Source organism: Monomorium pharaonis, chromosome 1 (assembly GCF_013373865.1).
Source record: "Monomorium pharaonis isolate MP-MQ-018 chromosome 1, ASM1337386v2, whole genome shotgun sequence".
Lineage (NCBI taxonomy): Eukaryota > Metazoa > Arthropoda > Insecta > Hymenoptera > Formicidae > Monomorium > Monomorium pharaonis.
The window spans coordinates 11,472,524-11,543,695 of NC_050467.1; the positions used below are offsets into that span (position 1 = coordinate 11,472,524).

Sequence of the window (71,172 nt, forward strand, 5' to 3'; positions counted from 1 at the left end):
GTTCTTGCAATTGCTAACTTCGTTACTATTATCATTACTGCCCACATAGAAATTGGCATCCAGTGGATGTCCAATGGACGTCCATTAAACCTCCATAGATCCATGGGACGTCTATGTCCATGGTGGAAGTCAGATGGACGTCCATTAGAGGTCTAGTAAACTTCTTTAGCTCCATTGGAGGTTTACCTCCATGGCGGAAGTTAGCTAGACGTCCATTAGGGATCCAGTAAACTTCCATGGCTCCATTGAAGATTTACCTCCATGGCGGAAGTTATATAGACATCCATTAAGGATCCATTAAACATCCATAGCTCCATTGGATGTTTTCTTCCATAGTGGAAGTTAGATGGACGTCTATTAGGGATCCACTAAACTTCCATAGCTCTATGGAACATTACTTTTATGATGGAAGTTAGATAGACATCCATTAGGGATCCATTAAACATCCATAGCTCCATTGGATGTTTTCTTCCATAGTGGAAGTTAGATGGACGTCTATTAAGGATCCACTAAATTTCCATAGCTCTATGGAACATTATTTCCATGATGGAAGTTAGACAGACGTCCATTAAGGATCCATTAAACTTCCATAGCTCTATGGAACATTTACTTCCATGATGGAAGTTAGATAGACGTCTATTAGGTATCCATTATTCCGTAGCTGTATGGAACATTTATTTTTATGGTAGAAGTTAACCCAGACAACACGCTTGTTAGAATGAAAACTTTAAGAGAACTTTTTAAAGAAAACATTTAGATATCTTGGAAATGATGTCCAAATGGTAACATTTATCAGAGACGTCTGCTAAGAGAAGTCTTTGAGATATCTCATAGAAGAATTTCATTTAAGTTTCTTGAAAATGTTATCCTTATGATATCAGCTTAATATCTCATAAAAGATATCACAATGCTGTCCGATTTTTTAGCCGTCCATGCGCGTCGTAGTTGACTCAGAAATCAGACAACACTATAACATCCTGAATGAGAGATCCATTTGATATTAAAAAAAAATTATTATAAAGATAATGTTTTCAAAAATAACGGTTTGTCTACAATTACTGCACACAAAAAAATGCACAAAATCTAAATTTATCATGTACTGAATACAAAAACAGAATAATAAGTGTACTATTCAATTTTTCTTAGAATATATGATCTATATAGTTAAAATTATCTAATTAACCATTTGAACGCTTCAAAGTATTAATGCTAAATAGATCGCAATTTCCATCAAATTATTAAGGTTATGGAAAAAGAAATTTAACAATGAAATTAATAAGTAAATAAATTAATGCTATTTATTTTTAATGTTTTGCAAAATTTAATTGCTTTTATAAAAAATAATATAATTGCGTCAGTTTATAACATATATGTATATGTAGACAATAACAAGTACCCATATCGATAAGTCAAATTGGCATAGCGGATAGAGTACAAGGTTTGTAATCCTAAGGTTCCGGGTTCAAAACCAGAGGCAAGTAAGAATAAAATAAAATAATATAATTTAAATTTATATTTAATTAATAAAAATTTGTCTTAAATTTAGTATGTACTGTTGATAAAAATAATTTAAAAGAAATAAAATTTTTATTTTAAATTTTTATTTTGTCAATCATCTATCGAGGCTCCATGAAGCTTCTACTAATGATCCACGAAACGTCCGTCAGTCATCCATCGAGGCTCCGTGGAGCCTCTATTAATGATCCACACAACGTCTAATAGACCTCTTTGACGACCTCTAATGAAGGTCTAATGGACGTCCACAATGCGGAACTGTGGATTTCTAATGGCTCTATATTGAATGTCTAATGGACGTCCACTGGAAGTTTATACTTCCATGGCAGACGTCCATTAGACATCTACTGGAGGTTTTGTTTCTATGTGGGTGCTGTTCAATTATTATCTTATTATTATTATAGATTTACAATTTTTTCATTATAAATACTAACTTGCGGTTACCATTATTATTATTATATTATCAAACAGTTATCTTATTGACATTATTATCGCTAGTTCTGTTGCAAGTATTATCATTACCATTTAATTGCAATATTATTATTATTATTGATTTACATTATTATTATTGAGTTATTATTATTGAAGTTACCAATTTTCAGTTATTATTATTATCATTGCTATTTGATTATTATCTTATTACTATTGTTGATTTATAATCTTTATTACTATAGTTGTCGACTTTTAGTTACAACCATTATTGTTCGACTACCAACCAGCTATTTTACTGCCACTATTATTTATGATTTTATGGAACTCTTGTGGTCGCTAATTTTGTCGCGATCATCATTATTATTTAATTATCATCTTATTATTACCATTGATTTACTATCCATATTATTTAAGTTATCAACTTTCAACTATTATTATGATTATTATTCAACTATCAACTAATTATTCAATTGTCATTATTATGTGTGCAATTTTACTAAACTCTTGTAACTGATAATTTCGTTGCGACTATCTTTATTATTATCCAACCACCAATCAATTTATCTCGTCGTCATTACTAGTTACAATTTTATTGAGCTCTCGTCATTGCCAACTTCGCCTATTTTATTATTATTATTATTATCGTTATTCAACTGTTATCTTATTACTATTATTGCCTTATAACCCATACCGTTGGAGTTGCCAATTTTCAATTATCATTATTATTATTCAACTATTAAACAGTTATCCTATTGATATTATCATTTATAATTTCACTAAGACCTTGTAATTGCTAAATTATTATTATTATTATTATTATTATTATTATTATTATTATTATTATTATTATTATTATTACTCAATCATCAGTTTATTGTCATGACTATTTTATAATCTTTATTAAAAGGTTATCATGTTGTTGCCAGAATTATCCATAGTTGCTACTACCTTACTACTATTCTGATTTTATCGCCCTTATTACCACTCTTGTTACTCGTAAGTCATTGTCACTCTTGCTACTATAGAGTAAGCTTACTCAAGACCTTTCAATAAGAACTCCGCATAGAGGAGTAAACCCAGTTATTTTGTCCAAATGTCTTACAACAGTTAATAATTGAATCAACCCTAGCTCTCATATCCCAGGGTATTGCCGGCCCAGCAGGTAGCCCAAAAAGAGAGAGAGCGCCCCTTTATCTACTGCCGAGGTAAGTGGAATAAAGGAAGGTCCGTCGTCCAGGACGTTACAAGGTCTTTAAATCAGAGCTTTGCCGTATCAACGCATTCTAATGCGGCAAAGCTCTGATTGGCTGCTTCTATGACGCACGTTCTATTCCGCAGCTCTATTCCGCATCATGTGATTTCGGCCTAATGGAGAGAGGATAATGCTGAAACTCCTGGGGCTCTATTCTTGAATTCATTCGCAAGAGAAACGTATTCGCAAATTCTGATCTTACAGAAAAGTTGGAAATTTATTGGCTATTGTATGGCTATTAACCAATAAACTTACAACTTTCTGTTAGAGCGAGTACTTGCGTATACGTTTCTCTTGCGAATGACTTCAAGAATCGAGCCCCTGGGGCTCGATTCTTGAATTCATTCGTAAGAGAAATGTATTCGCAAATTCTGTTCTTACAGAAAAGTTAGAAATTTATTGGCTATCGTATGGCTATTAACCAATAAACTTACAACTTTCTGTTAGAGCGAGTATTTGCGTATACGTTTCTCTTGCGAATAAATTCAAGAATCGAGCCCCTGGTTTGTTCGCGTCGCCATGCTCCGACATGCTCCTATTCACTCCAACGCATTCTAATAGGTTGGCGTCATCGGAATCAACGTATTGGAGTGCGTTGGGGTGAATAGGAGCATGTTGGAGCATGTGACGCGAACAGACCCTCCATGTCTGCGGTGAGCTCCGGCAAACGCATACGGTGACCAATCAGCAACCAGGCGCAGGTCGGGTTTCGGCAAGTCACAGCAAGCGTTTGAATTCTGATTGGTCACCGCATGCGTTTGCCGGAGCTCACCGTATACATGGAATTTTAGCATTACCCTGATGGAAATATATTACTGAAAATTTTATTGAAAATCTCTCTCAATTGACCCCTTTTCACTAAGATTTAATAAGATTCGTTACATTTAATTGAAATTAATTAAAATTTATTAAGGTTTCTTTAAGATTTAATAAAATTTATATAATTTATTTTTTTGTTAAATAACAATAAAATAAATTTAATGAATTAAAAAATTTTAATAAATTAATTGAGTTTTAATAAATTTTAATAAATTTTATAAAAGAGTTTTAATGAATTTTAATGAATTTAATGAATTTTAATGAATTTTATAAAATTTTAATGAATTAAATCAGTTTTAATAAATTTTAATAAATTTTAATGAATTTTATGAATTTCAATGAAATGGGTCAAAGAGATTTTCAATAAAATATTTCCATTAGGGTAGCCAATCAGAATCAGCTTATTGTTTTGAGTTTTTGATGGTCTCGTTCCCCATGGAGTATGTTTTACAGAATTCGGAAGAGTATTCTAACCTCAAAATTGTTTTTAATTAAAAAAAATTTTATTATTATTATACACTACTAAAAAAAATAGGGAACACTTTTTGTATACTAAAAATTTGGGCTATTATCAAACTGCTGCAACTCAGCGAAAAATTATCGTAGAAACAAAATCCAAAAAGCGTTTTAAAGCTTGAAACTTCTTCTTTCAAATGCTTTTTAGCAATTTTAGTTATCTTTTTTTTACCAAAGTGGCACAATGATGAAGCTTGACAAGTTAAAATGAAAATTTTTTATGAAAATTTACTGCGCTGCATCTTGCGTGAAAAAATCATAGAGTATTTTTGTTAATTGCATCTTAAAGCGGAAACTTTTCCCTTTAATTTGAGTGGTTGTTCATTGCTGTACGACTTTTTTTGACCGAGTTATTAAGATTTTAATAAAAAATGGTCATTTTGACTTTCATCGCTTGTTACTCGTGAACAAATCAACGTACAGCGCTCAGTAAAAAAGTGTTGAAAAGCTGAAAGTTTGCACTTTTGAATGCTGTTATCAATTTGTTCACAGATTTACTTTTTCTAACAACGAATCGCGTTCAAAGATTACGTAAAAAATTGCATATTTTACGGTTTTCATTTAGTTCAAGGTACTGTTGTGAAAAAAGATCCAATCACATCGCTAAAGCAATCCAGTGAACACATTTTATAGCGGCAATATAACATGGAAGTTACATGTAATTTAACATTGTTATTCTTGTGATATGTACGTGCTATATGACATGGAAATAACCTGTTACGTAATATTTGTTATAGGCAAGTGATATAGCTGTTATACATCGTTTTGGCGTTACAGTTATTCAACAAAAATGGTATAATCGTAACATAACACGTTCGTATCAATGTTATTACGGAACGATGCGTCGTAGTTGACTCAGAAATCAGACAACACTACAACATCCTGAATGATAGATCTATTTGATAATAAAAAAAATTATTATAAAGATAATGTTTTCAAAAATAACGGTTTGTCTAGAATTACTGCGCACAAAAAATGCACAAAATCGAAATTCATCATGTGCTGAACAAAAACAGAATAATAAATGTATACCATTCAATTTTTCTTAGAATTACGATCTATATAGTTAACCATCTAATTAATCATTTGAACGCTTCAAAGATTAGTGCTAAATAAATCGCAATTTCCATCAAATTATTAAGGTTATGGAAAAAGATAAATTTAACAATGAAATTAATAAGGAAATAAATTAATGCTATTTATTTTTAATATGTTTTGCAAAATTTAATTGCTTTTATAAAAAATAATATAGTTGCGTCAGTTTATAACATATAAGTATATGTAGACAATAACAAGTACCCATATCGATGAGTCAAATTGGCGTAGCAGGTAGAGTACAAGGTTCGTCATCCTAAGGTCCCGGGTTCAAACCTAGCAGCGACAAGTAAGAATAAAATAAAAAATTACATAAATTAAATTTAATTAATTAATAAAAATTTATTCTAAATGTAGTATGAGTTGTGACGTGACAGCCGCAGGCTGCTGTCCGTCACAAGGCCCTGAGGGCCCTTACGCAATAATATCCCGCGGGCCCTGCGTCCTCCCGCTCGGGAGCGGACGCAAAAGCGTATTCTCTTGTACTTTGTGTGTGTGACGTTCCACGTGCTGTCCATCTAATTACTTGTTAAGATTTTTGCGAGCGTTATACCGCGGGTGCGGCGGAGATCGGTGGCTATGAAGATCTCGTTGTGGTTGTCGGACGTCTCGTCTCAACGGAAAATCTTCCCGGAGATTGCAGAGGAACGGGCAACGAGGGAGTCAAAGAAGACCCTTTTAACCCATTACTTCCCAAGCGGACATTTTATAGTCGATTGGTTTTCGGCTCAGAAAAGTGATGAGATCACATGAAAACTTAAAACAAAATATGCTCTTCTACGTAAAAAGAGTTGCTCTTTCAGATTTCGGGGTCAAAATTTTAAAAATTTTTATTGGAAATTAAATATGGCGGCTCAAAGTTGATATAAATTTTTTCATCGACTATTGACTTTTTATAGTAGAAAACTTTGAAAAATTTTGTCCATGACTGTTGTAAACAATTAAAGTGACGACGTTTGCCTCTTTAAAGTATAAACTATGATTATTAATTGATTTTTTTAAGTAGTTCAAGTAGTTCAAGATGGTGGATGCAGTATAGCGTCCAAATACATGGAAATCATATTTTATTACGATATATGTGTGTGAATAGCCATTTCTCACATTTTCGAGGTCGCTGAGTACGAATCTTTAGTCAATTACTCATTTTTCAAAATGGCAGATACAATATGTCATAAAAATTATACTTTATTAAAAACTATGCCTCCGAGTACTTATTTTATGTATTTGTGAGATTGCTGAGAACAAATTTTGGGTCTGTTTTTTATTTTCCAAAATAGCGGATATAATATGGCGTCAGAATACACAAAAATCATGTTTTACTGTGAACTATGTGCGTGGGTACTAATTGTATATGTTTTTGAGGTCGCTGAATACGAATCTTGAGTTTGATTTATATCTTTCGAAAGGCGGATGTAATATGATACACACAGTTCGCAACAAAATCTAATTTTCGTATATTCTGACGCCATATTGTATCCGCCATTTTAAAAAATGACTAATTGACCAAAGATTCGTACTCAGCGACCTCGAAAATGTGAGAAATGACTATTCACACACATATATCGCAATAAAATATGATTTCCATGTATTTGGACGCCATACTGCATCCACCATCTTGAACTACTTGAACTACTTAAAAAAATCAATTAATAATCATAGTTTATATTTTAAAGAGGCAAACTCCGTCACTTCAATCGTTTACAACAGTCATGGACAAAATTTTTCGAAGTTTTCTACTATAAAAAGTCAATAGTCGATGAAAAAATTTATATCAACTTTGAGCCGCCATATTTAATTTCCAATAGAAAATTTTGAAATTTTGACCCCGGAATATGAAAAAGCAACTCTTTTTACGTAGAAGAGCATATTTTGTTTTAAGTTTTCATGTGATCTTATCACTTTTCTGAGCCGAAAACCAATCGACTATAAAATGTCCGCTTGGGAAGTAATGGATTAAGCGGGGGTCCGCAGGTAATGCCGCCCTTATCTTGCCTACTGTTTGTGCCATGTAAGAATTCCGATACTGCCGCTGAATCACGCTTTCAGGACCCAGCGACGGCGCGCGATGCCGACATCCCGACGGGGCGATTGCAGACCCGATACCGCGGGAAGTCCGGCGGAAGGATCACGACAACTTAAGATGCGCCGACGCCCCGTCGAGGAGGAAATGACGCCCCGATGGCGGAGGATACGCCGGGCGAGGAGAAAAGAGTCGGACGCGCGAGAAAGCGCCAGGATTCCTGTGCCCGGGGCCCATAATCATCGACCGCCGTGCGTGGATCGATCAGCCGGCGACAGCGTGGGCACCGCGCTCTGCGCGAAAATCGATTTTCGCGAAATCAACCAATAAGGGCCAGGAACGCCGGAGGCAAGGTGGGGCGCGCCGCCGAGCGGCCCCCGCGAGATCCAGGATCCCGCACTCGTGCTGCGGACGTAGAGATAAAAACTGTGTGTGTGTCCCGAGTTCCCGAGCCGAGTTGTAAGGAAGGACGTAGGGACGAGAGTCATCCCGACCCGGAGGAGGCCAGCAGAGGAGAGGCGAAGTGGTGAGACGAGCGTCACACATACTGTAAAGCCACCGATTTCGCGGGTTGGGCGAGCCGCGAGGAAATCGCGTACTTATCGCAAAATCTTTCGGCGTGTTTATGAGAATCCCGAGCTCGCGGATTCAACGGGGCCTCGTCGTCTCGCCCGATCGCGCCCGTCCGCGTGATTTCGCTACGTGCTGTGTATTTCGTGATAGTTTCGCGTTGCGTGTGCGTTCCGATCCGCAGCCGAGTCAATTGTCGTTCGTCCGGTCGTCGTGTCGCGGGTTATTCCCGCGCTGTATCTTGTCGCGTCGTGGAAAAATTTAGTTGTTACTTTTGTATAATTTGGTCGATCGCACCGTTATTGCGAGCCCCTTCGGGGAGTGTACTCTGATAGTTATCGACGCAATCGTCGTATACCGTCGGACTGTCGAATAACTCATAATTATTGCGCTTATCTTTCGCGAGAATCGTTAGAGCACGGGAGAACACGAGTCCGTCGCGTGCCGCGCGGGCTCGGAGTTGCGATCCGTCCCGTTCGCCCTTGGCGAGGTCATCCTGGCGGGAGTCGGCGTCCTCCAACGACGCCGGGTTAATCGTAAGACAAGTCGGAGAGTTCCCGCGTACGCATCATAACCCGCTCGCTCAATATACCGTTCTCGCACCATTTGATACCCAGCGGATGCCAGCTGGTAACGCGCGCGAGCCACCACCGCTCCGCAGAGTCGTCATCTACTGTAATTCTTACGGTCAAATACAACTGTTACTTTTTCTGTTACATTTGTGTCGTGTACGTAATTCTCTCGCCTTCCCGATTCCATCCGCCCGCACCGAACCTCCCCCACTGCCATTTGAGGGCTGAGCAGCTGGATCTCGGAGCCGCTAACGCCCCGGTCGCCTAGCGTGCGCCCGTCTTTCCCGAGATTCAAGTATGGTAACATTTGTTTGCGAGTTGGTTCACACAGAGTGGTACGCTTAACGTACCTGGCGCCCAACTTAGTGTGACGTCGGGAAACCTCGCGAAGGTAGTCGCTCCGACACCCGGGCGGCTCAGGGCCGCGACCAGGGACGGAGGCGAAGTTGGCCGTCGCTCGCGAGCGGCGGTTACAGTGCTGTTGATAAAAATAATGTTTAAAAAATGAAATTTTTATTTTATTTTATTTTTCTTTTTAACTGTTGTGTAACGGTTAGATAACATGTTATATTGCTGAGTCGGAAATTGTAACTTACATGTAAGTTACGTGTAATTTCAGAGTAACGTAACCTGTTATATTTGGTTACATTGCTGTTACACTGCCCCCCCCCCCCAGTAATAAACACTAACGTTCATGAAATAAAACATTTGTTTTTCACGTGTGTATCATTCTTGAAATTGCTAAAATTGCTTAAAACATATTTTCAATAATTTTTCTACACCCTTTTGACCAAGTTACAAACTCAACTTTACATTTCTTTTTAAATGACGCTTACCGCCGGCATTAGCGTTATCCAATGTGCACCACGTGGAAGATGCCGGTCGGATTATGCACATCGCACGCGCGCGTGTGTGCGTGTGTGTGTATGTGTTTCACAGCAAAGGTAAAGACTTATAATCAAAAATTCGCCAATGGCAAACACAATTTTGATTGGTCACTTGACGTCACATCATGGATTATCCGCCATTGCGTACCCGCGCTGGGCGAGGAAGAGGGGAGAGTGCTCTGTGTTGAGCAGTATAGGTTAAAGGAATATGTGTCATAAGGTAATTCAATCTCTGCACTCTCGAGGGTCACTATATTTTGACGATACACTCAGGAAGAACAAGAAAAATTAAATTTGCATCTGTTATATGGCTGCGTACAACTTGGAGCAGACTCGCATTGTTTACTATCTCTACTACTCCAGACCCCAGCCCCAGACCCCAGCCCCCGGCCCCAGCCCCCATCCAGTCACCGTATAGGTACAAGATGGTGGATAGCAGTCATGGTGGGGCGGTGGGGGGCCATTGGCGCATCTTCGATTATAGGTCTTTAAGCAAAGGTAAGAACCTCGCGGTTCGTCACGCGCGCGCTTGCAGCTGTTCCTTGCGACTTCTTAAATATCGTTTTATGTTGTTTCAAATGCGTTCAAATGTCTACACGCGGCATTTTGAAAATTTCGCATACAAGCTCATTAATACTCCACGGGAATCGACTGTGTGTTTGTTAAAACATTTGTTTTAAAGCTTTTATACATAAACATTACATGTAAACATTACGAGTACGCACTTACATACATACCGTAATGTTTACAAGTAATGTTTATGTACAAAAAGACTGAAATAAATGTTACACAGACGACTCTCGATTTCTCTTATACAATTACGAATCGTTTATTTAGATACGTTATGTAAATGAAATTCATTATTAAAATTTCAATAATCCAGATAGCAAGGTGACGTTAATACAACATCAATAATTTGTCATTTAAGGTCGCAGACGTCATGTTACCAAATTAAGACGTAATAGTAACGTCATTTTTTGACCTATTAATTACGTCAGTCATTTATCCATCCTACAACGTATTTCCGACGTCAAATTCTTAACTACCCAGGTAGCAAGCCCACGTCATTTTGACGTCCCAAAATGGTCATATCTGGTCATATGTCGTCAAAATGACCATTTTTTAACATGACCTAAAATTGACGTCATGATGACGTCATTTTGAAGTCATATTTCAGTCATAATCTGACGATTATTTTCCCAGACAGTACACATCCAAAATTGGGACATAAAGACGTCATTAAGACGTATTTTAGACACGGTCTAAAGCGGTGTCCATACAATGAGATTTAAGGCGTAAGGCATAAGCATATTATATAAGCATATTATATTCAATTTTAAGAGAACTTTTTTAAGAACACATTTAGATATCTTAAAAATAATTTCAAAATGGTCAAATTAACTATTTGAACGCTTTAAAGCTTAGTGCTAAATAGATCGCAATTTCCATCAAATTATAAAGGTTATGGAAAAAGTTAAATTTAACAATGAAATTAATAAGTATGTTGCGCCTTGCGGTTCAACAAAATATTTTTGCCGTACCTTGCGGTGCGACAAAAGATTTTTTGGGATTTCGTTGCTGCCCAAGGAGTTAGAACTCGCGGAAAGAGGCGGTTTTGTAGGCAGGGTCCTTAAATCACTCACTCACTGATTTTAATTTAAACTGATATAGATTTATTTCTGTTGTTGTACACTGGTTGCGGTCGGCGAAGGTGCCGCGTCGTGTTACAATAGATTAGATACGACGCGCGACTCGGAGTTAACGCGTCGTCTCGTTGCTCGCTTGAGGCTTGCTAGCGGCTAAGTCCCGAACTCTTAATACACTTGTACGGGCCGTACGTATCGGCTTGATTTCCAATTACTGATCCCGCTGGCCGCTGTTCGGCAGCGGCTTAAATCATGTCGCGGGTTTAATTGTTAGTGGGGGCATCGGGCCCTCCGCATGACCATATATGGTCATTCCCGCGCGCATCCGGCGCGCGGGAAATATTTGCGAGTTTAGCAACAATTGCCAAAATGCAGGTATGCATTTCCGGTGGCATGATTGTTGCTAAGCTGGCTTCGCTACTTCTTTAAGGTGGCTGGTGCGTTGCCCAGTGCGATGACCGGCCGGCAGCGCACGAGGCATGTGTCACCTGACACCTTGTGATAGCGAGCCTTCCTCGGCGAGCTATCTTATAATTTTAATATTTTATTTCCTTTATTCTATAATATAAATTTATTGGTTGTGAGTGTTTCGCTCACAACAAGTAAATAAGTTAATGCTATTTATTTTTAATATGTTTTGCAAAATTTAATTGCTTTTATAAAAAATTATATAATTGCGACAGTTTATAACATATAGGTATATGTAGACAATAACAAGTACCCATATCGATGATTCAAACTGGCGTAGCAGATAGAGTACAAGGTTTGTAATCTTAAGGTCCCGGGTTCAAAACTTACCAGCGGCAAGTAAGAGTAAAATAAAATAATATAATTTAAATTTAAATAATTAATAAAAATTTGTCCCAAATTTAGTATGTACTGTTGATAAGAATAATTAAAAAAAAGAAATTTTTATTTTATTTTTTTATCTCTAGTTGCAGTTTAAAGATATCCGATTTAAGAAATCTTTTAGATGTTAGTTTTATGATATCTTTCTGTTCTCAAAAAACGACGCATTGGTTAACATTCTGACATTATATGTTATCTTTTAGAAGTTTTTTTATGTTATCATTTTCAGAAACAGCATATCTTTTAGAGATCTTTTTGACAACATATTGTTCACGTCATTCTATGACGTCAAAATACGGTACATTTCATGACGTCAGGAATTTGTGACATTCGACCGTCATTTTAATGTCATAAGGGCGTCATTTCGTGACGTCAAGAATAGTCAGTAAATGACCATTTTGGGACGTCAAAATAACGTGAGCTTGCTACTTGGGATGTACTATATATGCAGTACTTGCATTATGAAAATATCGAAATAACATAATTATAATGTAAAAAAAAAATCGTTGTTTCTCAACAAGCATCACGACCCACTACACCATAGTCACATTTGGAATTGCCTAACTTCCGCGGTCATCTATCCAACTCTGAACCGCCGTCGACGTTGCTTGACTTCGAAGATCGTACGCTACCTAGCCCTTTGTGATGATCCATGAACACTTGATGATCATGAATACATATTTGTTATAGATCAGTTCAATAGATGCGAGAAACATGAAACTTGTAGTTAACTAATATTTTTATAAATAAATATAAATTTACAGTTTTTTTTCCTGATTTTTACATATCCCAGGAAGCAAGCCCACGTCATTTTGACGTCCCAAAATGGTCATATCTGGTCATATGTCGTCAAAATGACCATTTTTTTATATGACCTAAAATATATGTCATGATGACGTCATTTCGAAGTCATATTTCAGGCATGATCTGACGATTATTTTCAGACAGCACACATCCAAAATCGGGACATAAAGACGTCATTAAGACGTATTTTGGACACGGTCTAAAGCGGTGTCTATACAATGAGATTTAAGGCGTAAGGCATAAGCATTTTATATAAGCATATTATATTCAACTTTAAGAGAACTTTTTTAAGAAAACATTTATATCTTGGAAATAATTTCAAAATGGTCAAATTAACCATTTGAACGCTTCAAAGTCTTAGTGCTAAATAGATCGCAATTTCCATCAAATTATAAAAGTTATGGAAAAAGTTAAATTTAACAATGAAATTAATAAGTAAATAAGTTAATGCTATTTATTTTTAATATGTTTTGCAAAATTTAATTGCTTTTATAAAAAATAATATAATTGCGACAGTTTATAACATAAAGGTATATGTAGACAATAACAAGTACCCATATCGATGATTCAAACTGGCGTAGCAGATTGAGTACAAGGTTTGTAATCCTAAGGTCCCGGATTCAAAACCTACCAGCGGCAAGTAAGAGTAAAATAAAATAATATAATTTAAGTTTAATTAATTAATAAAAATTTGTCCCAAATTTAGTATGTACTGTTGATAAGAATAATTAAAAAAAAATAAAATTTTTATTTTATTTTTTTATTTTTAGTTGCAGTTTAAAGATATCCGATTTAAGAAATCTTTTAGATATTAGTTTCATGATATCTTTCTGTTCTCAAAAAACGACGCATTGGTTAACATTCTGACGTTATATGTTATCTTTTAGAAGTCTCTTTATGTTATCATTTTCAGAAGCAGGATATCTTTTAGAGATCTTTTTGACAACATATTGTTCACGTCATTCTATGACGTCAAAATACGGTACATTTCATGACGTCAGGAATTTGTGACATTCGACCGTCATTTTAACGTCATAAGGGCGTTATTTCGTGACGTCAAGAATAGTCAGTAAATGACCATTTTGGGACGTCAAAATGACGTGAGTTTGTTACCTGGGATGCAAACTCACACAGCACATGATATCATTCGTATATACTGAATTGACACTGAATATACTGTAGATATCCAAGATATACTAATAATAACCATATAATATATCTTGTAGTATATTATTTTTTTAATATTCTCAGAATATAAGACATTTATCAATAATATTGAGTCTATTTAGCGGATATTCTCAGGATATATTAAAATTATCAGTAATATTGCGTTTATTTATCGGATATTTTTGGAATATATTAAAATGTATTAATTATACATATATTTAATTAATACATTCCAAAAATATCCGATAATGCTTAAGCTTTAATTATGTTTAAGCAATTAAACGCGCTTCATAAAATTGTATAAGCTAATTATTATACGTATTATACGGTTCTTTAAACAAGGTGAAAATTACAAAAGTGAGGAAATTTACTAGAGCATCTACCATTTAATTTGTTGAAATCTAATAAATCTGTTCACTTTTATAATTTTCACCTCGTTCAAAGAATCTTAATTTAATAGGAGGCATGGCCGTAATAGGAGGTCATGTACAGGTAGCGTGCGCAGCGGCTACTTTGTCCAGGATTGGTGTCTTACTCGCGTGAGAGTGCAGGCATCTGCGCGATGCAGTGCCGCGAGTGATACGCGCGTTCCCATTGGTCAAGTTGTAGCGCTATTATGCACCTCTTGTATCCATACCTATCATTACGTTGCATTACGTTGGGTCACCGGCAGTCCGAACGTCCGAAGCAGCTAAATCTCGCGTTGTGGTAATAAGTCGCGTTCCGTACAGTTCCGTAGTATAATTTAAGTTGCGTGCTGTCGTGTAGTGTTTTGTCGTTAACTCGTGTGGCGTTCACAACAACAACATGCATTAATCACGTTACAGTTCCTACGTCCTTTTCCGGCATTGCTTCGCGGCACACATATCTTACACTAATTAGCTTAACTTAACTCCGTCCCCATATAGCACAGATTGTTTCAGAAAGCTTTCAGAAAGGTTTCAACTTTTCACGGTTCATGTGCAACAATTCTGAAAGAATTCTGTAATATGTCATTTGAAATGTTTCAACAAAAATATTTCTGAAACCTTCCGTATGAAATATTTTTACAGACCTTTCCGTTTAATTATTTCTGAAACCTTTCACATGAAACAATTTAACAAACTTTCAAAAGAGTTTTTTCTGAAATCTTTCACATGCAATAAATTTGAAACTTTTAGTCGAATTATCCCTAAAACATTTCATTTGACATATTTTTACAGACTTTTCAATTGAGTTATTTCCAAAACCTTTCACATAAAATAATTTAATAAATTTTTCATTTGAGTTATTTTTTACATCTTTCACACACGCTATCTTGAAAACTTTCAGTTGAGTTATCTTTGAAAACTTTCTTATGAAATAATCCAGCACATATATTGTTCGCGGACCGTCGCTAGGTGACGCACGCGGCGCCTTTCTCGTAATGCAATTCACACTTCACAAGCTACATAAAGCAGACCACGGTGACAGAAAACGGATCAATCTATACTATCGTAGTGAGCTCTCGGCGCCTACGATATTATTTATTATTGTGTCTTAAAGACACATCTTTCATGGCTAAAAATTTTAGCTTTGGTAACAAATCCTTTTTCTGCGTGTAGTGCACCCATATAACACAGAAACCTTTCAGAGATATTTCAGAAATGTTTCAAGTGAAAAGTAAATCATTTCAGAAACATTTCAAAATATTTCTGAGACAGCTCTGAGACAGCTCTGAGATAGCAAAATGTCCGCGATGCTTGCACTTGAAACTTTTCTGAATGTTTTCAGAAAGGTTGCAGATATGTTTCAGCAACCTTTCAGTACACTTTCAGAAATGTTTCAAGTGCAAGCATCGCGGACATTTTGCTATCTCAGAGCTGTCTGGGAGCTGTTTCAGAAACATTTGGAAACGTTTCTGAAATGTTTCACTTTTCACTTGAAACTTTTCTGAAATATCTCTGAAAGGTTTCTGTGCTATATGGGTCTCTTTTTAATTGTCTCCTTAGAAAGAGACGAAGTGAATTAAGCTAAGGTTGAAGTTATGGGACGTTGATACAACCGGGTTTTAATCGTTATTTTCTTAGATTGGGAGAATTCTATGTGTGTGACGTTAGAATACCAATTATTTAGACCATTCAGCTGCTTAGATTTATTCCGATATCAGTGTTCCGATATCGGAATAATATTCCGATATCAGTTTCCGTTCCTATGTGCAAAGCCACTTCATAACCTCGAGACAGTATAGTCTGCACTGTATGATAGTTGTGGCATGTATACACAATCTGCAATCTGTATACGAAAATAACAATATAAGGTAATTAATTATAATTATTTTAGTCAAGATAGTAGCTATAATTAATTATTATGCGTGAGCAGATTAATGCATTGTCTCTATAATTATTATTTTCTTTGTTAGATCGAGAGAAATTATAGTGATGATACGAGTACGAGTTCAATCCATTCAGCTGCTTGGATTTATTCTGATTGGTGTTTCCGTTCCTATGTGCAAAGCCACTTCATAATCGCGAGACAGCAAAGTCAGCACTGTATGGTGGTTATGGCATATACACTCAATCTGTAATCTGTGTACAAAAATAGCAATATAAAGTAATTAATTATAATTATTTTAGTCAAGATAGCTGTAATTAATCATTATGCGCGAGCAGATTAATGCATTGTCTCTATAATTGTTATTTTCTTTGTTAGATCGAGAGAAATCATAGTGGTTACGAGTACGAGTTAAGTCCATTCAGCCATGGACTCATTCCGATTGGCGTATTCCAATTCTTGTGCATAGCCATTTCATATAACTGCCAGTTTCAAACTTCCTATTTTTTTTAGTAACGACTTAATATTTAATATATTGTTCAATATATTGTCAGGTAAGCTTTGAAATATTACTTTAATACTAGAGTTCTATATATATAAAGAAAAGCGCAATCAGTGAAACAATTGGTCTTCGCTTATAAGTATTCTCTTTTACTCCAAGTGCGTAGAGAAAATAGCAAAGGCCAATTGTTTCATCGATTGCGCTTTTCTTTATATATAGGACTCTAATACGCATTATAATTGTTTCATTAATAATTATCATAAAACTAAACAGTATTATATAATAATATATAAATATAAAATATATAAATATAATAGTGTGCGGGTACCCGCATATCACTAAAATATAATAATATAATAATAATAATAATAATAAAACAATATAATATTTAAATATAAAATATGTACTTATTTTAATACAATAGAAATGGATCAAAAGCGTCCAAGGAAAGACATCTCAAATGTATCAAAACGACAGTTAAACAGATTGATTAAAGATGAATCAGAACTTATTTGTAAATCTGTGTTAAATATGACTGCCATACCATCACATAAGAATATTAATGATCAACGTATAAACGTATATTGATAATATTTCAGAAGTTAAATTTGACATGACAAATATTGAAGGTGATGCAAAAGTAATCGAAAATAATAATGAATGGGACCAGAGGAACGATATGTTAATAAATTATGAAAATTTTAGTTCAAACAAATATCAAAACAAGCACAATTTAAATAAGTAAGTTCCAGATGCGCACAGTAATAAACGGACACAGCAGGCTGAATAAAACGGATACAGCAGGCTGAATGAAACGGACACAGACCAAATGCGCACAGACCAAATGCACACAGAGCAAATGCACACGGACCAGATGCACACGGACCAAATCCGCACAGTTGCGAACCTATGTGGTGTAGAGAATGCTTTGCACACACACACACACACACACACACACACACACACACACACACACACACACACACACACACACACACACACACACACACACACACACACACACACACACACACACACAGACACACACACACACACACACACACACACACACACACACACACGGGGGTGCAAGGGGGGGCTTCGCCCCCCTCCCGCACCCACCCCGTCGGTAGAGGTGCCCGAAAAGTCGTAACCCATGTGGTAAGTTTGTTGGTTACTGTGTCCGTTTGGTCCGTGCGCATTTGGTCTGTGCGCATTTGGTCTGTGCGCATTTGGTCTGTGTCCGTTTCATCCGAGTTTGATATGCAAATATTTGAACATAGGCAGAACATACCCAACAAAAATGACAACTTGCCAATTAGAAGCAAGCCACAAATTGCTGATTTAAGTGTTGATAACGATTCAAGTATATCACTATAATAACTTATATTTGTTTTTTATTTCAATTTGGATGATATATAATATACTTTTAATATGTAATATTCATTCTTGTGTAATATTTTGTAGTATTGTCACATTTTCTTCGTATTGCGAATGTTCATAATTGTGTAAAATATATTTAACTTTTTATCTATATGTTTGTACAGCATAACCACAATATTTTGATTAATTTACAGTACGTGACAATTTTCGGCGATTTGTCATTGGGAAACTGATAATCTTAGAAACAAAAATAAATGTAATCCTAAAACAGCAAAAACTTATGTTAGAAAAACAGGCAATTAGTATTGTTGATTCAGAAGAGAAAGAAGATGATATATTCATAAATTTACCACTCAAAAACGAAAACGAACTTGAAGCAATGGAAACAAAATTAAGCAAAGACTTAACTTATAAAAAACATGTGATACGTTCTATCTCTGTTTATTATTTTACATAGAATAATTTTATGAAAATAAATGTGTTATCTAATTCAATAATATTATGAAAAAGAAATTATATAATTATAAAATTATAAAAACTAAATCTAATAAATGCAAACTTTGCAACGTTAAAACAATAATATATATTATAAATAGATAAATATTAATGTCCAAGATAATTTCATATATTACGACTATTCTAAAATCACATATTGAATACAAATATGTTAATATTTTGTTATGTTTAAAGTTTATTTATATTTACAGTTTGCCTCCAAATTTTATGCTATTTTTCAAGATTTCAGTTATTATTTAACATATGGTATATGTTAAATAGTTTTATATAGCATCATTATAAAACTACTTAAATTAAATTAATAAATGATACTAAGCTAAACATCCAGCTGATATTAACATTGTAATTAATATTTTAGATTAAACAATTGGCCCGAGTTGTATGCTCAGGTATCAAAACGTCGTGCATTTGATTCATGAGGCAAATATTCACAAATAATTTGGCACTAAAATACAGTTGGTATGAAGCGAAGAAAAAAAAATTTTTTCAAACTTACAATTATGTAAAATAATTATGTGTAAGTAAAATAAACTTAGAACTGCAATTCTTAATTATTTAATGGTATAATTGTTTATACAAATAAAAATATATACATTTATAAATATATACAATTTACTTACTGATTAAGTAAAGAATTTTTTTTACAAATATTGGTATTTTCATGCAATTTTTAGTTATATATTGACATTAAAAAACATTTTTTCTTGTATTTCCTAATCGATTAAAATTTAAACAAATATTTATTATAAAAATAATTAATATTTATAAGTTATTAATGCTTCAAAATTAATACGTTTTAGGTGTGATAAGAAAGTCTCATGTAAACGCAACAGATGATCAAATCTCAGCCCCGATAAAGATATGGTTGGCCCATGCAAAAGAACGCGCCGGAAAAAAAAGTGATATTTGAAGAAGATATAATTTGGTGATTTTTCAAGTCAAGTTTCACGTTTTTTTTTTGTTAATTATTTGACAATTAATATTTGACGAGCTTCACATTTACTACGTTCGGGTTTGATTTAATTTTGTTATTCTGCAGTTGATGTGGTCGAGTTTTTCCATTATCGTTTCAGAAGGGAAGATATGTTATACATGAGTTTTGTTTTCTATTTTTATTTTAAAATTATCTGTTATACGATGTTTGTAATCTATACAATATAATGTGATAGTATATGCATAATACATACAGGGTGTTTGGTAAAGATTTATGCAATTTTTATAAGCAGGTAGAGCGCATTAAGCTGAATAAAATCCTCATCGTTTTTCCATTTTCACAATAGTTAACGAGTTATAGACTTGTAAAATTTTCTGTATTAGCCCGGCCTACCGGCAAATGCAAGCACGCCGAGCGCCCGACCGCGGCGGCTGCCCCTCCCTAGCGCTTGAACCTTGAGATTGCTAGGCGCGCGGAGGGAGTTGTTACAACAAGCGGCAATGGCTACGCACAATGTGTACGTGTACATACATGTGTACAAAAAAATATCAGTTCTAATGCTTAAAGAAGCAATTACTAAATTTATTTTTTTTTAATAAATAATGATTATTTTTAATAAAACATTTTTTTTGGTGATAGTCTTAAATGTCGTAAACTGTCATAAATTTTAAAAGAAGCTATTATCATGTGCTCAAAAACAAATTTATCCTTCTTTAAACAACATTAGAAAATTTTATCGATTAAAATGGAAATAACAACCAAATAAAATGTTTCAACTTTATATTCTTAATTTGTTTCAACTTTATATTCTTAATTAAAAATTAAATAACGAGAATATTTATATTTTTAATAAAATTAATCCTTGTGATAGACTTATAATACACGGAAAAAACTTTATGGTAAAAATTACTCTGGTAAGTAATAAACGCGTGACAAGGAGAAATTATGAAAATTTTTATTACGTTTTTCATCAAATTACGATAATATTTACATTACTTATATGATATAATTCTCTGAAATTTCTTCTTACAGTTCGTGGTTACTATCATAAATAATAAATTATATATAATTTTACTATAAAATTTTCTCCGTGTAGATTTACGAATATATGAATTTATTAAATGTTTGAAAACTTATAAACAATATTTATTTAATTCAAGAGAATTTAGTATGTAATGTGTGTGTATTTGGTGTGCGTGTGCGCGTGCGTGCGTGCGTGCGTGCGTGCGTGTGTGTGTGTGTGTGTGTGTGTGTGTGTGTGTGTGTGTGTGTGTGTGTGTATGTGTGTGTGTGGTGTATGTACGTACATACGCGAGAAAAGAATAATCACTTTGTGACAGGAAAATGAATAATCATTCCTTAGTTCGCGATTTTATATCACTATTATTATTCATGCTGATTACTATACAATACACGCACACGTAGAAAAATATGATTCTAGTTTTAAGAAAATCAATTATTCATTTTTAATTTTATTTTTTTTTAATAATTATCTTATTTTTAATGGTTGAAAAGAATATTATATTGATAATAAACACCTCACTTTACACAAAACAAATAATGTTTAACATTTTCGTGTATGTATCACACACACACACACAGCGTATATTACTAGCGTATATTACTAATAAATTATATATAAATATATGTAGGATATAGTTGGAATATATATACAGGGTGTCCCAACGCATGTGGACCACCACTCGTAAAAAGGTAGAAGGGATCGAGATGAACATACAGGTCCAATATTTTCTTGGGCTAGGTTTACAAATAATGGAGATATCAATTTTTTTAATTGTGCGAATGAGAGCGCGCCGCGGCGCGCCGTAGGAAGAGCCGAGCCGCTCGAGCCGTAGCGCGGCCCACTGTGTGAAGCATTGACTGCCGGCGGCGGGGAGAAGGAGGAGAAGCGGCGCCGCTGCCTGTGCTTCGCCGCCCTCACGTCCCGCAGCACCGCGTCTAGACTTGCATCAATGGCCGCTCTCGCCTCCCAACGCACCGCGCCTAGACTCGCGTCGTTACGCACATTCGCAATTACTTGACAAAATTATTTAGCAAAGATAGGGACAAATTAAAACCGTAATAAACTTTTGTGATTGAGAAAGTCAAAAGAGAGAAAGCGATGGAAACTTATGGAATCTTCAAATAATCTAATTTCTATCGTAATTGTGAATATAGTAATCTAATGATAGTTTTCGGTACATTGACGATATATTCTTTCTTTTTCTTAAATATCTTATTTACAGTATCATACAACTCGAACTTTGTTTCTTGTCGAATTGTATCGTACTGTTAAATCCTTGATAAAAACATTGATAAAAATTCGTAAATTTATTCGTAAAATCATTATCGTAAATTCACGATTGATTCTCAAATTAATAGTTTTTTTTTTCATCTATTATAATATTTGCTACATCGAGTTCTCTCATCGTTATCTTTTTTCTCTTACACGATATATTCATAAATATTTCTTCATATTTAATCAAAATGATGCAACAATGGAACAAACTTTTCTAACAGAAAATGCGAGAACGATAGAAAAAAATATTATTTCTTTAAATTTGTTCCTTTTGATTTAGAGATGGATTATAAAATAGAAATCAATTAGATTCTCGTGTTTCTATTTTAAATAAATCACTGAAAATCTATCGTAATTAATAATGCAATTAAAGATAGCAGAAACTCTAAGTTTTCTATCGTCATGAAAGAAAACTTAGAGTTGTATTGACAATACGTGATGTTGAACGTTAATCTCTAAGCATAATTATCGTAGAAGACGCATCGCCCCTAATCTATTGTTGCACGCGTACTGCACGCGTCGCCCGGCCGCGCGAGTCAGCTGATTGCTATAGAGAAGAACGTTGTCATATTGCTGTTTATGTCGGTTCTCGAGCTGTCGAGCTCGTGTATCGGAGTGTTTTGAATAAATTCCGTTTTTTTTTAAGAAAATGTGCTATCCTATTTCGTGTACACCAATCACTGTTGCTCACTTATCTAATTGATTTCTATTTTATAATTCATCGTTTCTCTAAATCAAAAAGAACAAATTTAAAGAAATGATATCTTCTATCGTTCTAGCATTTCCTGTTGGGAAAGTTCGATCCATTTTTGCATCATTTTGATTAAATATGAAGAAATATTAATGAATATATCGTGTAAAAGAAAAAATATAACGATAAGAGAACTCGCCCAGACAACACGCATGTCTAAAAGACATCTTTAAGACGTCTTAAAAGAGACGTCTTTGAGACTTTATTAAAAGACGTCTTTATGACGTCTTAAAATCGTCTTATTTTAGACGTCTCTCTTAAGACGTCTAAAATACGTCTTTTTAAGACATATTCTTTGAGACGCCATTTAAACGTCTTTACGACGTCTGAGAAAGACGTTTTTAAGACGTCGAATGACGCACATAACCAAATCTGCCGTGTGATGCGATCAAGTCGATCGACGTGCTTATCCCGTATCAATTTTTGAACTCTTGCACGTATCGCGTGTGTGTTGGGACGTTTTGTCCCGGTTTGCTGTGTAACGCAGCCGAGTGTGGATACGTTAATACAACACAACTTTTTAACTCTCGTACGTATCGCGTGTGTAGGCTGTTATTGGAAATAATTAACCTTTCTGACAACATTTCTGACAACAGTTTTTGACAATTAATAAACCGGACGATAATAGTGTTGCGCTTAAGTTGCTGTAAAATATTTGACTGAATCCAGTATCTCTGTAAAATTCTGTAATTTCCAATCACGAAAACATGAAATAAAATTGAAATATATAATATAAAATTTTTTATTTATAAAAAAACTTATCTTAATAATAAAATAAAAATAATGAAATATAAATATAAAGTATTTTGTTTAAAATAATAAAAAATAAAAAATAATAAACCTAGCTTTTGGAATCCTTGGTGGAAAAATTTTCTACAAAATTCTAAAAAACTACAAAAATTTACAAAAGTGTGTTTCAAATTTAGCATTTTTCTGTAAAAACTACAAAAAAATGCCAGAATTGGAACACTTTTGTAAATTTTTGTAGTTTTTTAGAATTTTGTAGAAATTTTTTCGCCAGGGATGTCTAAAATAATTTTTATATAAGACGTCTCAAAAACGTCATAAATAAAAAAAATTAGACGTCTTTTAGACGCCTTAAAAACGTCTTAAATCGGGTCATAAGACGTCTTAAAGACGTCCAAAAGACGTCTTTCTGATAGTTTTATAAGACGTCTTATAAAAATATAAGACGTCTTTAAGACGTCATAATGTTCTCTGGGCGATGTAGCAAATATTATAATAGACGAAAAAAAAACTATTAATTTGAGAATCAATCGTGAATTTACGATAATGATTTGACGAATAAATTTATGAATTTTTATCACTGTTTTCATCAAGGATTTAACAGTACGATACAATTCGATAAGAAACAAAATTCGAGTTGTATGATACTGTAAATAAGATATTTAGGAAAAAGAAAGAATATATCGTCAATGTACCGAAAACTATCATTAATTTACTATATTCACAATTACGATAGAAATTAGATTATTTTAAGATTCCATAAGTTTCCATCGCTTTCTCTCTTTCGACTTTCTCAATCACAAAAGTTTATTACGGTTTTAATTTGTCCCTATCTTTGCTAAATAATTTTGTCAAGTAATTGCGAATGTGCGTAACGACGCGAGTCTAGATGCGGTGCTGCGGGACTTGAGGGCGGCGAAGCACAGGCAGCGGCGCCGCTTCTCCTCCTCCCCGCCGCCGGCAGCCAATGCTTCACACAGTGGGCCGCGCTACGGCTCGAGCGGCTCGGCTCTTCCTACGGCGCGCCGCGGCGCGCTCTCATTCGCACAATTAAAAAAATTGATATCTCGATTATTTGTAAACCTAATCCAAGAAAATATTGGACCTGTATGTTCATCTCGATCCCTTCTACCTTTTTACGAGTGGTGGTCCACATGCGTTGGGACACCCTGTATATATATTCCAACTATATCCTACATATATTTATATATAATTTATTAGTAATATACGCTTTAGATATACATATTCATAATATACTAAAAGATATTTCGAGTAGCTACTGATAATGTGCTCAAGATATTCTGTTGATATACTTACGATATAACAAAAAATGTTCTGAGTATATACTAAGTAGGCTTCTAGGCGAGACATAAGAATATCATTAGTATATTCTTAGAATATCATAGTATGTATTTCGAATATTAATGGGATATACACAATCTACGTTTGTGATATACTGCGAACATGCTGAGGATCTACCTATGCTGTGTGGAAAATAACATGTGGAATAACTTATAGAAATGTTTTTGCTCTGTTCTTTTGATAAAGCTAACTTATACCTCAGACAAAACGCAATATTTATAAAATATTTATAAAATATTTATAATATTTATTTAAATATTTTATAAATATTTATCCAAATATTTTATAAATATTTTTGTGGTCTTAGATTTGACAAATTATAAAGATTTATCATAAATATTATAAAAATATTTATGAAATTGTTCGCGCGTGCGTAGAGTAAACGCGATCGCACGGGGAGAATTGCCGGGATCCGTCCCGATAGAGACGCGAAGTGAGTGGGCAGGAATGCGGGAAGTTCACGGGAGGTGATAGGAATAAGGAGAAAGCGTAAATATCACTCACACTGAATTATTTATTCAAAAACGAACGCTCGAAGCGAGGGGCGAACCGTATCTTTTACACTGTGTCGGATATCTTGATACGCCCTGATATTGCGCTGCCTAATCGACGCGGAAATCTTGCAGAGCCACGAGATCGAGGCCCTCGCGAATTCGGAAATCTTGCGCGCGATCCGACGGAGATCTTGTGCGCGAGGCAGAGGACGTTCGCGTGAAAGATACGGTCACCTGTGCACGGACGTAATACACTCACAACATTTACGCGGATATGAAAATTAAGAATTGCTTGGCCGGAGCGGATTAATTAATAATTCACTCGCACTATCACGGCGCGAATGATAGGGAAAAGCGGAAGTGAATCCCCGCAGCTAGGATCGGCGGAAGACGGGAGAGATCTGCTGGACGATCTGATTTCGGTGCCGGGCTGCGAGAGACTGAAGAATTATGCATCGTAAAACAATTACGATCGGAGGCGAGAAAAGGGGCGGTAGGGAACCGATATCAAGACTTATTTGGGCATGGATTTGGACGTGCCCTTTTTTGGGCTTGTTTATTTGCATAGTTACCAAGATGCATAGTTACTGGCGATGCGAGCAAACGAAAATCGCGCGCGTGAGGAGCTAGTGACAGCGCCGCGCGACTCGGTGCATCGAAGAAATGAACTACACGGAGCTCGATAGCTGTCAGGAGCTCTCATTACGCGCGGATAAAACAGAGCCAATAAAAGGAAATGTTAGAACTCTAAAATGATTGTTATAGTCTCGAACAGAAATATTTATAAATATTTACAAAATATTACTTATACAAATCTTTATCTTTTATTTACCATAAATATTATATAAAATATTTAATCTATATTTTAATATGTTGAATAAAGATTTTTTTCTTCGTATATATAAAATATGTGTAAAATATTTATATAATATTTTGAAAAAATAAATATTAATAAATATTAATAAATATTTATCATAAATATTATGTGCTGCCTGGGATGATTCTAAAATATTGATAGTATTAATTATATAAAATATTATATTAATTTTAATAATGTTGTTTATTAACCAATTTTTAAATAATGATTAATAGTTATAGATAGCAAGGTGTCGTCCACTAGACCTCAATAATTTGTCATTTGAGGTCAAATCGTCAATTATTACAAAGAATTATAGTTAACGTCAGTAATTAGTCACGAATAAAATCTTATTAATACGTCGTAAAATAATCAATTAACTGACGTTATTAATTAGTCAAAAATATGATGTCAGAAATACGTTGTAGGATGGATAAATGACTGACGTAATTAATAGGTCAAAAAATGGCGTTACTATTACGTCTTAATTTGGTAACATGACGTCTGCGACCTTAAATGACGAATTATTGACGTCGTATTAACGTCACCTTGCTACCTGGGATAGGACATGTACCCGAAATATTTTCTAAAAGGTCAAAATAACGGCTTTTACTATCTGGGATAGTCATAAAAATGACGTTAAAATGTCGTCTTTATTAGATGTAATCTAAAAACCTATGTTTTGTCATAAAAATATAATCAAATGTACGATACTAGCTTCTTGAAAATAACGTCAATAATATAAAAATAATAACGTATTTTTGACGTCAATATATGACGTTGTTAAGATGAGACAAATGTCAGTTTTACGACATTTAGATGTCATTTTATCTCGACATTATGACGTCTGGTTCGTCATAAAATGATCAAAAAATGCCGTTAATTAGACGACATCTTGCTACCTGGCAACTCGGTCAAAAAAAATCGTACAGCAATGAACAACCACTCAAATTAAAGGGAAACGTTCCCGCTCTAAGGTGCAAGTCCACAAAAATACTCTATGATTTTTTTCACGCGAGATGCAGCGCAATAAATTCGCATAAAAAATTTTCATTTTAACGGGTCAAGCTTCATCATTGTGCCACGTTGGTAAAAAAAAAAGATAACTAAAATCGCCAAAAAACATTCGAAAGAAGAAGTTTCAAGCTTCAAAACGCTTTTTGGATTTTGTTTCTACGATGTATTTTTGCTGAGTTGCAGCAGTTTGAAAATAGTCTAAATTTTTGGTATACAAAAAGTGTTCTCTATTTTTTTTTTAGTAGTATATAATATAATATAATATATATAAATTTTACTTCTTCCTAATTCTTTTATTATGGTATTTTTTTGTTCTAAAATAATAAACATAAATTTTCCGACTTTTGAAAATTACGAAAATATTGGTACATGGGAAACCCAGTCATAAAAATTCTGGACTAACAAGTCGGAAATTTTTGAACCTGTTACACAATATGATATATTATTGGTAACTATTTATATAAAATTATTTATATAAAAAATTGTATATTTATATTTTATTTTCTAGCTACATTATGAAATGGAAAAAAATAAGGATAATTTTAACTGAAGAAATTATTAAATGGAAATAAATTTCACAATCATCAATAATTACAGTTAGGTGCATATGAATTAATTGCTTCTAAAAATTAAAAAGTTAACATTTTTATTATTATTATATTAATATATTGGTTATTTAATAACCTATTTTATATTTACAAAAATATCTTATTATAATTTCTTTTAATAAAATACGTACCTTACAAAAAAATTATAATTACAGTAAATAAAATAATCAAATTAATTTACCACTAATATGTTTTTACTTGTGGTGAAAAAGATTTTAGAAAATATTGTCAAATAAAATAAAAAGTTAACTTCGTTAACCTTGTAAATTAATCTTTGTTGTGTTTTTTGAACGTGTCTAATGGTATATCCACACAAACTTGCATAAACGCATAAGCATATTGTTGTGGCCCTTTAGTGGATAGAGGGCCACAGGTATTTGGGATCGTCCGTCGATACTCCTCGGGTCAGGTTTCTTGAGAGATTGTAGCCGATTGTCATATAACAATGTGTATATATTTTCTATTTTGATTACACTGAGTTACACTGACTTAATTCGTTAATACCCGTGACAAATATAAAAGGATGAGCGACATACGTTCGTCGCTGTATAATGTGTAGCAAAGCCCGCTCGTTGTCTGTACCTCGGTGTTTATATACACCGATTTTTGATGTATAATCGGGGAGGGTACTTCCCGGTCACTGGTCTTTGGTCAATGTTCTTGCTTAGCCAGCAATTGCTAGCTATGCAGATTCCATCCCAAAATCAGGAGATTTTGGGTCACAGACTTCTATAATATACCATGGTGTAAGGATACCAGGTGAACCATTGCGCATGATGCCGTGACGTCAGTATACGTCACGTATTAGTGAGCCAATAAAAAGATGATCCAGAATGCAAGCGCGAAATTGAAACGCTGAATTAATTGCGTAACATAGGCTACGTTCCGAAACTTACTGCAATAACACAGTCATATATTTTATAAAAATGTATACTTACAGATCTTATAGTGTTTTTTATGTGGTTTGTAGCTTTGCTTACAAGGTTATCGCGCACAGAAACACTCTGAAATATATAGACACTTAACCTCTTTTACTACATACATCTTATACAATAACACAGTCTTTTTTTTTTATAAAATCACTTACAGATCTTACAATATGTTTTTAACGTTGTTCGTAGTTTTGCTCAATAACGCAGGCTATCGCACAGGACACTCTGATTATCGCACAGAAATACTCAGGCTATCGCATAGGAACGCTCAAAAACACGATGCATTGGGTGCGGCCATTTTGGATTCATGCATTCTGGGTCAATTGCTAATTGGTTGTTACTTTGGCTACTGCGCATTCACGGGAATGGTTCATCTGGGCAGCTATTATGACCTAGTTTACACCGAGCACTTGGTACGCGTATCAAATAGTAAATAACTATAGTAAATAGTGCATGCTTTTAATCATTGGCTGATCAGCTTAAATTCACTACTTGATACGCGTACCAAGTGCTCGGTGTAAACTAGAGCTATGTATCCCAGTGAACAATACGTTGTCAAAAAGATCTCTAAAAGATATCTTGTTTCTGAAAATGATAACATAAAGAGACTTTTAAAAGATAACATAATGATGTCAGAATGTTAACCAATGCGCCGTTTTTTGAGAACAGAAAGATATCATAAAACTGATATCTAAAAGATTTCTTAAATCGGATATCTAAAAAATTTCTTAAATCGGATATCTAAAAGGTTTCTTAAATCAGATATTTTTAAACTGCAACTAAAGATAAAAAAAATAAAATAAAAATTCATTTTTTAAAAATTATTTTTATCAACAGTAACATACTAAATTTAGTACAAATTTTTATTGATGAATTAAATTTAAATTAAATTATTTTATTCTTACTTGCCGCTGGTAGGTTTGAACCCGGAACCTTAGAATGACGAACCTTGTACTCTATCTGCTACGCCAATTTGACTTATCGATATGGGTACTTGTTATTGTCTTATACATATAATACCAATATGTTATAAACTGACGCAATTATATTATTTTTTATAAAAGCAATTAAATTTTGCAAAACATTAGAAATAAATAGCATTAATTTATTTACTTATTAATTTCATATTGTTAAATTTATCTTTTTCCATAGCCTTAATAATTTGATGGAAATTGCGATCTATTTTTAGCATTAATAGTTTGAAGCGTTCAAATGATGGTTAATTAGATGGTTCTTATTATTCTATTTTTGTTTAGTACATGATAAATTTAGATTTTGTGCATTTTTTGTGCACAGTAATTGTAGGCAAACCGTTATTTTTGAAAACATTATCTTTATAATAATTTTTAAATAATATCAAATGGATTTCTCATTTAAGATATTATAATGTTATCTAATTTATGAGTCAATTACAACGCGCATGGACGGCTCAAAAATCGGACAGCATTGTGATATCTTTTATGAGACATCAAGCTGATATCATTTAGCTAATGTTATAAAGATAACATTTTCAAGAAACTTAAATAAGACTCTTCAATTAGATATCTCAAAGACCTCTTAGTGTTGTCTGATTTCTGAGTCAACTACGACGCGCATGGACGGCTCAAAAATCGGACAGCATTGTGATATCTTTTATGAGACATCAAGCTGATATCATTTAGCTGATGCTATAAAGATAACATTTTCAAGAAACTTAAATGAGACTCTTCAATTAGATATCCCAAAGACCTCTTAGTGTTGTCTGATTTCTGAGTCAACTACGACGCGCATGGACGGCTCAAAAATCGGACAGCATTGTGATATCTTTTATGAGATACCAAGCTGATATCATTTAACTGATGTCATAATGATAACATTTTCAAGAAACTTAAGTAAGACTCTTCAATGAGATATCTTAAAGACCTCTCTTAGTAGACGTTTCTGGTAAATGTTACCATTTTGACATCATTTCCAAGATATCTAAATGTTTCCTTAAAAAAGTTCTCTTAAAGTTTTCATTCTGACAAGCGTGTTGTCTGGGTATCTATTCGAAAACGTTTCCGCTCGGAATAATTCCGTTTTTCGTCATTTTCTTATTATGGACTTCAAATAAATTCCGGAACGATCGGAATGATTCCGTTTTTTGTCAGTTGTCTTATAATGAACATTCGGAAAGATTCCGAATCGATCTAAATGATTTTTACAGCTCGCGAGCAAGCGGAAAGATAATTCCGCTCGGAATGAGATTACGGTAACCCTCAAATATTATATTTGACAGCCAAAGCAAATGACAGCAATCAATTATATTAATTAATTAAGCAATTAATTATATTAATTAATTAACTGTAATTAACTAAAATTAACTAACATTAGTTACTCATTTTTGGTAAAAATCCTAAAAGTTAAAGTGTCTCTAATTTTGTCACAAGATTTGACTTGTACATTATTTTTACTATGGTAAGTATTTTGGATATTTTTGTTATATAAATTATAAATTAAAATTGCAACGAATATTTGGCAACTATTTAGCCTATTTGGCAACCTTTTTAGAGTTGCAACGAATATTAGGCAACTATTCGGTTTTCTGTCTATTCGGCAACGTTTTTTTTTATTATCGACCATAGCACCGAATATTCGGCTACTATTCGGCTACTATTCGGCTACCGAATAGTTTTAATAAAAACTATTTAAAGAGCAGATACTATATATAAAAAAGGTATACTTCTAAATATAGATTATTAAAAAATATAAAAATTAATAAATATATCAAAAACCCAGATAGCAAGCCCACGTCATTTTGACGTCCCAAAATGGTCACATTTGGTCATATGTCGTCAAAATGACCATTTTTTTACATGACCTAAAATTGACGTCATGATGACGTCATTTCGAAGTCATATTTCAGTCATGATCTGACGATTATTTTCCCAAATAGCACACATCCAAAATCGGGACATAAAGATGTCATTAAGACGTATTTTAGACACGGTCTAAAGCGGTGTCTATACAATGAGATTTAAAGCGTAAGGCATAAGCATATTATATAAGCATATTATATTCAATTTTAAGAGAACTTTTTTAAGAACACATTTAGATATCTTGAAAATAATTTCAAAATGGTCAAATTAACTATTTGAACGCTTCAAAGTCTTAGTGCTAAATAGATCGCAATTTCTATCAAATTATAAAGGTTATGAAAAAAGTTAAATTTAACAATGAAATTAATAAGTAAATAAGTTAATGCTATTTATTTTTAATATGTTTTGCAAAATTTAATTGCTTTTATAAAAAATAATATAATTGCGACAGTTTATAACATATAGGTATATGTAGACAATAACAAGTACCCATATCGATGATTCAAATTGGCGTAGCAGATAGAGTACAAGGTTTGTAATCCTAAGGTCCCGGGTTCAAAACCTACTAGCGGCAAGTAAGAATAAAATAAAATAATATAATTTAAATTCAATTAATTAATAAAAATTTGTCACAAATTTAGTACGTAATGTTAACAAAAATAAAAAAAAAATTTTTTTTATTTTAATCTTTAGTTGCATTTTAAAGATATCCGATTTAAGAAATCTTTTAGATATTAGTTTCATGATATCTTTCTGTTCTCAAAAAACGACGCATTGGTTAACATTCTGACATTATATGTTATCTTTTAGAAGTCTTCTTATGTTATTTTCAGATTTTCAGAAACAGGATATCTTTTAGAGATCTTTTTGACAACATATTGTTCACGTCATTCTAGGGAGCGTCCCAGATGCGCACAGTAATAAACGGACACAGCAGGCTGAATGAAACGGACACAGTAATAAATGGACACAGTAACAAACGGACACAGACCAAATGCGCACAGAGCGAAACGGACACAGTGCGAAACTGACACAGTAACAAACGGACACAGACCAAATGCGCACAGAGCGAAACGGACACCGTGCAAAACGGACACAGACCAAATGCGCACGGACCATATGCACACGGACCAAATGCGCACACTGCACATGCGCACACTGCACGTGCGCACGGACCAAATGCAATCCATGTACATTGCAAGCAGAGTAAAGTCCACATAGGTTAGCGACTTGGACGGGGTGGGTGCGGGAGGGGGGCCGAAGGCCTTCCTTGCACCCCCCCATGTGTGTGTGTGTGTGTGTGTGTGTGTGTGTGTGTGTGTGTGTGTGTGTGTGTGTGTGTGTGCGTGCAAAGCATTCACTGCATCACATGGGTTTGCGACTTTCCGTGTATGCATTTGGTCCGTGCGCATGTGCAGTGTGCGCATTTGGTCTGTGTCCGTTTCGCACTGTGTCCGTTTCGCTCTGTGCGCATTTGGTCTGTGTCCGTTTGTTACTGTGTCCGTTTCGCACTGTGTCCGTTTGTTACTGTGTCCGTTTCGCACTGTGTCCGTTTGGTCTGTGTCCGTTTGTTACTGTGTCCGTTTCACTCAGCTTGCTGTGTCCGTTTATTACTGTGCGCATCTGAGACGCACTCTCATTCTATGACGTCAAAATACGGTACATTTCATGACGTCAGGAATTTGTGACATTCCACCGTCATTTTAACGTCATAAGGGCGTCATTTCGTGACGTCAAGAATAGTCAGTAAATGACCATTTTGGGACGTCAAAATGACGTGAGCTTGCTACCTGGGAAAGAGCAATATATTAATATACATTGTTAAATTCTTACCACGGACTTCTGTAAGACTTTGTTATTTTAATAGTTTAGTTTTATATTTCTTTTTTCGGAACCAGAAGAAAGATGTAGTGTAGGAGAAGAACGCAAGGTTGCTTCATTATTTTTGTTATGAATGAGTGTTAATTTAGGTGAAGGAGATTTAGAATGGAGTGGAGTGATATTTGATAGATTTGGGGAAGTAGGATGAACAGGTGGAGATGTGAATAATATGCGAGGAGTAAATGAAGATGTTGATGGCAGACAAGTTGACGGAGGAGAAGATGAAAGTGTGTTGTGTGTACGTTGTGTGTGTGTTGTTTGCTGTGTGTTATGTGTGTGTATTTGAGGAGTAACTGAAGATGTTGATGGCAGAAAAGTTGACGGAGGAGAAGATGAAAGTGTGTTGTGTGTACGTTGTGTGTGTGTTGTTTGCTGTGTGTTATGTGTGTGCATTGGAGGAGTAACTGAAGATGTTGATGGCAGAAAAGTTGACGGAGGAGAAGATAAAAGTGTGTTGTGTGTACGTTGTGTGTGTGTTGTTTGCTGTGTGTTATGTGTGTGCATTTGAGGAGTAACTGAAGATGTTAATGGGAGACAGGTTGACGGAGGAGAAGATGAAAGTGTGTTGCGTGTACGTTGTGTGTTGCATGTTTTGCGTGTGTGTATTTGAGTAGAAGATGCGTGTTGTGTATTGTGTGTTGTATGTGTAAGTGTGTTGTATGCATTGTGTTTAGACGCGGTGGAATTGTTAGAGTGAGGATTTCTTAAGGGGGATTCTGTAGCATTAATAACTGGTAACATGCTCTGTCCAATCTTCTGGCTGTATATAAGAAAAAAATGAATAAAGAGGATAAATAAATAAAATGGATAGAAAGAGAAGATAAAAAGTGTGCAAATTTTTATAAAAATATAACTTTCTATGAGGAAGCAAAAGTAATAAAGAAATTAATTTAATTTAATTTAATTTATTACTAAATAATAAATTTAAATATATTAACCTCTGCTGGATCTATAATATTTTCATGACCAATTGCTGCCTCTATTTCTATTAAGGATATTAATCGCTCTTCTATTTCTAGCAGAGGATTTCCGTTTGCGCCTCCTCCTCCTGTACCTTTCTGGTAACTTTTTAATCTTGTTGCCTTTGCTTTTACATCAACGCGCCAATCTCGCCATGACTGTAAATCATAGAACATTATTATAATAAATAAAGTAATAATTATAATTATAGTCCTTACTTTAATCCATTTATCAACAGTCTTTGTAGTCCCACTTCCGCAACTGTTGAGACTACTAGTAAGTTGCTCCCACAGCATATTACTTTTCTTTTTTGCATCTGTACCTTGCACTCGATTTTGTGCAAGATCCGGATGTTTCTCCATAAATTGCAACATTACAAGTCGCTGCTCCGATGATATTTTTTTTGCGTTTCTATTTATAAATAAATAATATCTTTAAATATAAGAATATATGAATATATATATATATGATATACACTGGCGCAAAAAAAAACGAAACAAAATTTTTGATCGATTTTTAGGCAATATTCAAAGTGATGCAACTTTGCGAAAAATCATCCAAATTACATGTACTTTTTTTAAATTAAAGGGCAAAGACTCTACTTTGAGAATCCCTACGCGAAAGTTTGATTTGTTAAGTGTGAACCTTTTGTATCGCATGAAAACCAAACATGTGTTTTTTAATTGAAAAAAGTAAAAGTTTGTTATCATTTTGCACAAGTTTCTCGTTAAAATCTTGCTAATATTAATTCAGATTCTGAAAGTTCATTCTTTTCTAAGCAATTAAAAAAAAAACATGTTGATACGATTTTTGTTGATTGCACGCTAGTTTGAAATTGCACTGCATTTTAGCGAATAAATACGGTATTTTTTGAATATCATGAATTTTGAGTATCAATATGATATTGCACATTAATTTTATTCGTATTTAACTCAATCATACCGCCGTCATCAAAGTGACCCGATCTGCACCACATGGAAAATGACGATCAGATTTTGTATGTAGCCCTGAAAAGGCTGATTTTTTAAAATAAAATTTGAACTTTTACTTTTTATGTATGAGTATGTGTATATGTATGTTTATGTGTATGCGTCGGTTTATGAGTATAGATGAATGTGATCTTCTGTTGACTTTAGTGAAATTGGTGCGTCAGCTATCCGTTATATTTAGATCAGTAAGTACAAATTTCCACCGATGAATTTCAGAGCCACATGATGTACAAAATCCGATCATCATTCTCCACGTGGTGCAGATCGGGTCACTTTGATGACAGCGGTATGATTATGTTCAACACAAATAAAATCAATATGCAATATCATATTGATACTCAAAATTCATGATATTAAAAAAATACCGTATTTACTTGCTGAAATACCCTAAAATGCAGTGCAAATTTCAAACTCGTGTGCAATCAACAAAAAACATCGTATCGACATGTTTTTTTTTAAATTGCTTAGAAAAGAATGAACTTTCAGAATCTGAATTAATATTAGCAAGATTTTAGCGAGGAACTTGTGCAAAATGATAACAAACTTTTACTTTTTTCAATTAAAAAACACATGTTTGGTTTTCATGCGATACAAAAGGTTCGCACTTAACAAATCAAACTTTCGCGTAGGGATTCTCAAAGTAGAGTCTTTGCCCTTTAATTTAAAAAAAAGTACATGTAATTTGGATGATTTTTCGCAAAGTTGCATCACTTTGAATATTGCCTAAAAATCGGTCAAAAATTTTGTTTCGTTTTTTTTTGCGCCAGTGTATATACATATAACATAATATATTGTTGTTTTGAGGAAAACACATTTTATTTAGATTTATTTTTACATTTTTGCTATTAGGGAGCAAAAGGCAATAATCTTTATTTAATATCGCTGTTTCTTTTATAAAAAATAACGATATTAAATAAAAGGTAACGAATTAACTTAATTATCAAGTCTTTTGTGCACTTATTATTTTAGAAATTATTAATTAGATTTATTAGTAAGATAAACATTTAATATGTACGTTTTCTATAGATAATTATTAATTAAATATTTTACTTACATTTTCTGTCATGTTTCTGCAGTGTGTGACACTTATAAATGACACGTTTGTCTTGCACCGTGATTGGTTGAAACTGTCCGTTTCGCGCGTTCCGCTTGTTTCACTAATTCTTATTTCGCATCTGTCAAAATGTACGGAAACCCGATTCCGTACCGATTTTGACAAGATTCATAATAGCTAAAAGACGCGAACGAAATTATGTTCGGAAACTTGACGATCGGAAACGTAAGATTCCGAATGGAATCATAAAAGTTACATAATAGCTGCCCTGGGCACGTAAAAGATACTAACCTCTGCAGGATCTATATATTACATCGGAATGTCCAATTACTGATTCCATGCCCATTAAGCCAATTAAGCGTTCTTCTATCTCAAGAAGAGGAGCTGGACTTAGACCTCCTCCTCCTCCTGTACCCCGTGAATAGTTCTTCAATTTTGCTGCCTTACTTTTTGTATCTGAACGCCAATCTCTCCATGACTGCAAAATATACAAAGATCATTATTTCTAAAAAGCATGTTATAAAATAAAACAAAATCATTATCCGGTTTTTTCCTAAAATTAAAACCGATAATAAACTAAATTACTTATATCACTTATATCAAAATAACCTAACTCTTTTTAATGACATTAATACCTTTATCCATTTATCCATGGATTTGGTAGTTCCACTGCCACAACTATTTAATAAGTTGGTTAATTCTTCCCATAAAATGCTGGTTTGCTTTCGTGCATCTGGATCTTGTATTAATTCTATTTTGTGCAAAGTCTGGATGTTCTTCCATGAAGTTGAGCATGATTATTCGCTGCTCATTCGTAGTCTTTTTTTCTTTTCTGTTAATAACAAATATTAGAAATTAAGTATTTGATTGACAACCCTGTTCAAAAAGTACGATAGAAACTGATAGAAACATATAGAAGTTTGATAGAAATTTAATATGATTTTATCTGAATCTATCGTTTCTATCGGACACTAGATTTCCTGCCAGATAGAAAAGTTATAAAATTCTATCGTTTCTTATCGTATCTGAAATAAACGATTAAAACTTTATCTAAATACGACTACTTTTCTATATGATCCTATCTACTTATCGTACTGAATATGAACATTACGATTCAAGGTCTATAAGACTCTATATGAATTAATCTGAAATTGTTCCTATATGTTTCTATTAGATGTATTCCAATTTCGGTGGACATAAAGTTCTATCGTTTCTTATTGTATCTGAAATAAACGATTAAAACTTTATCTAAATACGACTATACTTTTATATATGATCGTATCTACTTATCGTTCTGAATATGAAATTTACGATTCAAGGTCTATAAGACTCTATATGAATTAATCTGAAATTATTCCTATACGTTTCTATCAGATGTATTTCAATTTTGGCGGACATAAAGTTCTATCGTTTCTTATCGTATCTGAAATAAACGATTAAAACTTTATCTGAATACGACTACTTTTATATATGATCCTATCTACTTATCGTTTTGAATATGAAATTTACGATTCAAGGTCTATAAGACTCTATATGAATTAATCTGAAATTGTTCTTATACGTTTCTATCAGATGTATTCCAATTTTGGCGGACATAAAGTTCTATCGTTTCTTATCGTATCTGAAATAAACGATTAAAACTTTATCTGAATACGATTATTTTTTTATATGATCTTATCTACTTATTGTACTAAATATGAAATTTACGATTCAAGGTCTATAAAACTCTATATGAATTAATCTGAAATTGTTCCTATACGTTTCTATCAAATATATTACCATTTCGGCGGACATAAAGTTCTATCGTATTTTATCGTATCTAAATTAAACGATTAAATCTTTATCTGAATATGAGTACTTTCCTATACAATTTATCTGGCTATCTTACTGAATATAAAAATTATGACGTAAAGTCTATATAAATTAATCTGAAATTGTCCCTATACGTTTTTATTAAAAATATGTTATATACTATAATAGTTTTCTATCATTGTCTATATAATTGGAGATATTTTAAACAGGGAAAAATTATTTCGCAATTTTGCCAAACATAACATTTTATCATTCTTTATCGTGTCTGAATCAAACGATTAAAACTTTATCTGAATATAGAATTATCTGAATAATTTATATAGACTTTAAGTCGTAATTTTTTTATTCAATAAGATAACCAGATAAGATAATATAGGAAAGTATCCATATTCAGATAATGTTTTAATCGTTTAATTCGGATACCATAAAGAACAACAGAATGTTCTGTCCGGCAGAATTATAAAATAACACAGACACACAAAAAAAAAGGTTGGTCCGGCGGCCTAGACTAGTCAATTCTTATGTATTTTGACCCGCTAAATACGAATCCAAAGTCAAAATTGCAAAGTTAGCTTGCATTTCCTAACCTCAAAAAAAATTTTTTTTTAATGTTGGCAGACCAGACTATATAATCAGTCAATCCTTATGTATTTTGACCCGCTGAATCCAAATCCAAGGTCAGAATAAAAGAGTTAAATATAATAGGAAAAGGGAGTGAATTTTCTACGCTATTCCCAGACAGCACCAGATATCGTACAAATATTATACTCTCATACGTAATGTACTGTGATCATACCGAATATACGTAAAACATTCATATAACGTCTCAGTAGAATGTCATTTTGATATATCCTCAAGATAAACTTAGAATATAGCGACTGAACTTCGCAACTCCTACTGAATATACTGAGATTATATCTAATATACTCAAAACATCCGTAAAATATCCTATGATATATCTCATGTATATCTATCACATATTTCCAAAATATCCGCGTAATATCGAAAGTGAATCATGTCAACGCTATCTATGATCTGTAACGTTATGCATTTTCGTCTGCCGTGTGATGCAGACACGTGGTGAAGTGTAGGGTGTGAACATGCGAACACGAACTCACGGACAACGTAGTTTTCTCAGGAATTACGCCCAGATAACTCTGGTATGTACATAAGATATAATATAGTAACGTAAACTATAATAATATATATATATTGTATATATACATATATTATTTAGGTTATAACCTACAATTATCTGAGCATAATTTCCCAAAGCACCCCAGCGTATTCAACAGATATTACGCTTCATTTTTTGCGATAGCTTCCTGATGTGCGAAATGATTAATTCCTCTTCTTATTTCTTCTTGCTAATTCTGTATGTTTAATTCCTTGTTCCTTATTCCTCTCATTATGCATGAGCCCATATAATGTGAACATACTGTAGACATATTGTGAATATACTGAAGATATACTTCAGACATACGTATAACATTCTTAAGATATATTCGGTATATTCTCATAAACTGCCAGCGAAATTCTATGGGATAAGGCAACGCGGACATAGTACTTCATGAGTATATACTCGCCATATCACAGACGTATCTCTAATATTATACGAATATTGCAATATACTTTCGCAATATCCTATTATCGTTCTCATAATCTACATGTGCTGTCTGGGTTCATTCACAGAAGCTCAGACTTGTTATAAGTATTGAATTTTCCCCGGATAATGTGCTTACGCAAGCTTGCACGCTCCAAATTATACATTTAAGATCCGAGCTGCTTTCACAAGGTGTTTTTTTGAGGTTAGAAAAAATGAGCAAATTTAATAATTCTGACCTTGGATTTGGATTCAGCGGATCAAAATACATAAGGATAGACTACTTTGGTCCGCCAGACCAACATTAAAAAAAAGTTTTTTTGAGGTTAGAAAAAATGAGCAAATTTAGTAATTCTGACCTTGGATTTGGATTCAGCGGGTCAAAATACATAAGGATTGACTGATTATATAGTCTGGTCCACCAGACCAACATTAAAAAAAAATTTTTTTGAGGTTAGAAAATGCGAGCTAACTTTGCAATTCTGACCTTGAATTCGGATTTAGCGAGTCAAAATACATAAGGATTGACTAGTCTGGTCCGGCGGATCACTTTTTTTGTGTGCCTGTGATAATTGTTCCTCCTTGAAGTATCTCTTATTATAAAGACAACGATAGAAAACGATTATTGTTCCATAACATATATTTGATAGAAACATATAGGGACAATTTCAGATTTATTTGTATAGACTTTAAATCGTAATATTTCTATTCAGTAAGATAATTAGGTAAGATCATATAGGAAAGTATCCATATTCAGACAAAGTTTTAATCGTTTAATTGAGATACGATAAAGAACGATAGAATTTTATAAATTTTCTATCAAATTTCTATGTTTCTATCATTTTCCAACTTTTTAGTTAGTACGCGGCGCCGCCGATAGGCTGGTAGGCGATTACTCTCTCGTGAGTCAAATGCAGCCGACCCGCTGTATAAAGACCACCCGCAATACGATTAAGACAAGCAATAATCAGTTTCTTTCGCTACGAGAGGACGATGTGCAAGACGACTGCTACATTACTTTTATAATTTACTCATTTTAATTGAGTAAACGATTCTGTACAAGAAAAGTAAAACGTTTACATTTTTTGAACTAGATTTACGATAGGTAATCCATACGAAAAATACGATACAGAAAGATAAAAAGTCTATCATAAGTTTCAGATAAGCAATCTAATATTTGCGAACCAAAAACACAATAGAATACGATTAATTTATATAAAACATGACGATAGAAATTGATTAAAAACGATAGGTAATCTATACGAAAAATACGATACAGAAATATAGAAAGCCTATCGTATCCCCTACAGCATGAAATATTGCTGCAACGTTGCAGAAATATTATTTTGCAAGATTGGAATATTGCAGAAAATATTGCTGCAATATTGCAGCAATATTCCTATGTCCGCTCCAAAACAATATTGTGCAATATGTCTGCAATATTTCTGCAATATTCCCCGTAAGATTTCTGTAATATTTCAGCAATATTGCTGCAATATTTCTTGTAAGATTGCTGTAATATTTCTGAAACGTTAATGCGCAATATGAAGAAAATGTTGCAGGTGGTCAAATTAATCAAATAATATGTAAGATGTGTATTATACGAAAAACGGAAAATGAATTTATTGTCATACCGTTACGGCACAATAATTTAAAAAATTATTAATTAAAAAAGTAATTAATTAAATTAACATACACCAACGGATATCGAATATCGTTCCATTCTAGATTTAAGTAAGCATTAAAATGAAGCAAGTCCAGAAAATGCCCATCCTGATCAATTTATACGCTAGAATTACACATGCATGTATGGTTCACACATGTTTAATTAATGTATTATATATATAAGTCAGAGTGAACATCTTCTGGACTTGCTTCACTCAATCTAGTATGGGACGCAACGCTGTCGTGATTACAGAATTTGTTGCACATCTATGTATCTTTTAGCTCTAATCTTACATAAAAATTTAAAATAAAAATATCCTGCTCTATTTTTTTATTTGTCCCTTAAAACTATGTAAAATATTACTTATTGTTAGTTCTAGATTAAGAAATACGGATTATACGGAAATAAATTTTGCACGGTTGCAATATAATATTGCCACAATACTGTGCAATATCTGTTAGGAAATATTACATTTGTAATATTGCTACAATATTGCACAACATCTGCTAAGAAATATTACATTTGTAATATTGCTGCAATATTGTGCAACATTTGCTAGGGAATATTATATTTGTAATATTGCTACAATATTTCTGCAATATTGGTTATATTATGCACTATTGCAATATTTCTGCAACGTTGCAGCAATATTTCATGCTGTAGGGGATATTTAAGATAACCAATCTAATATTTACGAATCAAAAACACGATAGAATACGATTAATTTATATAAAACATGACGATAGAAATTGATTAAAACCAATAGGTAACTATATGAAAAATACGATACAGAAATATAGAAAGTCTATCGTATATTTCAGATAACCGATCTAATATTTACGAACCAAAAACACGATAGAACACGATTAATTTATATAAAAAATGACGATAGAAATTGATTAAAAACGATAGGTAACTATATGAAAAATACGATACAGAAATATAGAAAGCCTATCGTATATTTCAGATAACCGATCTAATATTTACGAACCAAAAACACGATTCAATTAGATTGAACCTCTTCCAATGCCACCGCTTTTAGAGGATATCCTTCTACACGTTCGGGGAAACATGATTTTCCAACATGATGGGGCTCCGGCACATTTCTCCCGACGTGTGCGTGAGTTTAGGCGACCGTTATCCAAATAGATGGATGGGTCGAGGTGGCCCAATCGCCTGGCCACCACGATCGCCAGATCTAAACGTGCTCGACTATTTTGTTTGGGGCCATATTAAAGCAAAAGTTGAGCATATGCGCGAACGTACTGAAGTCGAGGTACGCGAAGCGATATCAGCGGCGTTTAATACAGTAACGCCAGACATGATACGCCGAGCAACGCAGCAAATTGTTCGAAGAGCTGAACTGTGCTTAGATGCACAAGGCAAACATTTCGAGCAATTATTGCATTAAAATAATGAGAGTGGATTAGGCCTACTGGGGAAACCACTTAAAAAAAAACGCGCCAAGCTATCTACCTCGGTGGTGGTGCGGAAACGATAACGTTTTCGTAAATTTGCGAAGTTCGTCCAACTTTTATTGAGAACTTTTTTTACTCTGCAATACTAAAAATAAGGCAGAATATTGTTGCAACTTTTATATTAAAAGAAAACAAAGATAACAAAATGTATTTCGCGAATTTAGCAAAATATCTTTCCCTCTAAAATATTTACAGAAACACAATAAACATCATTTTTAACAACTGTTCCAATCAATACTATTTGAGTTTTATTATGTGTCATAAAAAATTTTTTAAACGAGATTACTATTTCTTTAACACTTTTAACATTAAACACGATATGACATTCAGAGAGAAAGTATCGTGCTGATTATTTATCGCAATCTAATGATAATTTTCGCTAATTTTGATCTTCGAGTGTGTTTAATAATAAAAATATAAAGAAATAATTATTGTTGAATTTTTATTTAAATTACACAAAATGGAAGTAGAATAGTACAAACTGGAAATGTTGTTAAAAGTGATAATATTTATTGTATTTGTGTACGTAGTACTTGAGAGGGAAAGTGAGAGAGAGAGAGAGAGAGAGAGAGAGAGAGAGAGAGAGAGAGAGAGAGAGAGAGAGAGAGAGAGAGAGAGAGAGAGAGAGAGAGAGAGAGAGAAAGGTGTTTACTAAAATGCGTGAAATACTTATCCATAATATGTAACATTCTTTGTAATAACACATAGAAAAATTCCCCCCTGTTGATATGACGATTTCACAATAGTGTTGCGCTTCTAGCGTCGCGCTCTCGCATTCATCAGCTCTACAAACTCTGACACAATTGCGCACTCCCGTGCGCACGAAATAGGATAGCACGTTTTCTTAAAAAAACGGAATTTATTCAAAACACTCCGATACACGAGCTTGACAGCTCGAGAACCGACATAAACAGCAATACAACAACGTTCTTCTCTATAGCAACCAGCTGACTCGCGCGGCCGGGCGACGCGTGCAGTACGCGTGCAACAATAGATTAGGGGCGATGCGTCTTCTACGATAATTATGCTTAGAGATTAACGTTCAACATCACGTATTGTCAATACAACTCTAAGTTTTCTTTCATGACGATAGAAAACTTAGAGTTTCTGCTATCTTTAATTGCATTATTAATTACGATAGATTTTCAGTGATTTATTTAAAATAGAAACACGAGAATCTAATTGATTTCTATTTTATAATCCATCTCTAAATCAAAAGGAACAAATTTAAAGAAATAATATTTTTTTCTATCGTTCTCGCATTTTCTGTTAGAAAAGTTTGTTCCATTGTTGCATCATTTTGATTAAATATGAAGAAATATTTATGAATATATCGTGTAAGAGAAAAAAGATAACGATGAGAGAACTCGATGTAGCAAATATTATAATAGACGAAAAAAAAAACTATTAATTTGAGAATCAATCGTGAATTTACGATAATGATTTTACGAATGAATTTACGAATTTTTATCAATGTTTTCATCAAGGATTTTTAACAGTACGATACAATTCGACAAGAAACAAAGTTCGAATTGTATGATACTGTAAATAAGATATTTAAGAACAAGAAAGAATATATCGTCAATGTACCGAAAACTATCATTAGTTTACTATATTCACAATTACGATAGAAATTAGATTATTTGAAGATTTCATAAGTTTCCATCGCTTTCTCTCTTTTGACTTTCTCAATCACAAAAGTTTATTACGGTTTTAATTTGTCCCTATCTTTGCTAAATAATTTTGTCAAGTAATTGCGAATGTGCGTAACGACGCGAGTCTGGGCGCGGTGCGGTGGGAGGCGAGAGCGGCCATTGATGCGAGTTTAGACGCGGTGCTGCGGGACGTGAGGGCAGCGAAGCACAGGCAGCGGCGCCGCTTCTCCTCCTTCCCCCCGCCGCCGGCAGCCAATGCTTCACACAGTGGGCCGCGCTACGGCTCGAGCGGCTCGGCTCTTCCTACGACGCGCCGCGGCGCGCTCTCATTCGCACAATTTGAAAAATTGATATCTCGATTATTTGTAGACCTAACCCAAGAAAATATTGGACCTGTATGTTCATCTCGATCCCTTCTACCTTTTTACGAGTAATGGTCCACATGCGTTGGGACACCCTGTATATGTTTAAGAAATTTAAATTTAAGAACAAAGAAAAATGTATTAGGAGAAAAAAAAATGAAAAAATGAAGCATATAACAAACAAAGTTTTATAATAATTTTATTGTTTTTTAGATATTATATTTTTATTTATTTTATTTTTTTATACAATGTTATATTTATATACAAACTAAAATTTTATAATAGTTTTATCCTTTTTTTTTATGTAATATGATATTTATAGGTATAAAAAAATATATTAGACGTAAATATATAAAAATAATGAATATTAACTTATAAATGAAGTTTTTTATTTCGTATCGCACAAATTTTCTTTAAAATTCGCGGCTTGCATTGGTGCATGCACCTAATTGTTCGAAATAGAAACGGCAGCCATTATGCGCAATGCTTCACCTTTCTAATTCCACCATGTATAGTGGTCTGTTCTTTTTAGCTGCACTGTTGCACCGGTGCAATCACTGATCTTATTAAAGTGGATATGACATATCCTAATAATCTGAGGTAAAAAAGTGTGACCAATAGAATACCGGAAGCCATTAAAGTTGTAGTCAGCGTACACGCTTTTGGCGGAAAATTTGAATGACTAACACAAAATATATGTGTTAAATAAGATATATTGTAAAAATATAAAATATGATTTTAATGTAACCAGTAAAAATGAATTAAAAAATTAATTAATTTACAAAATATATTAAAATGTATATGTATAGTAATTTGAAATGTTCTAAAATATTAATCTGGAATGTTTATTTGAATTTTTATAATATTGTTTTATATCATACATATAACATTTAATATTATGTATTTTTTTATAATTGTAAATGACATTTGTAAGTGACTTTATAACAAATATTTTGTAATATTTAAAAAAATATTTGGTAATATATAACATTTTTATGTATAAATTGAGTCAAAATATATAAATATTTTATTAAATAAGAGGATAAATAAAAGATTAAAAAATAAAATTTTGCAGGTGTCTAAAAATCGTAAATTTTTATTTATGACCATCTTGTTAAATAATTTTACTAATAAATAATACTACTACTACTAAACTTATAAATAAGTTTAAAGGGTATTGTTATAGCTTATTTTGTCCTCGTGTCCTTAATTGTGTTGTAGTAATCCATACTTGCAGCTTGTAAAAAAAGTAACTATTAGACATAGATTAGCATAGATTTGTTTAATATTTAAGTATAAATATTATAATGTACATAATAAAATGTATATACATGCACTATATACATGCACAGCATAGAAGCAAATAGAAAATAAGATAATTTTTTTATCGCGTTTTTTAGAAAATAGTAATAGAAAAGTAGTAATAGAAAAATGTTATTTTGCGTGCTTCATTAAACTTTGCAAGTCACATGCTGTGCTATTTAAACATAATGACAATAATGTTACATTATAAATATATTTTATAACATAAAATATATGAATTCAAAACAAACGTATCACTTAAAACTTAAATTTGTAATTTAAAGCAACATAATAAAAATGTGTATTCAACAAATACTTATGTACTTATGAGGTACATATTTGAATCCAGATACATTATATATTAAACATATTATTATTAAACTTTTCAGACTTAACCTTACTCACCTATGAAACGTTTGTTGTTTATTTTCACTTCCTTTTCCACAATAAACACATTTTTTAATTTTGGAATCTCACTATTTTACTATTTTACTATTTTTATTATAAAAAAAGTAATATTTTGGATAAAACTGCTACACATCTATGTCTATAGATAATTAATTACACGTGGAATTTCGTATCATCGTCACAGTAAACTGTGTTCGTATTCGTATACACCGCCATATTGTGTACAGAGACTACAACCTTCAATTGGTCACACTTATTTCGTCCTATGCCATATCCACTTTAATGAGATCAGTGGGTGCAATAAGTTAAAGTAAGGCCGGTATTCATAGTCGGATCTTATATTTAAGATCATCTTAAGTACTGTCTTAAGATGCCATCAACCAATCACAGAGCCATATTAGCATCTTAAGACATTGCTTGAGACGATCTTGAAATAAGATTTGACTATGAATACCGGCCTAAGACAAGTATATTTTTTCTCATTCCAACTTATTGCACCAGTGCAACAGTGCAGCTAGAAAGAACAGACCATAGGTCTTTACATCTGAGGGTGCGTTCCGTTTCACGCATAGACCGCATGAGACGACAACGCATCGCATGAGCGCATGAATCCGTTCCGTTTCTCTATGCGCAAAACCAAAATGGCTGTCGCGCATAGACATCGCATGAGCTGCCTCACCTCGAGAGCTGAGGCCACAGACTTCTATAATATACTAGACTGCTAGGCTCGTTATATATTCTCCATTTAGTGTGTACCCGAAAAGTATGTACAAATAGGAGCTCATAGGCGGCAGACTGAATTACCGATTGGAATGTGGCTAATATTTTATAGTCCTACGACTATGGATTACTAGAGGAGTGAGTGAGATGTATGATACAATATATATATTACGTGATTATGAGAGCGTTCCCCTTGGATGCTTATGCGTGCTTATGCGTTAAACGTATCATTCTTTTTTTGTTATTGTAATATAAAAGAAAAAGATAAAATGACAATAATTAAGGCATGTGATAAAAGGCTGCCCAAATATATATAAGAAAGGGTATACATTTCTTTTTGTTTAAGTATTAAAACTAAAGGACAAATAATATAACCTCATTTTAAGAGCATTTTGTATAAAATAACCTAATATTAATAATATTTATTAGTATTATTAAGTATCATTCTTTAAATATATATATATATATATATATATATATATAAACATTTTAAAAATGTCAACAAATTACTCGTAGCGACTATATGTGACATTTATTGGCATATATATATGTACATAAACATTCCACTTGACGAACAATGTACATACATAGCAAATGACACATTCCGATCGGTTATTCAGTCATGTACAACATGTACATTATATACTGGTACGCCTAGGGAATCAAGGTTAGCAGTCTAGTATATTATAGAAGTCTGTGGCTGAGGCAGTTCATGCGTTCTCATGCGCTGTGTGGTGGGGCGCGGGAGACCAATAGACCATTCCCATGCGCGCATGAATTGCGCATGGAGTGAAACGGAACGATCTTCAAGTTTTCCATGCGCTTCATGCGTGAAACGGAACGCACCCTGAGACACTCGGGTGAGGAATCTGGGCCCCTATTCTTGAATTCATTCGCAAGAGAAACGTATTCGCAAATTCTGTTCTTACAGAAAAGTTAAAAATTTATTGGCTATCGTATGGCTTTCAACCAATAAACTTGCAACTTTTCTGTTAGAGCGGGTATTTGCGCATACGTTTTCTTGCGAATGAATTCAAGAATAGGGGCCCTGAACGCACCCCTGTGTGACCTGTGACGCTGTGACTGCACTCAAAGTTGCGGGTTGCGGGGTCCTTCTTCGACTGAACGCTCATCGACTATTTTAATGTGCGAATGGTCGTGGTGTCTTATTTTAATATCTTCTGTATTGTTTTAAGAAAATTAACACGCAATGGCCACATCAAAGACTACCAACACATATAACAGACAAAATTGGGAGGATGCGGTGAGTATAAAAGGAGATTTAAATGACGTCCTTATTTTGTGATGAATACATTTCTATTTCTATTTCTACTATCTTTTGTCCTATAGGAATTCCCAATATTGTGTCAGACATGCTTAGGAGACAATCCATACATTCGTATGGTAAGTAATTCAGCGATTATCTCAACAATTTATTCTAATATTTTTTATTACAGGATAACTTAGGTTATTTTTCAGCTATGGCATACTGATGTTACATTGTTCCTGTTATGTTCTTGTTAGAACTCTATACTGAGTTGATAAATAATATTAATATTAATGCTGAGCATCTAGAAAATATTGTTATTAAAATTAATATTGGAAATTATCACATTAGTATTACATGTTAAATATAAAATTTTTTAGAAAATCTATAATAAACATATTTTACATGCTCATTACTTGGCTGTTTACTATAGGTGTGTTCCACTTAAAGCTCGCAACGACCGTGGAATCATTTCATCCTTGTTGGTTATCAAATATTAAACAAGGATAAGCAACGCTCGCAAGCGTTGCGGACATTAAGTGGAATGTACCCTATGAGAGTTTTCCAGCAAGTGACACAAATTGATACAGCAGTTTTTCTGTCTTTATTTGATATTCAGTGAGATAAGGACAAAATTACTGCTGTGTCAATTTGTGTCATGCTGGAAAGCTTCTCAAGTCAAGCAGTGTAACACTGTAGGCTTGTTCTTTGTCGCTGCACTGCTGTACTGGTGCAATAAGTTAGAATGGGAAAAAATATTTCTGTCTTACTCTAGCTTATTGCACCAGTGCAGCAATGCAGCGTTCAAAGAACAGGCCTTGTGTCATAGTTGGAACACTTTATATTGGATGTTCTATTACATTGTGCCATCTGTGTAAATAACCATAATATCTCCTAAATCATTGTCTAAATTACTACTATTAATCAGAATCAAGAAAATATTGCTTTTAAATTTAATAATGTTAGAAATTATCACATTAGTATCAAATAAAATTTTTAGAGGAAAATTGGTAATACTGACATATTTTACATGCTCATATTTAGCTTTTTATTGTATCAAATCATGTAACACTGGCCTAGTTTACACCGCGTAATCTGACCTGTGTCCTGACCTATACCGCAACCTAAGGTAGGCTAGTAACAAATTGTTTACAACGTGTAGACCTATACATAAGTTTGGACTAATGTAGATAAGTAGTTTATATGTGTACGCTATAAAGATCCATCTCTTAGCATTTACTGGTACACTTACACTGCTTTATAGTACACCACCATTTACATGCGTTATGTTGTATGGTCCAAGATAGGTCAGGGATCGTGAAAAAATGGCTTGACCCAAACAAGTTTGCGAGTGTTTACATTGTTGTGACCTATTGTGTTGAATATAGTATATAGGTCGTGGACTAAACGTATGGTGTAAACTAGGTCATTGTCTCAGTCAGAACACTAAAGAACATAAATATTAGACACTGTTATACTGTGTCATCTGTGTACTTTGTTGGAAAACAGCCTATGATTGCTTAGGATGCTGGTAATTTGCTTTGTTTTCAGTGATTTATGTATTAAATATAGCTGTTTTCCAGCTAGGGCACACTGATATTACATTTTGTTCTGTTGTGTAACAATTAGACTTTAGTTGACAATAATATTGATGCTGAAATAATGATAAAATGAGCATTATGAAAAAATTATTAAAATTGATATCAGAAATTATATTAGTATTATGTGTTAAATATAAAATTTTTTGGAAAATTTGTAACATAGACATATCTTACACAATTGTACTCAGCTTTTTATCATGTTGAACCGTGTAACACTGTGTCACATTTGGAACATTTTACGTTGGATACTGTGTGTTACACTGTGTCATCTGTGTATCTTGTTGGAAAACAACCTATATTAATATTGAAGTAATACATGGGCATAGAACATAGACATAGTATATCTAGATGGAGGATTGTCCCAAATTACAGGAACGAGGGTAAGGCTTACATACGATATAACAGGTATTTCCTTCTCTCACACGCCTGCGTGTGGGAGAGGAGGAAATACCTGTTATGTCGTCCGTCCCTTTTCTACATTTATCCTTTTCTACGTATGCCTATACCTCGAAACGAGCAAACCTGGGCAAGAATGTATTATATGTATTGCTGGCAGTTTTGGTGGCAAGACAGCAACATCAGTATTATCCTACATTGTCGGCAATGTATATTACAGCACTTGTCTAAATGTATAAATTATTACGGTTATTATATTATAACAATTGTTATGGTACACACAATTGTGATAACTATCAAGATTTTAAATAAAATCATGACACAAATTACTAACATGTGGCTGATAAATTACTTAAAGTTATTAAATTTTTAAGACGATTTTTTTCATGAATTAGATATAACAACCAAAATGTACCAGAACATTTTCATATATTTGGTCATTGGTACTATAAGAAGTGAGGATAGATGTTTTGATACCATGCTTAATTGATGTCATGCCATGAAATGGACAAATATGCTTTAAAATTTGTCTTATTTTCTATCTATTTTTCTGCTCACATTAGAGTAAGAAATTATTTTTAAATTTAAAAATATTTTTAAACAGTATTAAATTTGCACATATGAAAAAGAACATAAGTTGCAGCATTATAATTTTGGTAGATATTACCAGAATAAGATGTATCTTTATCAACACTCTAGTACATATACATACCTAATAATTGCCAAAAATTATTTATTGTAAAGGGATCAATTTACCAATAAATATTTGCAGACTCAATCTGCAATCATTAATCATAATTCTGATAACACATATTATAACTACAATATGCTATCAGGAAAATAGATAGCGATAAGTAAGGACATAGAGTTTACGTTTTGTGCTTAATTGCATAATTATTAAAAATTTATTAAAACTGAAATAAACGTGTGTTACGGCATCGAAATTGCTTGCCGAGAGAGAGAGAGAGAGAGAGAGGGGGGGGGGAATAAAGCTAGCTATAATTGTTCTGTAGGTATTGTACAAGTGGATCTGAGCATGTGCAGTGTACCTTGAAAAGGAAAAAGAGCAACTTGACTACCGGATCAACTCTCTTTCTCTGTATTATTTTAGTTTAATGGGGCAGAATTTTTTATTGGGAGTACAAAATATCTTTAGTGCGCACCATGACGAATGAACAGCTGATATATTAATTGACGTTATAACTTTAATCAATTTAACTTATAAGAATTAGTAGGAGCTTCCATCATTCATATTTCCAAATAATAATGTTTTCTCAAGGGATACGATATGCCTAATACACTCTTCAGATTTTTTAAATAAGTGTGACTTAATAGTTCCAACAAAAATCGAAATATTGGTCGACTGAGGCTGTGCAAAATGTGTTAACATTAGGATGAGCAAAAAGTATTTGATTCATATTATAAAATTTTCCGAAAACATGACTTTAGTATTATAAATTAAAATTTTTTACATTTTACGATTTTACTAAAAAAAAATATTTTAGTATAAAAAATATTAAAGTATAGTTATCGAACAATCGAAAACAAATAGTTTAGAAATCAATAGCTTTTATACTTCATGTAAAATATTTATACTTCATAAAATATGCTAAAATAAAAAATAAAATATATTGTATAGTATTACTTTTATAATTGTCCAGGTAACCAAGCGTGATGTAGCATTTTGAGTAAACTAATGCATTGCATGTGTTGTTATAGATTTGCTATACATTTGTTGACATCGAAATAAAACACATTATAAATTCAGCAACATGAATACTTATACATGCAATCAGTTGAGGAGATTTAAAAAAGGAAACGGTCAGCAATAATGATACATTATATTATTTGCGACATAACAGTGCAAACATGGCAACAACAAGTGATTGATAACAAATTAATGCTGACATGTTACTATCAATATGCCATTGTTAAAAATAGAATTCATATGAGTTTAACCTAGCAGACATAATGTTGTCTCACCTTGTTCTGAGTTTGTCTTAATTAGTCTAAAATTAGTTACTGCACGATTGTTGGCAACATAACTGCAACATCAAGACATTTGGCTATCTGTATGTACTTTAGAATTTTTAACAAAATACTTAGAAAAATCATATAAAACATGTTATGTAACGTAATTTCACTTAAAAACAGTGCATTTTTATGATTAAAAAAAATTTTTTTTTTAAATTATACAAAGAAATTTTATAATTGATCATAAATTTTATTTTTAATTTTATTTGATAATTTTTATAATATAACCTGTAATAAGAGAAATGACATTTCAAATCAGCATCAGTATGTTGCTAAACATCTTCATAATTTTTATAGTTAACAAGATATTATATATTATTTCCATCGAATCGGAATCACTACATAATTTTATATTCTTAAATAAGAATTTTTTTACGTTCTCTACTTTGAGATTAAGTCAATTATGTAGTTATGCTATTTATTTCTGCTTTTCTGTCAGCGCAGAAGATATCGTTCCAAATTGAAATTCAGATTTGCATCTATAGCATGCTTATTAAAATTGAAGTGATGACTAGAGTCCTATAATAAGAGAAGCGCGATTTTGTTCCTACTTTCTGATTGGTCGGGTCCACGTGATCCGTGTGTGTGTGTGTTGTTACCATAGACCTTATAGATATGGACTGGCAATTGCCTACAGTTTGTGTATAGAAAACGGTGTCCAGAAGAGGTGCGAGAGAGAAACAGACTTTTCAGTACTTCTTTTTCTAAAGTTACTGGAAATAACTATCGCGCATGTCAGCGCAACATGTGCATACATACATATGTATATACATATATATGCCATATACACATATATATGTAAAAACACGTGACTAGATCCGTGACCAGAACATATCCAATCATTGAATTTCAATGTATAATATGTGCAAGCATGCGCGAAACATATTTCCGGACTCTTTAGAGAGAGAAGTATCCCAGATAGCACAAAATATTTATAAAATATTTATAAGAAGGAAAAATATTTATGATAAATATTTTGTACATATTTTTATGTCCGTTTGTCACATAAAAAAAAATTATGATAAACATTTATGAAAATATTTAAAATAAATATTTATATCATTATTATCAAAGAATATAAAAAATATTTCAAGTTTATATACATAAATATTTTTCAGTATATTTTAGAAATATATTCTATATATTGTTGATAAGAATTTTTGTATTATTTCTAAATGGTTTATGAAAAATAATTATATAATCTTTAAAAAATATTTTTTGAAAATAAATTTGTAAAATATTTATAAATATTTATGATAATATTTTGTGCTATCTGGGGGGGGGGGGATGGACACAGTTTCACTTGGTATTGTCAGTCCATATCTTAAGGCGATGCTGGACTGCCTCTCAAACTTGATCGAGGTCGATAATGTAGAGTCATTCATGCACATCATTAATGAGATTTCATATATATCTCTTTTATAAATTTGGAAATTCTTTTCCAAAATTAAAGTACACATATTAATATCCATCTGTGAATTGGACTTTATATGGAGGACAAAATATATTTTTTTTATTGCTTTACTTATCGACTTTTTACGCGTATATAACCTAAATTTTCGTTTTACAATTTCGTCTCAATTAGGCACTAAAATCTAATTTTCGAAACTTGACACTGTTCTCATCGTCTACCAGTCTGTGAATACGAATTTCGTAGGTACAAACTGTAGATCTTTTATATTAAGCAAACATCCCAGTGAACACAGTAATATAGTAGCAGTGTAACAGCAATGTAACCGAATATAACAGGTTACGTCTCAGTGAACACATTTTATAGCGGCAATATAACATGGAAGTTACATGTAATTTAATATTGTTATTCTTGTGATATGTAGGTGCTATATGACATGGAAATAACCTGTTACGTAATATTTGTTATACGCTAGTGATCTAGCTGTTATACATCGTTTTGGCGTTACAGTTATTCAACAAAAATTGTATAATCGTAACATAACACGTTCGTATCAATGTTATTACGGAACGATGCGTCGTAGTTGACTCAGAAATCAGACATTATAACATCCTGAATGACAGATCTATTTAATAATAAAAAAAATTATTATAAAGATAATGTTTTTAAAAATAACGGTTTGTCTACAATTACTGCGCACAAAAAATGCACAAAATCTAAATTCATCATGTGCTGAACAAAAACAGAATAATAAATGTATACTATTCAATTTTTCTTAGAATTCTGATCTATATAGTTAACCATCTAATTAATCATTTGAACGCTTCAAAGATTAGTGCTAAATAGATCGCAATTTCCATCAAATTATTAAGGTTATGGAAAAAGATAAATTTGACAATGAAATTAATAAGTAAATTAATGCTATTTATTTTTAATGTTTTGCAAAATTTAATTGCTTTTATAAAAAATAATATAGTCGCGTCAGTTTATATATAGGTACATGTAGACAATAACAAGTACCCATATCGATGAGTCAAATTGGCGTAGCAGGTAGAGTACAAGGTTCGTAATCCTAAGGTCCCGGGTTCAAACCTAGGAGCGGCAAGTAAGAATAAAATAAAAAATAACAATTTAAATTTAATTAATTAATAAAAATTTATCCTAAATGTAGTATGTGCTGTTGATAAAAATAATTTCAAAAAAAAATGAAATTTTTATTTTATTTTATTTTTCTTTGTAACTGTTGTGTAACGGTTAGATAACATGTAATTATAACATGTTATATTGCTGAGTCGGAAATTGTAACTTACATGTAAGTTACGTGTAATTTCAGAGTAACGTAACCTGTTATATTCGGTTACATTGCTGTTACACTGCTGCTATATTACTGTTTACTGGGGTTACTTTGAAATTACACGTAACTTGTAAGTTACAATTTCCGACTCAGCAATATAACATGTTATAATTACATGTTATCTAACCGTCACACAACAGTTACAAAGAAAAATAAAATAAAATAAAAATTTCATTTTTTTAAAATTATTTTTATCAACAGCACATACTAAATTTAGGATAAATTTTTATTAATTAATTAAATTTAAATTATGTTATTTTTTATTTTATTCTTACTTGCCGCTGCTAGGTTTGAACCCGGGACCTTAGGATTACGAACCTTGTACTCTACCTGCTACGCCAATTTGACTCAATATGACTCGATATGGGTATTTGTTATTGTCTACATATACCTATATGTTATAAACTGACGCGACTATATTATTTTATATAAAAGCAATTCAATTTTGCAAAACATTAAAAATAGATAGCATTAATTTATTTACATATTAATTTCATTGTTAAATTTATCTTTTTCCATAATCTTAATAATTTGATGGAAATTGCGATCTATTTAGCACTAATCTTTGAAGCGTTCAAATGATTAATTAGATGGTTAACTATATAGATCATAATTCTAAGAAAAATTGAATAGTATACATTTATTATTCTGTTTTTGTTCAGCACATGATGAATTTAGATTTTGTGCATTTTTTGTGCGCAGTAATTGTAGACAAACCGTTATTTTTGAAAACATCTTTATAATGATTTTTTTTATTATCAAATAGATCTGTCATTCAGGATGTTATAATGTTGTCTGATTTCTGAGTCAACTACGACGCATCGTTGAATAACTGTAACGCCAAAACGATGTATAACAGCTATATCACTTGCGTATAACAAATATTACGTAACAGGTTATTTCCATGTCATATAGCACCTACATATCACAAGAATAACAATGTTACATGTAACTTTCATGTTATATTGCCGTTATAAAATGTGTTCACTGGGATTGTTATGATGTGACAGCAAATTAACAATTTTTTCTCGTTTTTGGAGGAAATTCCACTCCACAGACTGATAGCAATGCGTATTTTTTTATTCTGAAGAAGGATTTCCAAATCTATAAAAGAAATAAAAAGATATTGTTAAACAAAAATTACTATTTTTTTGATGGTAAAACAGACAACTCCAGCATCCCCTTAAGGTTTATGGTTGTTATACAATGTAAATAAATGCACACTTGTAATCATAGTAAGTACACATGTACGCAACCTACGCGGTTGTACGATCTTAAAATGGTGGTGAGTGGCAAGGTGGGGGTAGAATTCGCGCTTTTATTATAGGACTCTAGTGATGACACGCTGGCAATCAATTTTGGAACACAGCCGTTATTTGAACAGTTTATTGCTGCGACAATGGACTTATTTTTAATAAGTGAATTTTTAGAATTGTCTTTATCGAGTGAAGATAAAATTGTGAAAACGTGAAAAAAAAACAAAAATTATAGATGTCAATATTTTTTAATATAAATTAAAAAAATTATTGAATAAGAAAATTCGTTTTTTAAAGCATTGTAAAATTATTTTTTATGTAAATTTTACAATTATATTTGAAAACAGATGATCAGATATGTAATTTTGATTTTTTAAGGTTATATTTTTAATAATGTGCATAATGTGATAACATTTGATGTGCGTGCGTGTGGACGCGTGTGTTTTTGTATCACTATATTATATACAATATATTATTTATATTTATTACATTTTTGAAAAAATATTTTAAAATATTAATTATCTAAAGAGTTACAATACTTTTATAGCTTACTTTTTAATTATTATTTTGCAATTGTGTAAGTTTATAATTTAATTTTTTAGTTTCTTGTTTTTTTCTTAAAATGGAGATATATTTAAAAGATATGTTCCAATAAAAATGTAAAACTGTAGTGTTTTGGGTTATTCCAACGAAAAACTAAAAAATTAGGGGACACTGAATGCTAGCCAGTTTTTTCAATGGATGATGCTATTAGTTCCAATTATATGATATTGTTTTTACATGCCACCCTTAGCTTGCGTAAATTCCATTTTGCACATATATTGTAGAATTTTTGTATTTTTGTGAAGTAAGTATTGTCCTTAAATGATAACTTTATGTACAAGATTTTTATTTTTTATTTTTTGCTGATATTGACTATAAGACTTTCTCCCCCCTTAAAAAGAGTTTTAAAATTATATTATAGGAGAAGTTTAATGAAATATTACTTAAAACCCCAAAGAATATTTTGTTTAATTGTGATATTTTTTTAACAAAGTCTATGTCATTGCTTTTTAGAGAGTTTATGTGAATTTGATTTATTTGACAGAACCTAGCATCAATTAATACAAAAATAATGATGTGAAGAAATATGCGCCAATCTATGAAAATAGATGTTTATTCTTTGGCTGGCATTCATAGTTTGATTTTTTATTAAGCTTGTATCAGACTAGAGATTGATATTGGGGTTGAATTGAAATGTAACCAATTAGGAACAAAACCAATATTCTTTAACTTTGCTTTGAATCAAATTCCAATTTAATCTCAATCTTAATCTTTTATCTGATATGGCTTTATTGTCTTAAGTTTGTCTTTAGATACAATTTTGTTAACTGTAAAGGTTATTTAATTATAATATAAAATAAAATTATAAATTTACGAAAATTTTAAATACAAGATTGGGTTTAAATTAATATTAGCCTTTTGTATTGAATTATTGGCTGCTGTGCCCCTGTAAAAAAACAATTGTTAGGAAGTATATTAGCAAGAAATAAAGAACATAATATTGAGCTGGCAAATAAGTATTTTAAAATTTGGCGCCAGTTGATAAAATTACCTTTAATTTTTTTCCAAAAATGGTCGACACTTTCAATTAAAAGAAAAAATTAATTTTTGGACAATATTATATAAAAAAATTGAAATTTATTTAAAAAATTTTGATAAGAATGATAGAACGATCTTAAAATATAAGTTTGTAAAACTATTATAAAACATGAGAATTTTTATCGAAAAACTGCGAAGTTTAATCATTCTATTTTAAGAATAAAAAAGTTTTCACAAAATAATTATTATACTGCGTTTTATTTGCAGACAAAGGAGAAATATGGAAAGGAATGCAAGATATGCATGCGGCCATTTACAGTGTTCAGATGGTGTCCGGGAGCGAGAATGAGGTTCAAGAAGACCGAAGTCTGTCAGACTTGCAGTCGACTGAAAAATGTGTGTCAAACATGTCTACTGGATTTGGAATACGGCTTGCCCATACAAGTCCGCGATGCCGCTTTAAAGATCAAGGATGATCTCCCGCGCTCAGATGTAAATAAGGAATACTATGTACAAAATATAGACAACGAAATTGGCAAGATCGATCCGACAACACCGGCCGGCGCCGTTGGGAAATCCGCCGCAGCCAGTGATCTGTTGATGAAACTGGCAAGAACAAGTCCTTATTACAAGCGAAATAGACCGCACATTTGCTCATTCTGGGTAAAAGGCGAATGTAAAAGAGGCGAGGAGTGTCCCTATCGACACGAGAAGCCGACAGATCCTGATGATCCGCTGGCGGACCAGAATATAAAGGATCGTTACTACGGAGTGAACGATCCGGTGGCGGACAAGCTGATGCGCCGGGCAGCAGCAATGCCCAAGCTAGATCCGCCTGAGGACAAATCCATTACGACGTTATACATCGGCAATCTGGGTGACGTGCTGACGGAAAAGCAATTACGCGACCACTTCTATCAGTATGGTGAGATCCGCTCGGTGACAATGGTGCCACGGCAGCAGTGTGCCTTTATCCAGTATACGCAGCGAAGTGCAGCTGAGGCAGCGGCAGAGAGGACGTTCAACAAACTAATCCTGGGTGGCAGACGGCTCACGATAAAATGGGGCCGTTCGCAAGGCAGGCAAACTGTATCCGTGGCGGAGACGACGAGGGAAATTCTCGAACCTGTGCCAGGATTGCCTGGTGCGCTGCCACCACCGCCGGAGAATATGGGCAACAATTTCTTTAATCTACAAACTACATCTGGTATAATGCCGCCGATGATGATTCCGCCGCCGCCGGTCACTCCTCAATTTATGTTCCCGCCGCAAATGGCCTCTGCCACTGCAGCGCCGATCTTTCCTCCGGGAACGACTCCCATTCACTATCCGAGCCAGGATCCGTCCAGAATGGGTGCCTCACAGGGTATTGGCAAGCCCTGGCCGGAAGAGTAATTTAATGATGCAATGTAACCTTTTTTATATAACTAACGATAATGTTACATGCGGCGAAAATATATGTTCTTTTTTCAACTTATATTATTTAATAATACATTAAATTAGACAATTTGTATGAAGATGTATAGAAAATCCATGCAATACAAACGTTAAATTAACATTTTAGAAATATTAAATTACAATATTGCAGATATTGAATCAATGCTTCAAAAGTTCCAATGTTAAGAAAATAATATAAAACTGATTAATGTCCATTATCTAGAAGACATGTGAGGTTCTGTGTTAAAGAAAACTAAACTCAAACTGTATTTTTGAAATAGCTAGGTAGGTTTTTGGACCATGATTCAGTTTGACTTTTTGGCAGTCGATTTGTGTCAATCAGACACAATTCGAGACAACCAGAACATAAAGTCGGTGAGAAGTAATACTAAAAGAAATTTGTCGTGAAGTGTTGCGTCACCACATTTCTGCCTTTTAGGTTAGAAATTACATATGTTTAAGTTAATAAATTTCAGGTTTTTATGTAAAAGTGAGAAAATGAAGTGATTTTTTTTATGTTAAAGATTTTGAATGGAAAAAAATTTTGTTCGATTCTGAATTTATTTTAAGTGGATGCTGCCTCTCAAACTTAATTGGGGTCGATAATATAGTCATTCGTGCACATCATTAATGAGATTTCGTATATATTTTATAGATTTGGAAATTGTTTTCTAGAATTAAAGTATTAATATTAATCTGTGAATTGGATTTTATATTGAGAACAAAGAAAAATTTTTTTATATTACTCTGCTTATCGACTTCTTCCGAATCCGCATGAAATTTACACACATGAAATTTTCAGATACATTATTCTGTTATACCAAAGCTTCTAGCTCATTTCTGAAAGCGCATTATTATTCTTTCCTGTAATGACAAGGATGCATAACAGTTATTTTGTGCGTACAGAGTTTTTAAAACTTAGTGTTGCAGATTGAAGTCACGAGACGGCTGCACAAAAGTATAATTTTCGAATTTTTTTGTTTTTTTTACATGAAATTGTAATTATCCACCTTTTGTTATTGTCTATACTTTAATTCTGGAGAAGGATTTACAATTCTATGAAATCAATTAAGATCAAAGCGTATCCGAAAATAATTAGGGTTTAAGCGTTAAGAGACGATTTCAACATCCCCTTAATTTAGAGAGTAAGATATTTACGCAGTACTAGACTTAAATTTAAAAAAATTTGTACTGTTTGTTTTATTTCATTAACCCAGATGACCAATGCGTAATGTAGCATTTTGAGCAAACTAATGCATTGCATGTGTTGTTATAGATTTGCTATACATTTGTTGACATCAAAATAAAACACATTACGAATTCAGCAACATGATTACTTATACATGCAGTCAGTTGAGAACATTTAAAAAGGAAACGGTCAGTAATAATAATACATTATATTGTTTGCGATATAACAGCAACATGGCAACAACAAATGATTGATAACAAATTAAGGCTGACACGTTGCTATCAATTTGCCATTGTTGAAAATAGAATTCATATAAGTTTAACCTAGCAGACATAATGCTGTTTCACCTTGTTTGTCTAAATTAGTTACTGCACAATTGTTGGCAACATAACTGCAACATCAAAACATTTGGATATTTAGGAATAAGTTTTGTTTATTTGTGAACGCCAAAGGTTTATTAAATTACGACTAAAAGGTGAATTTTATCACTTAATTTATTTTTTATTTATTTTTGAAATTTTTCAACATTTATTTTGTTAAATAAATAAAGTTTTTTAAAAGAAAGTTAAAAGAACGTCCTACATAGTTTTAAAGTACATCTTAAAATAGCGTTTGAGTTTTTAATTTCATTTTATTTGTTAAGAAATGTTTTGTAAAAGTTAAATTCGCATATTTTTCGTATTCTTTGTTTTAAGGATGTTGATGCGCTATCGTCAGCTAGAAAAGTTAAATCGCTTTAGACGCGGTCGAGCGAAAGCTTTCTGAAAGATATCTTTTGTCATATCTTTCAGAAAGCTTTCTGAAAGATGTATTCTATGGGATGCAACAGTATATAACACACCGTTGCCACATTTTCAGTGGCGTACACTCTCCGCGCGTAAAAATGCCTCATAGAATATTTGTACTATTATGAATTAATGAGTGTCAGTTTTTGGTTCATTTGCCGTTTTTTCACAATTGCTAAAAAATGTTTTTCAGTAGTTTGGTATGACGCTTACATGTATACCCAGATAACACAGTGTCTTCTTAGAGAATTCATAAAATAGTCTTCCTTTCTGAACAGTAATTCCTGAGGAATTCATAGAAGAATACTTTAAGAATAACGTAGGAAGTTACATGCACCATGATTCGAATTCCTCAGGACTTCTTAAAGTATTCATATAGAATTACTTGTTAGAATTTCTCAGAACTTCTTAAAGTATTCATATAGAATTACTTGTTGGAATTCCTCAGAACTTCTTAAAGTATTCATTAGGACTTCTTCAAGTAGATATCTCAAACGCAATTAAAAAATTCATTTTCAAGATTTCTGATAAATGTTTCGATTTTTATAATATTAGGACGTTTCTCAGAAAAATTTAAAAAATAAAAAATTTTGATTAATTTTGTAAGAGGAAGATTATACCATGTTTCAACCAAGCCTTAGTCGTACCTGTTAAAGCATGTTTAATTTCTGCACTTGAAAAAACGGTCACCCATCCAAGTATTAACCATCGCCAACGTTGCTTGACTTCGAAGACCGTACGCATCCTAACGCCCCGTGATGATCCATGAACACTTCTTGTTTATGCATACATATTTGTTATAGATTATTACAATAGATGTTGTCAGAAGGATGAAACATATGTATAGTTAACACAAACGAGGAAAATGCTGCATCATGCGGAACGCGACACTCTGTAGTTGCAGATCAGCACGCTCTTTTAAGTTTTATATTAATTGTTTTGTTAATTATATATAGCGCATTTCGTATATAAAAGTATAAATTGGCATTTATTAAGCGATATATAATTATAAAAATGTAATTGAGATTATCCAAACACTCGAGTAATTTCTGATAAATACTCAAAGTATTCCAAATAATAAATCGCGATATAAGGTATTCATTGCAATGAACTCTTAAGGAATACTTCAATGTGAACTCATTGTTGCTAATTCTTCAAGAGTTCTTTATGTATTCATTTTTTTACTTCGCCAAGTATTCTTTAAAATGACTTCTCTATGAATACTCTAAATGTTCCAAATAATAAATCGCGAGGTATTCATTACAATGAACTCTTAAGGAATACTTTAATGTAAACTCATTGTGGCTAATTCCTCAAGAATTCTTTATGTATTCATTTTTTTACTTCTCCAAGTATTTATTAAAATGACTTCTTTAGGAATTTCTGTTAATCTCTGTGTTATCTGGGTAAGGATCGAATTTCGAAATTAATTATCTTAATTTCTGTACGTGTCATCTTTCTAAAGTTGTAATCAAGTATAGATTTCATTGCATTCAAGGTATCCTCCAAGTTTCAAGCAATTCTTAAGAAAATTATTTTTCTTAAGTGAATTTTTTAAGTGAACAAATTTAAGTGAATTTTTCAATATTTTTCTGAGAAAACCATGCTTATATATACATTATTTTTCTTATTAAAAAACGAAGAAAAAGCACTACTTGATTATTAATTTACTGCTGATTGGATTAAAGTACCCGAGGAGTTTAAAATATCTTATCCCGCTTTTGTTTTTGAAGCTGAGCAAATTCAGTTTTGTTTTATATGTTATATGTTAGTATATGTTAGAAAAATAGCCGTTATTGAAAGGACATGAAAGAAAATAAATTTTCGTCACAAAACGCTTGACAAAAGACCCCATTTAGTGTCATATTTCGATAATTTACATATAACGCCACAATATGAAATTGCTTTAAATTAACCGTTTGTTGATATACTCTATATTGTTTTCAATTGTAAATTATTGTAATAATACCCAGCGCCACCATTTGATGCTACATTTCTAACAGATTTTTGCCTCACTTTTGGTGGCGAAATCAGAGCAGCGATCATTAAACATTTTTATTTTTCACTTTACACGTAACGAATTTTATATGAAAATGATTACGTGAAAAGTGAAAAAATATTTCATTTTGCATGGTACAAAATTCATAATGTATTAATTTACACGTAATTTAATTTTAAAAAACGTATTGTCTGCCGTTGGTTTAACTGTCTATTACATAAACATTGTTTTTCTATTGCAAATTCGTCAAACGTGAAATTTTTCACGTAAACTTTTATTGGCTAGTTTTATAATTTGTTTTCATGAATAACAATGAAGATACACTTTAAATCTTTCACCATTGTACGACTTGGTTAATAGTGGAAAAATATACGCATGTGTGTCATACAACAGACAGCATAATAAAATTCATTTATTACATAAGGTAAATTGTTATTATATAATAGTGTAAAAATTTTTAGTACAGAATATACGATTTTCATATCAACTTTATAGAAATAATTTATTCCTATAATTGAAACAATGCAAGTTAAGATTAATTAATCTTACTTAACCCAGTGGTGCAAGCCGCTAGCACCTCGGGTGTTTCGCCGAACACCGCCGAGCATCCGACTCGGGTGCTCGGCGGAGCACCCGAAGTGCTAGCGGCCCAAAACTTGCACCACTGTAGCCTGGACTGCACAGGCGCGCCACTCCTCGATTAAGGACCGCCGGGCCTGGAGCCTCAGCAGGCGACGGACCCTGTCCGTCATCGTCCCGCCCACTTCCCGAATCTGTAGTGTCCGCTCGTAGACGCGGGCCTGAGTCCACGTGACTAGATCTAAACCACTGACTTAACCCTAACCTTGAGACCGCCCTCTAGGGACGAAACAACCACCGCACCATCCGGGGACAAGGCGGAGAAACCAGCGAGTCTGAGAAGGTACACGGCCACGAAGATCGAAACCAGGAGGGTCGACGTCAAGAGTGTGCTGACCATCCGTCTGGAGAGATCGCAGGACCCGGCGCAGACAGAGGCGGGCACACAGTGACAGTGGCAGCGCATCGTGACACCGCGTTTTCGCGAAAAGATTTTTCTATTTTATTACGATTTTAGTCCGATTTTTAAGTTTGCTAGTCATTGTTATTTTTGCCTACGTAGAATGGTGTGGATATCTATTAAATATTATAACCGTTTTACTATTCTATTTTGATAATCCTATTTTGTGTGATATAAATGCGCGAGACGCACCAAAAGTTCTACCTTTTATTTTGTTAAATAATAGCTTAAATAAGTATCTATTTATAAGCGCCGCACTAAAATGGGCTACGCGACAAAAGTTCTTTTAAGGTTAGAAAACCGGTCATGTTTATTTTCAGTTAACAACGTCAATATTACATTGTGTGCTTTCCAGCAAGACACAGTGTCCACTAATGTAAGCGAGACACACTGACATGTACTTTCTCACACTAATGAACACTGTGTTACACTGTGTCCACTAGTGTGAGCGAGACACACTGACATGTACTTTCTCACACTAATGAACACTGTGTTACACTGTGTCCACTAGTGTGAGCGAGACACACTGACATGTTCTTTTTCACACTAATGGACACTGTGTTACACTGTGTCTTGCTGGAAAGCACACATTAATTACCTTTTATTGCGTTTGCATGATATTATATAGGCATAGGTCTGTTCAATAAAGAGACTTTCATATAAGTTATTCCGTTATGTACGAGTCGGAGAAAGAGCTCGTAATTCATCACCTATCCTTAATAACGACGATAATACTACACCTAAATATTTCTTTTTTAATTTCTTATGCTTTTAGTCTTTAGTTCACTATTCTTTAAAAAATATGTATTTTCTATTATTAATATTGCGTAAAAAATCCTTTAAGATAGGTAAAATAAGTTTCCATGTCATTTACATAAATTTACATAGTTTAAGTTATTACACCTAAGTGCAAACAACTGCACTTTTAAGTGCAATGCGTTACGAACATGGAAAACGACGCCAAGTCCAGAGGGGCAACTCCAACGCACCATCTCCACCCAAAAGTACATCTCGGTGATTGGCTGCAACCACGAGAGTGGGGGAGGAGTGAGGCCCGATTGCGCACATAAGCGATTGGACACAGTATTTCCCGATTGGACACAGACCCGATTGGACACGGACTCAATTGGACACAGACCCGATTGGACACAGACCCGATTACACACGGACCCGATTGCACACGGACCCGATTGCGCATCGACCCGTTTGCACACGGAAGCGATTGCGCACCGACCCGATTGCACACGGACCCGATTGCGCACCGACCCGATTGCGCACCGACCCGTGCAAACGGACCCGATTGGACACGGACTCGATTGGACACAGACCCGATTGGACACGGACTCGATTGGACACAGTCTCGATTGCACACCGTCCCGATCGGACACAGTCCCGATTGGACACGTACTCGATTGGACACAGACTCGATTGGACACGGACCTGATTGGACACGGACCCGATTGTACACGGACCCGATTGTACACGGACCCGATTGCGCACCGACCCGATTGCACACGACCCGTTTGCACACAGACCCGATTGCACACGGACCCGATTGCACACGGACCTGATTGCACACCGACTCGATTGCACACGATACGATTCCGCATTGCAAAATAATGCAAAAACAATCTGTGTGAATAGCACAGAAAATTTAAAATAAATTCTTATAAATATTTTATGAATTTATTTTTAAAAAACATTTTTTAAATTATGTATATAATCGTTTTCATAAATTATTTAGAAATTATTATTAACAATATATAAAATATATTTTTAAAATGTACTAAAAAATATTCATGGTATATACCCAGTGAACACAGTAATATAGCAGCAGTGTAACAGCAATGTAACCGAATATAACAGGTTACGTTACTCTGAAATTACACGTAACTTACATGTAAGTTAGAATTTCCGACTCAGCAATATAACATGTTATAATTACATGTTATCTAACCGTTACACAACAGTTACAAAGAAAAATAAAATAAAATAAAAATTTCATTTTTTTTGAAATTATTTTTATCAACAGCACATACTACATTTAGGATACATTTTTATTAATTAATTAAATTTAAATTGTTATTTTTTATTTTATTCTTACTTGCCGCTCCTAGGTTTGAATCCGGGACCTTAGGATTACGAACCTTGTACTCTACCTGCTACGCCAATTTGACTCATCGATATGGGTACTTGTTATTGTCTACATGTACCTATATATAAACTGACGCGACTATATTATTTTTTATAAAAGCAATTAAATTTTGCAAAACATTAAAAATAAATAGCATTAATTTATTTACTTAATAATTTCATTGTCAAATTTATCTTTTTCCATAACCTTAATAATTTGATGGAAATTGCGATCTATTTAGCACTAATCTTTGAAGCGTTCAAATGATTAATTAGATGGTTAACTATATAGATCATAATTCTAAGAAAAATTGAATAGTATACATTTATTATTCTGTTTTTGTTCAGCACATGATGAATTTAGATTTTGTGCATTTTTTGTGCGCAGTAATTGTAGACAAACCGTTATTTTTGAAAACATTATCTTTATAATAATTTTTTTTTATTATTAAATAGATCTGTCATTCAGGATGTTATAATGTCTGATTTCTGAGTCAACTACGACGCATCGTTCCGTAATAACATTGATACGAACATGTTATGTTACGATTATACAATTTTTGTTGAATAACTGTAACGCCAAAACGATGTATAACAGCTAGATCACTTGCGTATAACAAATATTACGTAACAGGTTATTTCCATGTCATATAGCACCTACATATCACAAGAATAACAATGTTAAATTACATGTAACTTCCACGTTATATTGCCGCTATAAAATGTGTTCACTGGGTAAGCTCGAAATATTTTTGTATTTTTGTATAATAGCATAAATATTTATTTTTAATATTTTCATAAATATTTATCAATTATTTTATACTTGGCAAACTCAGACATAAAAATACGTACAAAATATTTATTATAATATTTTTCTTTTTTATACATATTTTATAGTGGCAAACCTGAGGTGCAGAAAACGCTTTGTGCACGTACGCACGCACGCACGCACGCACGCACGCACGCCCGCCCGCCCGCCCGCCCGCCCGCCCGCCCGCACGCACGCACGCACGCACGCACGCACGCACGCACGCACGCACGCACGCACGCACGCACGCACGCACGCACGCACGCACGCACGCACGCACGCACGCACGCACGCACGCACGCACGCACGCACGCACGCACGCACGCACGCACGCACGCACGCACGCACGCACACGGGGAGGTGCAAGAAGAGCTTCGCCACCCTCCCGCACCCACCACGTCCAAGTCGCTAACCCATGTACTATCTGAAATGCGGAAACGGGTCGGTGCACAATCGGGTCCGTGTGCAATTGGGTCCGTGTGCAATCGGGTCCGTGTCCAATTGGGTCGTGTCCAATCGGATCTGTGTTTAATCGAGTCCGTATCCAATCGGGACTGTGTCCAATCGAGTCTGTGTCCAATTGGGTCCGTGTGCAAACAGGTCGTGTGCAATCGGGTCCGTGTGCAAACGGATCGGTGCGCAATCAGGTCCGTGTGCAATCAGGTCGGTGCGCAATCGGGACAGTTCCTTGGGGGAGACTTGCTGGCATCCGCACTACAGCAGCGGCACGCAGCGCCGATTCGTCCGAGTCGGAGGAGAGGGGGACAGCGCGTCTGCCGCGCTCCCGGAAACCGACGCGACGCGTGATTGGCGAAGCGATGCGAGTAGGGGGAATCCCCGCACTGGTACTTAAGCAAGCAACGAGAGCTCTCGAGAGCTTTCGCGCGTTAACTCTCTTCAAGGAGAAATCCACGTTACTCGTTATAACCAAAAAACGACTTCCGAAAGCGAAAGTAGGAAGGGCGTGAGTTCCGTGCCCCGCACGTTAAACATCTTTTGTCAGCGCGATAATATAGTGCGTGAGACGAAGAAGCAGCGAAGCCTCAAGCAATATAATTACGTGTATTAATTACATCGTTTACACGTTTGTGAATAAAGCGTCGTGGACGGGCGTGTGTAAGAAAACTCGTGCGTTGTAAAAAAGCGCGTAGACACGAACTCTCGTGAATGTAGCGTGACGTTAGGAGGGAGTGAATTCTGTGTTCAGACATAACCTGTGTAACGGACCGTATTTCCCACGCGGGCTTAGTCTGCTAGGATCGGGTGTGAGAAGGTCCCTGAGACAATAGACGCAGTTTTCTTCCGAAATAAAGAGTAGATATGTATTTTAATACTTCGTAATTATGTACAGATTATTTACAGTCGTTGATGTGTCGGTGAGTCGTGACGGAAGGTGCTATTTACAAGTGTGGTGTGTGTGTGTGTGTGTGTGTGGGTGTGTATGTGAGTTTTCGCGTCGCGGTCAAAACAGCTGTTTTGCTGTCGCGTGCGTAGTTTGCTTGGTGATGATCGCGGTACGCGGTGACGGGCCGGCGGGCAATGCCCTGGCGCGCGAAACGGCGCTTCGTGGCGCGGTGAGGCGAGCGGTACGGCGGGCGGTAACTGCCGATGCCTCGAGACCGGTGATGCGCGGTGTGCGGCGTGAAGCGCGGGGTGTTTACGCCGCGCGATGATTTCTCGGAGATTTTGAGGAAACGCCGGTCGATCTCGAGATCTCTCGAGGGAGGCGGAGAACTCTCCACCCCCGTTGTGTTCGGGCCGGGTGATCGGGCGACTAAGGAAAGTCCGTAGCCGAGAACTCTCGGCGAAGGCGGAGTACGCTCTACCCTCTGCTACGGAGACGACTAGGATCTGGAGTGCGAGCGGTACCGAGAGCTCTCGGTTAAGGCGGAGAACACTCTACCCTATCTGCCGGTCGCAGGAAGCTTCTCAGGATCGTACTCTGGTCGGGATCGGAATCCAGTGTACGGTCGGAGCGAGAAGTGTCGCAGCCTCCACCGGAGCGGCTTTTTATACCCGCTCGGGTGGAGGATCGGGGATCCTCGCGGATCTTCGGGTTTCCCCGCACTTGCTCCCCCCCCCCCCCGTGGAGGTTGGGAGCGTGCGGGGAAATACGCGGAGCGGAGACGATGTCTCGTCTCGACGCTTTTAATGCGGACGATTAGGACGGGCCGGTGCCCGTTTGTGCGGTCCGGCGGATGTTCGGCCGGACCGCGCGCGGTCGGTGATGCCGGCGGACGGGAGGTTCGTTACATCACCCCCCCCCCCCGTTAGATAGCGCCTGCATTCGAGGCGCCTATGGTCCCGCTGTGGAGGTATAGGATTTCTCCTTACAGGAGCGTAGTCGGCCTACGCGGTCGAAGCGCAGATGCCAGCGACGGTTGCCTAGGCGGGCTTTGTACTGGCGGCTGACGTGAACTGCAAAATGCGGCACGTCCACTGTGACCCCAGGTGCTACCTCGACGAGGATGGGCGGTGGAGGAGCCGGACCATACACTTGCAATGGTTCCAGGGTCGGACGCGGAGGCGGCGGCGCGGATGATGGTGGTCGCCGTGGCCTGGTCGGTGGTGGTTCGGTGAGCCAGGCGTTTTTCTCCGTATTCCGTCGGTCCGACGGTTGTACTAGCCGTCCCTTCCGGTAGCCTACCAGTGCGACCTTGGGTGCCGGTGGTTTTGGTGGTGGTGGTGCGGTGTTGGTGCCGAGTCGGTCAAATCCGGGTTGTGCCGGATCGTATTCCTCAGGCTCCTCCAGGAATGCGTTTATCGCAGCGAGGATCTCGTCTCGATCCATTGTTTCGAGCGAAGTGAGATGCTCTCTGTTTCGCGCCTCCGGTACAGCTCTGCTGGGCCCCCTCTTCTCTTTCTTTTTCGGTCGTTTTTGTTATCGGGTCGTTGTCTCCTATTCCTCGGATGTGTTTACATCTTCGGTGACGGCTGCTTGCGGAGGGTCGGCGACCTTTAAATCCTGTGTATGTATGTGCCGGTACCATTTCCCGTTCGATCCTCGCAGATCGACTATAACGGGGGAGACGATGCGACGCACCTCCAAGGGTCCAACGAATTTTGGAGCTAATTTGGCATTAAACGCGTCCGCGCGTTTGGAGAGGGGGTGGTCACGCTTCCACACCCACTCTCCTATTTTCGGTCGCCAGTCGCGGCGGCGTAGGTTATAATATTTTTCCTGATGTTGGAAGGCGCGTGCGGTCTTGATTCGCACGAGCTCGTACGCTTCCTGCAAGCGTTGCTGCAGGGAGTGTCGCGGAGTTCGCCCCTCGGTGACGGGCTCGGTGGGTCGCCGTAATTCGCGCCCGTAGAGAA

The 71,172-nt window shown here is 34.2% G+C and overlaps 3 protein-coding genes and 2 long non-coding RNA genes across 5 annotated transcripts; 2 read left to right on the top strand and 3 right to left on the bottom strand.

Annotated features, from left to right (window-relative positions):
- Nucleotides 1-33,462: 33,462 nt before the first annotated feature.
- On the bottom strand, nucleotides 33,463-34,975 carry LOC118648332. Its single transcript, XM_036294660.1, has 2 exons — nucleotides 34,734-34,975; nucleotides 33,463-34,673 (listed from the first exon to the last, which is right to left on the bottom strand). The coding sequence occupies exons 1-2, from the start codon at nucleotides 34,887-34,889 to the stop codon at nucleotides 34,467-34,469; spliced, it is 363 nt and encodes a 120-aa protein (XP_036150553.1). The 5' UTR covers nucleotides 34,890-34,975; the 3' UTR covers nucleotides 33,463-34,466.
- Nucleotides 34,976-42,606: 7,631 nt separating this feature from the next.
- On the top strand, nucleotides 42,607-43,098 carry LOC118648339. Its single transcript, XM_036294676.1, has one exon. The coding sequence runs from the start codon at nucleotides 42,724-42,726 to the stop codon at nucleotides 43,048-43,050; it is 327 nt and encodes a 108-aa protein (XP_036150569.1). The 5' UTR covers nucleotides 42,607-42,723; the 3' UTR covers nucleotides 43,051-43,098.
- A 3,113-nt stretch (nucleotides 43,099-46,211) lies between these two features.
- Nucleotides 46,212-47,159, bottom strand: LOC118648359. Its single transcript, XR_004965256.1, has 2 exons — nucleotides 46,842-47,159; nucleotides 46,212-46,371 (listed from the first exon to the last, which is right to left on the bottom strand). It is a non-coding gene; the product is annotated as an uncharacterized LOC118648359 (long non-coding RNA).
- Nucleotides 47,160-48,540: 1,381 nt separating this feature from the next.
- Nucleotides 48,541-60,290, top strand: LOC105840292 (pre-mRNA-splicing factor RBM22). The gene is made up of 3 exons (XM_036294577.1): nucleotides 48,541-48,828; nucleotides 48,915-48,968; nucleotides 58,732-60,290. The coding sequence occupies exons 1-3, from the start codon at nucleotides 48,775-48,777 to the stop codon at nucleotides 59,857-59,859; spliced, it is 1,236 nt and encodes a 411-aa protein (XP_036150470.1). The 5' UTR covers nucleotides 48,541-48,774; the 3' UTR covers nucleotides 59,860-60,290.
- A 1,761-nt stretch (nucleotides 60,291-62,051) lies between these two features.
- On the bottom strand, nucleotides 62,052-66,025 carry LOC118648374. Its single transcript, XR_004965264.1, has 2 exons — nucleotides 65,118-66,025; nucleotides 62,052-65,029 (listed from the first exon to the last, which is right to left on the bottom strand). It is a non-coding gene; the product is annotated as an uncharacterized LOC118648374 (long non-coding RNA).
- Nucleotides 66,026-71,172: the final 5,147 nt, after the last annotated feature.

What these genes read in the sequence shown, in the direction of transcription:
- LOC118648332 (XM_036294660.1), bottom strand. Translation starts at nt 34,889, where the DNA reads ATGTTGCAATTTATGGAGAAACATCCGGATCTTGCACAAAATCGAGTG. An exon ending in CTGTTGATAAATGGATTAAA is followed by an intron (nt 34,674 to 34,733) that starts GTAAGGACTATA and finishes TATGATTTACAG; the next exon opens with TCATGGCGAGATTGGCGCGT.
- LOC118648339 (XM_036294676.1), top strand. Translation starts at nt 42,724, where the DNA reads ATGATGGGGCTCCGGCACATTTCTCCCGACGTGTGCGTGAGTTTAGGC.
- LOC105840292 (XM_036294577.1), top strand. Translation starts at nt 48,775, where the DNA reads ATGGCCACATCAAAGACTACCAACACATATAACAGACAAAATTGGGAG. An exon ending in GACAAAATTGGGAGGATGCG is followed by an intron (nt 48,829 to 48,914) that starts GTGAGTATAAAA and finishes TTTGTCCTATAG; the next exon opens with GAATTCCCAATATTGTGTCA. An exon ending in ACAATCCATACATTCGTATG is followed by an intron (nt 48,969 to 58,731) that starts GTAAGTAATTCA and finishes TTTTATTTGCAG; the next exon opens with ACAAAGGAGAAATATGGAAA.